Raw genomic sequence first — 68,113 nt, 5'->3', positions numbered from 1 at the left:
CGGGTTCAAGAGATTCTCCTACCTCAGCCTACTGAGTAGCTGGGACTACAGGCCCCCGCCACCACTCACAGCTAATTTTTGTATTTTTAGTAGAGATGGGGTTTCACCATGTTGGCCAGGCTGGTCTCAAACTCCTGACCTCAGGTGATCCACCTGCCTTGGCCTCCCGAAGTGCTGGGATTACAGGCCTGAGCCACTGTGCGCCCGGACTATCTGCATTAATCTTGCGGTTAATTTGCTAGTACCGCACAGGCAGTCTGGTCCCCAGGCAAGAAGGGGCTGTGTTAAGGGAAAAAGCTGTTTTCATCTTTGTTTCAAAGTTAAGTTATAAGCTAGATTCCTCCCAAAGTTAGTTTGGCCTATGCCCAGGAATGAACAAGGACAACTTGGAGATTAGAAGCAAGATGGGGCCGGGCGCGGTGGCTCAAGCCTGTAATCCCAGCACTTTGCGAGGCCCAGGTGGGCGGATCACGAAGTCAGGAGATGGAGACCATCCTGGCTAACACGGTGAAACCCCGTCTCTACTAAAAAATACCAAAAAACTAGCCGGGAGAGGTGGCGGGCGCCTGTAGTCCCAGCTACTCCCGAGGCTGAGGCAGGAGAATGGCATGAACCCGGGAGGGAGAGCTCGCAGTGAGCGGAGATCCGGCCACTGCACTCCAGCCTGGGCAACAGAGCGAGACTCCGTCCCCCACCCCCCCGCAAAAAAAAAGCAAGATGGAGTCAGTTAGCTCGATCTCTTTCACTGTCATAATTTTCTCATTGCTTTAATTTTTGCAAAGACAGTTTCAGTTGCTTGGGAGGTTGCAGGAAAATGCAGGAGTGATTGCAAATGGGTACAGGGTTTCCTATTAGCTTGATAAAACATTCTAAAATGGTCTGTGGTGATTGCAAAACTGTAAATATACCAAAACCCATTGAAACGTACACTTTAAATGGGCAAATCATATGACATGTGAATTATATCTCTTTTTTTTTTAAAGAAATATTATCATATACCTTATGTCAGAGCAACCCCTCTGGCGCTCCTGGAGTGGCCGGATCAGGTAGGACTAAGAATTCATGGCACATCCTTTTGTATCATCCTCCCTCCCTCCCTCCCTCCCTCCCTCCTTCCCTCCCTTCTTTCCTTCCTTCCTCTCTCCTTTCCTTCCTTCCATGAACTAGATGCTATCCTAGGCACTGAGCATACAGATATTGACAGAAATCTAATCCTGTCCTCAAAGAGTTCACAACCTCATGATTGTCCTCAGCCCCCTGCAGCAAAGGAAACTTTTATTGGGACCACTTCTGTATACCCTGAGCTATGAAGAGTAAATCTAACCTTTCTAAAGTCACATACATCTGCACTTAGTGGGGGCTCAGGTGACGGAGCTCCAGTGCTCATAAGCAAGTGAAACACACAAGGTAGATGTAATATCTTGTAGCTCTTTAGTCTTTCTCATCGCCAGGGTGGGTCACAGAATGCCCATAGTGAAGGAAGCCAAAGTCTCCTTCCTTTTTGGGTCTCAGGGTCCAGACATTGTGTAGCTGGAAGCTCACTACTGAGACACTCAGCAGCTGCCAGGTGGGCAAACTACCTATTTCCCACACAGCCAAGCCCGACCACCATTATTGCTGGCTCACGCACCCTTTCCTGTAAAGTTGGTGGTTGACAGGGAAGATGCTGGACATTCAGGTCATGGTGCCATCAAGAGCCTGGGGCCGTCAACCTCTGCTGTGGTCCTTGATTTCACTCCCTATTCATCTCAGTGTGAAGCTACCTTCTAACCTGGGGCTGTGTCTTATCTCTGACCCAGCTCTTGCTCATGCATGATGACTGCTCCCTGCCTCCCTGTATTATCCCCAAATGATAGCTGCTATGTCTTGTGGTTGCTTGTGAAATCGCTTTTACAAAATTATAACTGAGGAAATTATGACAGTGAAAGAAATCAGACCTAACCATTTTGCTTCTAACCTTTAAACTGTCCTTGTTCATTCCTGGGCGTAGGTGGAAATAACTTTGGGAAGGAATTCAGTTCATGATTTTACTCTGAAACAAAATTAATAATAGTCCTTTCCCGAAAAAACCCTCTTCTTGCCTGGGGACCAGTCTGTCTTTGCAGGGCTAACAAATTAGCTACACGATTCGAAATGACAGTTTAGGGGTCATGGAGTCTCTGACTCCAAGAATCTGAACCTCCTTAAATTGCTCCTAGGGATAACATCACTGTTGTAAGCCTAAGATATGTGCTTGAGATATCTTGCAGACCCTACACTCTGGGTGGATCAGCTGACACAACCCAGAACCATAATCTGGCTCAACCAGTTCTGCATCCCACCCAGGAACAGAAAATAGCACAAAAAAACTCACTTCAACCCTCTATGATTCCATCTCCAAGCTGAGCAATTAGGACTCCCCACTTCCCAAGCCCCTACTTGCCAAATTAAAACTCTGATCCAAAAGAAAGAGCAATCAGACTGTTACTGTGTCTATAAAGAAAGAAGTAGACATAAGAGACTCCATTTTGTTCTGTATTTGAGATGCTGTTAATCTGTGACCCTACCCCCAACCCTGTCCTTGCAAGAGACATGTGCTGTGGTGACTCAAGGTTTAATGGGTTTGGGGCTGTGTAGGGTGTGCTTTGTTAAACAAGTGCCTGAAGGCAGTATGCTTGTTAAAAGTCATCACCATTCTCTTAATCTCAAGTACCCAGGGACACAAACACTGGGGAAAGCCACAGGGACCTCTGCCTAGGAAAGCTAGGTATTGTCCAAGGTTTCTCCCTATGTGATAGTCTGAAATATGGCCTCCTGGGAAGGGAAAGACCTGATCCCCCAGCCCGACACCCATAAAGGGTCTGTGCTGAGGAGGATTAGTAAAAGAGGAAAGAAGGCCTCTTGGCAGCTGAGATAGAGAAAGACATCTGTCTCCTGTCCATCCCTGGGCAAGTCCCTGGGCAATGGAACTTCTCGATGTAAAACCCGATTGTATGTTCTATTTACTGAGACAGGAGAAAACCGTCTTAGGGCTGGAGGTGGGATGTGCTAGTGGCAAGGCTGCCCTTTATGCACTGAAAATGTTTTTGGAGATGTTTGCATATGCACATCAAAGCACAGCACTTTTCCTTAAACTGATTCATGTCACAGAGATCTTTATTCATATGTCTCTCTGCAGACCTTCTCCCTACTATGACCCTATTGTCCTGCCACTTCCCCTTTTCCAAGATGGTAAGATAATGATCAATAAATACTGAGGGAACTCAGAGACTGGTGCCAGCGTGAGTCCTCTGTATGCTGAGCGCAGGTCCCCTGGGCCCACTTACTTTGTCTCTGTGTCTCTTTCTTTTCTTAAGTCTCTCGTTCCACCTGATGAGAAATGCCCACAGGTGTGGAGGGGCAGACCACTCCTTCACTTCAACCCTCTATGATTCCATCTTCAAGCTGAGCAATTAGCACTCCCCACTTCCCAAGCTCCTACTTGCCAAATTAAAACTCTGATCCCCAAATGCTCAGAGAGACTGATTTGAGTAATAATAAAACTCCGGTCTCCTGCACAGCCGGGTCTGTGTGAATTACTCTTTCTCCATTGCTATTCTCCTGTCTTGATAAGTCGGCTCTGTCTAGGCAGCAGGCAATGTGAACCCGTTGGGTGGTTACACTTGTGTGCTTATCTTATCTCTCTTGCTGCAATACAGTTTTTGTTAGCTGTTGCTTTCTGGTTTGGCCCCTGCCTACTACTGTTTTTGAGGTCTCAGCTTGGACATGGCCTCTGGTTATTCCTGGCCACTTGCTATAAGAACACAAAGTCAATTCTTCCCCCTCTAAGAATCAGTCTTGGTAGGCTTTCATCCTTCATTGCTAGTCCACTGCCTTTGCCAGCTGTGAGCTGCCATCCATCCCAGCCTCCTGTTTCCCCCTTGCAGTCTACTTCAAAAGGCATCTCCTTCTTCCTTAGCATCTTCTCTTAGTGAAGATGGCTCAGTAAATACTTCTAAAACCTTATGTTTCCCTTAGCAATGCCAAGTCTGTAAAAACTGCTTTCTTTCCTAAAAATACGTTTCCGAAGGTACCATCAATGAAGATATCTGCCTGAAATGACCTTCCTGACAGCAGCAAGTTGTATTTTCCCCAAACGCTTTCCATTCCACATGCTCTTCCAGAACCTTGCCACTCACATATCAGGAAATGGCGTCTCTGTCCCCTTCTTTGAAACTGGGTGGGGCTTCGTGACTGTCTCAACTAGTGGAGCACAGGGGAGGATCTGCTATGGGCCTTGCGAGGCCAGTTTTCAAAAGGTGAGACAACTTTCTCCTGCTGTCTCTTGAGATGCTTGTCCTTGCAACCAGCCACCATGCTGTGAGAGAGTCCAGGCCCCATGGAGAGACCACATGTAGGGATTCTGGCTAACAGCCTCAGCTGAGGTCCCAGCTGACAGCCAGCCTCAGCCTACAGCCACAGGAGTAAGGCAGACTCTGTGAAGAATCCAGCCAGCTCTCATCTGACTGTAATCACAGGAGAAATCCCAGCAAGAACAATCAGCTGAGCTTGGTAAAACCCTAGAAGAGAGAAAAACAAATGACTGCTCTGTTACACTGCCAAGTTTGGGGTGGTTTGTTGCCCAGCAACAGGTAACCAGAATGCTGTCCATCTCCATACATTATGAGTCTAACTGCCCTTTATGGCCCAGCTCATTAGCCTGTCACCTCCCATGTAAGCCTTTGCTAATCCCCACAACGGAGTTCTCTCCCTGTCTGAACTCACGGTGCTCTTCCTGTCCCGGTCTCCTCTCCCACATCTGGGTGCACACTTGATCTCTCCCCTCCTTGTAAAGTCTCCATTCATATCTCTCGGCACCTAGCCCAATGCTTGGCACATAGTGGGTGCTCAATACAAGCTTTCTCTGTCTGGATGCGTGAAGGATAGGGAAAGGGATCTTGGGGAGAGAACACCTACCAGTGGAGAAGAGAGGGTCCTGAGTTGCAAAACAGCTTCCACGGTTTTCAAAGGCCTTTTTCTCTGACTAGTGTCCTAGGACATTTTTGGCTTCTCTGCTAAGAATGTAGGATCATGAGTTAGAGTCAAAAGGATTTATTAACAAGTATCAAGTTGTCAGAGGTGTTTGAGCCAGAGCAACTCCATCTTGTTTAGGGGCTGGGTAAAATAAGGCTGAGACCTACTGGGCTGCATTCCCGGACGGTTAAGGCATTCTAACTCACAAGATGAGATAGGAGGTTGGCACAAGATACACGTCATAAAGACCTTGCTGATAAAACAGGCCGCAGTAAAGAAGAGGGCCAAAACCCACCAAAACCAAGATGGTGACGAGAGTGACCTCTGGTCATCCTCACTGCTACACTCCCACCAGTGCCATGATAGTTTACAAATGTCATGGCAACATCAGGAAGTTACCTTATATGGTCTAAAAGGGGAGGCATGAATAATCCACCCCTTGTTTAGCACAGAAACAAGAAATAAGCATAAAAATGGGCAACCAGCAGCCTTCAGGTCTGCTCTGTCTATGGAGTAGCTGTTCTTTCATTCCTTTACTTTCCTAATAAACTTGCTTTCACTTTACTCTATGGACTTACCCTGAATTCTTTCTTGTGTGAGATACAAGAACCCTCTCTTGGGGTCTGGATTGGGACCTCCTTCCTGTAACAAAGTGCTTCTTGGAAAGAAAGGATTGTCCAAGCTGAGGGTTTTCTTAGGATTACAGTGTATGGCCACTTGGGGGAGCTGAGGCGCTGCGAAGTGTCTTTCACAAGTTCACCAGCAGGTGGAAAGCTTATTCGTGGTTTCTTGCAAACTGGTTTTATCCACGCACATATTCATAAAATACTGAGCACCTACTCCATGTAAGGCTCTGTGTGAGCTACAAAGGAGGGTAAGCTACAATTCCTGCCCTCCAAGACCTTCCAGTTTGGTGAACTCAATGTTTCCTTATTATTATTATTATTTTTTTGAGACGGAGTCTCGCTCTGCCGCCCAGGCTGGAGTGCAGTGGCCGGATCTCAGCTCACTGCAAGCTCCGCTTCCCAGGTTCACGCCGTTCTCCTGCCTCAGCCTTCCGAGTAGCTGGGACCACAGGCGCCCGCCACCACGCCCGGCTAAGTTTTTGTATTTTTAGTAGAGACGGGGTTTCACCGTGTTAGCCAGGATGGTCTCGATCTCCTGACCTCGTGATCCGCCTGCCTCGGCCTCCCAAAGTACTACGATTACAGGCGGGAGCCACCAACGCCCGGCCAACTCAATGTTTCTTTAGCTTGTCTTTGGGTTGAAATAGTTCTTCAAAAGTCATCCAATCCTTTCTTCTGTCAGTGTAATTTAATATAATCGACCCTGATGGAAGACAGGTGTCCAGAGTCTTGCCAAGGCCGGGCGCGGTGGCTCACGCCTGTAATCCCAGCACTTTGGGAGGCCGAGGTGGGCGGATCACCTGAGGCCCGGAGTTTGAGACCAGCCTGGCCAACGTGGTGAAACCCCGTGTTGGGGGGTTTCTACTAAAAATACAAAAATTAACTGGGTGTAGTGGCACATGCCTGTAGTCCCAGGCTGGGAGGCTGAGGCAGGAGAATCATTTGACCCCGGGAGGTGGAGATTGCAGGAAGCATAGATTGCACCACTGTACTCCGGCCTGGGCAACAGACCCAGACTCTGTCTCAAAAAAAAAAAAAAAAAAAAAAATTTTGCTGAAAGTCTGGTTATTTTCAGTTTACTTCACTGCTTTAAGTAGATTGGGCAGGTGATCATAGATAAGATCAGAGCAGCGAAGGTGGTGTGGCTAGAGACCAGGAGAACAGGGAGAAAGAGATTTTAAAGCAGGAGGAAAGCAAACTGATTGGGAGATTAGGAGCTGGCGTGATTGGAACTGGGCCTGTCAGAAAAGCCTATCCTGAGCCTTCAGCCAACTCCCTGTGGCTGCACTTCCTTAGAGCATGTCAGGCTCAGAATAGTGGAGCCATGCACAGCCAGCTGCCCAGGAGCTCCCTGGTGCCTGCTCCTGCCCTGAGTCCCCAGCTCCTCCTGCTTTCCCCTCCCCACACTTTGGCCCTGAGAGTCACTCCACAGTTTTGCCTGTTTGGGACAGAGGCAGTGGCTGCAGAGGGAGGAGGAGGGAAGTGACTTTACATCAAGTTCAGGCCAAGGGGAGGGAAAGAGGAAGTGGTCATTTAAAAACCTATCTAGACTGTTTCACAGTGTCCTTAAGGACCCAGCCCTGAGCCACTCCAGTGCATTTCTGAATCACCTTTCAAGCTCCCCTGGAACATTCTTTGTGCTTCACAGTGTAAATTTCAGCTTGAAAATCAGAAGAGGTTTCTGGATCAGGAACCCCCTGGAGTTTTTATTTTCTTCCTTTCTAAATGGATTTCCCCTTTTCTTGCCTCCAAGCATTTTATTTTTACAACATGTATACACTGCCTTTTCCGATTTTCATTTGCTTCTGGCTGCCAAGCTCATTTCTCCAGCACACCCTGGGAGATTCTAGGAAACCTCCTTAGAAAACATGAATACAGGGACTGAAAGCAAATGCTGGGCCTTATTCCACAAGCCCCCTTTGACTTGCCTCATCATAGCCTAGGCACAGTAGAACAGCGCCAGAGCCAGGGAGAGCCTTGCAGATCACCTACATGGGTAGGCGGGCCTAGTCATATTCCCAGGGGCCCACAGAGATGCTACCACCAAGCACAACACATTTCCTAAGAATTCCATTTCTCTGAACAGTCAGTAATTTTATTTTTATTTATTCATTCATTTATTTTTTGAGACAGGGTCTCACTTTATCACCCAGGCTGGAGTACAGTGGCATGATCTCAGCTCACTGTATCCTCTGCCTCCTGGGCTCAAGCAATCCTCCCACCTCAGCCTCCCTAGTAGCTGGGACTACAGGCGTGCCGCACATCCAGCTAATTTTTGTATATTTTGTAGACACGGGGTTTTACTGTGTTGCCAAACTTGTTCTCAAACTCCTGGACTCAAATGATCCACCTGCCTTGGCCTTCCAGAAGGTTGGGATTACAGGTGTGAGCCACTGTGCCTGGCCAGTGAGTCATTTCAAACATTATCTTTTTATGAAGACAAATACAGTTATGTGCCAAGGAGAATGCAAAATTCAAATACATTTTTACATGTATTTGAATTCAAGACTTCAAGGACTGGGAATGGACTGATTCTGACAACACTGTGGTTATCACATCCACTTCTTTGCTGTCAGAGGTACCTCAGTGGAAATTTTTGAGAATACTGAGTTAGTCCAACCTCCCATTTTACCCATGAGGAAAGCTGAGGTCTAGGCCATGGTCACACAACTACTAAGTTAGGTACTGCTGTAAGCCCTGGTCTCCTCACATGCAAAGCAGGGGGTAAAAATAGTCCTTACTTCATATAGCTACTGCAAAGATTAAAGGGGACAATTGTGTAAAGTAACAGGTAGTAATTGCTTAATAATTATAATTATTCCTCATTATCAACAGTATTTTATTTGTTTTTTGTTTTTTTGAGACATAGTTTCACTCTGCCACCCAGGCTGGAGTGTAGTGGCTGGATCTCAGCTCACTGCAACCTCCGCCTCCCGGGTTCAAGCAATTCTCTTGTCTCAGCTTCCACAATAGCTGGGATTACAGGCACATGCCACCACGCCTGACTAATTTTTGTATTTTTAGTAGAGATGGGTTTTCACCATGTTGACCAGGCTGGTCTTGAACTCCTGACCTCAAGTGATCCACTGGCCTTGGGCTCCCAAAGTACTGGGATTAAGGCATGAGCCACTGCGCCAGGCCATCAATAGTATTTTAAACCATAGATGACTGAGACTCTAAATCATAGGCCTGAGACTCAAACTGCAAGTTTAGGGCTGGATCCTTTTTTTTTTTTTTTGAGATGGAGTCTTGCTCTGTTACCCAGGCTGGAGTGCAGTGCCGCAATCTTGGTTCACTGTAACCTCTGCCTCCTGGGTTCAAGTGATTCTCTGCCTCAGCCTCCCAAGTAGCTGGGATTACAGGCGCCTGCCACCACACCTGGCTAATTTTTGTATTTTTAGTAGAGATGGGGTTTCACCGTCTTGGCCAGGCTGGTCTTGAACTCCTGACCTCATGATCCACCCGCTTCGGCCTTCCAAAGTGATGGGATTACAGGCATGAGCCACCACGCCCACCTTAGGGCTGGATCCTTTAAAGCATAGCTGTCCCTGGTGATCTAAGGGGTCTTGCTTTACGTTGGGGTCCATTTCAGCTATGATATGGCTTTGAATACCCCATGGGAAGTGTGAACACTGATGTCCGTAGAAAAACATTCTCATCTGTGCAGTGAGGTCTTTACTCTCTGAGCCTTCACATTCCCCAAATTTATTTATTTAGCTTTACAAAATCCTCAATCCCTTCAAGAAGAACTTGGGGAACATGTCACACATTTTCTAGGGTGTGGGGAAGAGGAATACCAAATGGTTTGGTATAAAAGGGATTTGTACTCCTTTAGTAAGAACCACTAAATAAATGCCGTAACCTGCCATCCCTTGCCTTTCTTGACTCCTTTCATGTTATTTTCTTTTGAGACAGGGTCTCGCTGTTGCCCAGGCTGTGGCAGGATCAGCCTTCACCTCCTGGGCCTAAGCAATGCTCCCACCTCAGCCTCCCACTCCCACCTCAGCCTCCCACGTAGCTAGGACTACAGGTGTGCACCACCATGTCCAGATAAATTTCGTTTTTTTTTTTTTATTGGTAGAGATGGGGTTTTACCCAGGTTGGTCTCCAACTCCTGAGCTCAAGTGATCCACCTGCCTCAGCCTCCTAAAGTGCTAGGGTTACAGGTGTGAGCCACTATGCCTGCCTGGTGACTCCATTTTCTTCCCTAGGCATCTCCACACTTTCCAGGTGTGAAGATGCCTGGGGAAGGCTCCCAAGGGTACTTCCTCCTTGAAGCTCTCTCTCCCTTGACCTCCATGCCATGAGTTTCTCCTACATCCTTCATCATTCCTTCTCAGTGTCCTCTGTGGGCTCTCGGTCACCCTCAAAGGGTGTTTCTTGGGGTTCTGAGCCTGCTCCTTTTTATAAGCTCTCTCTTGACTGAAGACCCCAAAATCTCTTTCACCAGCCTTGGCCCCTCTTTTGCTCTGTGTTCAATTGTCCACTGGACAGTTTCACTTGGATGTTCCACAAGCATCTCAAATCCAACGAAACTAAATTCATTATCCCTTCTTGCCCCCTAACCTGCAGCTGGTTCTGAATTCCCTAACTTGGTGAGTTGCCCAGCCTAGAAACAAGGAGGCGTCCCTGACTCCTCCCTCCCTTTCTGCTGCACTGCACCCCCAGAAGAAAATTGTTTATCAAGTCTGGCAGATTCTGCCTCCTCAATAACCCACAAATCCATCCCTCACTTTCCATCCTTGGGGCTACAGCCAGTCATCATCTCTTCCTTGGACTATTGCAATAATCTTCTGGTAGGTGCTCCTGGCTCTCCTCTCACCTCAAAGGGAATCATCGCCATCTTCCTAGAATGTTTTTCAAACTGACCATGTCGTTTCCCTACTTAAGGTCCTCCAATACTCCCACTGCTCTCAGGACAGTCCACCTCTTCAAGTGGTGTATAATGTCCGCCATGTTCTTCTGGTCTCTGCCTACCCAACAGCTGCATCTCTCTCAGAATCCTGTCTTTCATCTCAGACATCAGCTTGGCTGATAAACTTGCCATTCTCTGGTTGAACAATGCTCTTCCAAGATCTTGCCCCTTCTTCTTGCTTCCTGGACAGCTCTTAATCATCTTTCCTGACCCCAGGCTCTCCCCCAGGGAAAAAGAATTAAGCATTCATCCTTTGTTACTCACTGTCCCTTATACCCCTTCCTTCATGCCCCTGAAAGACTTTGGGGCCCTGATATTAGTTTACCCATTAGATGAGTAAACTTCTTGAGGTCACGATCCAAGTTATAGTCTTCCTTATATTCTAGAACCTAGAGACCAGCACAGAGTGGGGCTCCAATAAATGTCTGCTGAGTGAATGGGTGGATGGATACATGGATGAACAGGTGGATGGATGGATGGATGGACAGACAGATGGGTGAACAAGTGGATGGATGGGTGAATGAATGAATGAATGGATGGACAGATGGATGGAAGGATGGACAAGAAGATCTCTGGTCCAGACTGGATCTCTAAGCTCTCTGGGATGATGGGCAGAACTAAGTCAGCCACATTCCCTTACACTTTCATCAGCCTCACACTCAGGTCCCCCTCCCTTGAGATCAATGTGGAAAAGAAAGGTTTCACCGCAGGAGAGGAGAACGAAGATGTAGCATCAGGATGCTGATGAGGGAGGAAAGAGAAGAAAAGATGCCAGAGGAAGAAGCAGAGAAAGTTGGAAGCTAGAGGTCAGGGGCCCTACTTCCTGCTGTAGCAGGCCCCACTTCATCCCCAGCAGCCATCAGATACCAACCCAGAGGTGTTGGGAAATAGAGTGCACAGAGAGGATATAAAGATACTGAAAAGGTTAGACATTTGTGAGAGTCCTGAGAAGCAGGCAAGCCCCTAAGTGTGTCAAGACTCCTTCTAGAACCCCCAGCAGATAATCTCTTGGTGATGAGCTCTGACTGCATTGTCTCTGCAGATGTGGGTGCTGCTGGCTGGCTGGGGCCAGTCTAGATATGGTTATATAAATAAGATCAGCCAGAATGAGAACCTCTGCCTTAAGGATGTCCCAAGTATTGAAGATGTTTACTGGTTTTTCTTTTTTTTTTTTTTTTTTTTTTTTTTGAGACGGAGTCTCGCTCTGTCTCCCGGGCTGGAGTGCAGTGGCCGGATCTCAGCTCACTGCAAGCTCCGCCTCCCGGGTTTACGCCATTCTCCTGCCTCAGCCTCCAGAGTAGCTGGGACTACAGGCGCCCGCCACCTCGCCCGGCTAGTTTTTTGTATTCTTTAGTACAGACGGGGTTTCACCGTGTTAGCCAGGATGGTCTCGATCTCCTGACCTTGTGATTCGCCCGTCTCGGCCTCCCAAAGTTTACTGGTTTTTCTGTGATGTCAACATCAGGCATCTGCCTGTTTGCATAGTAGGTAACCCCAGCATCACCTTTGACTCAATTCAGTCCCAAAGCCCTTCGTCATCTCTCAAGTCTTCTTTATCTGCAAACATGCTATCTAAGACCAAGCCCAAGTAACTGGCAGCAGGCTGGGAGAACAATATAATCAGAAAGGGTGAGGTTCTGGAAAAACACCAAACAAGGCAGGTCCCACTTGGCTTGCTTTATCTGTAGCTCTGCATAGACAGCTCCTAAGACATGTGCCCTGACAGTCTTTGGGTGGACAAGCAGGGTGACCATCTGCCCTGGACTGCCTGAGATCGTCCTGTTGCCTTAGTGTAGTTATGAATACTACCACATACCACTTACTCTCCAAAGTATTCTGGTTTAGATGACACATTGTACAACCACTCTGTTTACAAGTTGCTTTAAGATCTGGGAGAAATCCAAGTGTGACTGCAGTAACTGCTCTTCTTTTCCTGGATCTACCCTAAAGCCATTTCACAGCACAGGTTGGCATGTCCTCACAGGGAAATTTATAAACAGTCCCACAACTCCAGAGAGGACAAACCCAGACCAAAGAAGGAAATGTAGGAGTTTGCCCTTTTGTAAAATCCTGGGCAAGACTCCGAGGCTCATCTCTCCAAGATACTGAGAATTGAAAGGAGAGGGGGAAATCCCACGGGATCGCCATCTTTGGGCGGAAGCCCTCGGTCTCTGACACTGATGGTAGTTCTGCAGTTTAATGTACCTGTTTAACTATTGTTTGGTCAGTGCAGCCGTGACTAGAAATTCTTCTGGTTTCTCCTCCTACATCTTGGTTGGGTCAGATGAAGATGGCCCAATCTGCAAGAAACACTTGTTGTGTGCTTATAGACATTTTAATCTTGGAGGGCTTTGTTTATAGGATGGACCTGGCCAAAGGAAACATGTTACTTATGGTTGAAAGCAAGAAAAACCTAGATAAATACTTTTTTTTTTTTTTTTTTTTTGAGGCACACTCTTGCTCTGTTGCCCAGGCTGGAGTGCAGTGGTGTAATCTTGGCTCACTGCAACCTCTGTCTCCCAAGTTCAAGTGATCCTTCCACTTCAGCCTCTTGAGTAGCTTGGATTACAGGCACACACCACTATGCCTGGCTAATTTTTAAAAATGTTTTGTAGAAACAGGGTTTCCCCAGGTCTCAAACTCCTGGGTTTAAGCAATCTGCCTGCCTCGACCTCCCAAAGTGCTGGGATTACAGGTGTGAGCCACAGTGCCTGGCCAAATACTTCATTTTCTAGATCATAAGATGCTTCACTTTATTCCTGGCAAAAAGTTGATTCAGCAAACCAGGGCTTTAAGTGAAGCCGGTTGGGACCTGAACCCTTGACACCTGCTCAGGGTGGAAGACGTAGCAGCTGCATCTATAGGCCACCTGGGGTGTAGGGTGACCAGCTGCCTAGCAAACCTTCCAGGGCCTCCCCGCAGTGAACTGCTATGGGCATTAGGAGGCTGCAGAAGTTCCTTCTGAGCATGCTCTGGAATACAGTAGAAAGTTACACACAGAGACACCCCACACAACATTCGCAATCACACCGAAGTGTACATCCCAGATCTGAGTGCGGTTTATTTCCCATCACAGTCTGCACACTGAAAATAATGGAATCCAATCTTAGAGAATAAGACAACACCAGCTCTTGATTTCCTTTGGTCTTAGAAATAAAGTATAACAAGTTCGCAAAAACCTACAAACTACAAGACAGGGCTTTGTTTCCCGAGGCTCTCACTCCTTCTTTACTCCTCCTATTCCTGGAAACATCATTTTCTCTTGCAGATTCTTCATGTTCCCCCAAATCCAAATTCACAAGTTCCCAAAAAGGGCAGTGCTCCTTGCTTGTTGCACCGCAGGACAGAGTGGGGCCGGGAGGATGAAAAGAAAATGATGCCTCCCTTTACATCTGGCTCTCCTTTCCTACCTAGGCCCTCCCTGCCAGAGGCTCCTGGGGAGCTCCTTCTCTGTCTAGAACATTGGGTTTCTGGGCTGTTTCCCATTCAGGAAAGGGGTGAGGGCTCTCCTCCTGCCCAGGCAGCAGCTCTGGAGGCTGTGAGCTTCTCTGCTCCCTGAAACGCCTGCACGGGGCACTCAGGAAGGGCTGGGGACTGGGTGAGGAGGTGGGGACAGAATGCCCCCTGGAAACTGCCCCAGGGGCAGCTTGAGTGGCCTGAGCCTGTGTCTGTTCTACTGAAGGTTGGAGCCCCAGAGAAAAGCCTCTGTGGAGGCACCCACTTTTCAGAACTGCTGCTTTTGGGGGAGAACACCTTTTCCCAGGTGTTGTCCTTGGGGTAGCAGGGAAGACTGGGAAAAACTGACTGGCAAGAGCTGTTGGAGGGGGGGGTTACATTTATTGACTGTCTGTCACATGCCAGGTGCTGCTGAAGGTCGCGGGTCCTACAGGATCTCCTTTTAGCCCCTCATATCCCTGTAGATTACAGGTCGTTCACGGATGACCCTGAACCCAGAGGGGCTGTCTAGGCCCAGGGCCCAGCTAGTGAGTGGAATCGCAGAATCACCTGCCTTGGAAGGGTCTGTCTTACCCTGGCGCCCAAGATGTGTCCCTTACCCTCTGCCACCAGGACATGTAAATTCGGGACACCCCTTTCGTTAGGGGCCCAAGTTTATCATAGGTCTGATCTCTAAGGTCACATCTCCGCCTTCTCACCTGACCGACAGGAAACTCCTGAAATGTCCCTCGCACGTGCAAGACGTTTTCCGCGGTGGCGGCGACAGGGCGCACAGTGGGACCGCAGCACAAGCGCTGGGCACCCCCAGAGTCGGCGACTCCTGCCCCCGCCCCTGCCGACCGGGCCGTCCTGGGGCCTGGGAGGGCAGCACCGCCGGGCTTCGCGCCATGACATCAGCCCTGGAGTGGTGCAGTGTGCAAAGCCCACTGGTTGGCGTGGCCCGGGACACGCCTTCCCCGGAGCGGAACAAAACGGCGCGCAGGCTGGGCGCACCCAGCCGCCACTTCCGAGAGCGCTTGCCGCCCGTGCGCCGCCGAGCCAGCTGCCAGGTGAGTGCGCCCCGCCGAGGGGCGCCTGGGCACGCACTCAGCGCCTCCAGGTCTTGCTCGCTCCTCCGCGGCCCCCGGGGCTGTCGCAGGCAGGGAATTGTGAGAAGTGACCGCAGTTAGCCCGGGCAGTGCTGCTCTTTCCTGGAGGCACTAGGTCCCTCCCCATCTCGGGCCTTCCTGGGCTTCCTGGACACAGTTGGCTTCCGCGTGTCCGTGACCCAAGGCGACCCGGCAACCCCCAACCGCCTGCGGGTCGGGCAGTACAATCGGCGATTCTGCGCGCCACTGACGCTCATTGTATGGCAGAGAGATGAGGGCATCCGTGCCACCCCCTCCCTCACCCTCTGCTGGGGAGAAAATGCCTGCTGGCGGGGTGAGGCAAACATCTGGCTTCATGGGCCTGACTTTGGACATCTGTGTCCCTGAGCGCAGGTGTGAGTTTTCCCTCTTGCGAAAGAACTGCATGGAAACCTCTCCACTCCAAATCTTGGTGCTAGGTGGTGATGCTTACTGAAACCTGAAAGAGCCTGCAGTCAGTGTTTTCTGGCCTCAGTCCTTGAAAGCTGGGGAGTAAGAAAGGGACTGGTGTTGAGCGCGTTTAAAGCAAATCACAATGTGTTAGCTAACAGTCAGCCCTCTGAGGCAGGTATGTATCTAGCAGTACAGACCAGAGAATATTTTGCATGCTTCTGGTTCTGGTGCTGTTGTGATCTAACCAGGACCCAGGAATTGGCTGGAGCAATAGTGGGCTCAGGCTCTGCCTAGAGCCCTGGGCTCTGGCCACCCACCCCGCTGCTCCCTGAGAGTGAATGAATGGGCAGGCCCTCCCCACGCTGGGATACTGTCACAGTGGCACCGAGGAAATCCACTGGGCCCTGGTAGAAAGTGTATCATCAGTGTATCATGAAGAGGTGGCCTGGCGTCTTGGTGGGGGATTGTTTGGAAGGCAGAGTTTTGACTCAGATTTGCCACTTAACACACAGATTTCCTTGGATTAACTATTTAACTTCTCAAGGCCTCAATTTCTTTCAGGGATGCTACTTGGGGAATGTATTACACAGAACCTCCGACACAGGAGTGATCTGTCAGTTACTGTCTTCTTTCTTGTCCGCCCCCCCATCCCTTCCCTATCTCCCAGAAGCTAAGGAGGCTGAAGGTGCTGCCTGTCTCCCTCTGTCCTCTCAGAGTGCATGTTGGGGATTTTCCCCAGATGGGATTTGGGGATGGTACTGAGCTTCCCCTGCTCTCACTCAGCTGCTGCCTCCTGACTCTCCAGCTGGTTTCTGGCTCAGGAGGCCAGGCTACCTCTTTTGAGAGAGACTGTCCTCAGCCCTCAACTGCTGATGGGCAACTTTTACCCATTGTTTCCTAAATCCAGCTTCCTCCTGCTCACGGTCTTCCAGTGAATGACCCTTTTGCCTTGGAGAGGATATCCGGGGCGGAGGCAGACGAGGAAGGAAGTTTATCCTGCAGAGGGTGTAGTGTGGGTTAGAGGAGAGGGAGGAGAGAACTGTCTGCAAGGCCTGAGATGCCCGGGATGGAGGGTATGCGGGGGATGCAGGAGAGAAACTAAAGAGAAAGCCCATCAGCTCTGCAACTGGCCTGCTAATACAATGGGAAAAACAGGGGTGCTGTGGCCTCTTTGCCTCTAGTCTGTCTTAGCACCTTCTTTCCTGGCCCAGGTGTTTGCTCTTTAATTGCACACATGGGCATCTGCTTCTGGAGCTGGGCCAGAGTTGCAGCCTGGGAGTGTAGTGACACTTGACTGGGTGATCAGTACATATTTGATGAATGAGTGGGGTAGCAATGGTCTTTCAGCTGAGTTGGCCTGCTGGTCACTCATAAACCTTGCAAATAGTTACTAGCCAGTTTTTCCACTTGGGTAGATTGACAAGTAGGTGAGAGAAAAAAAGGCATAGGTTTTTTTTTTTTTTTGGTTTTTGTTTTGTTTTGAGGCAGTCTTGCTCTGTCGCCCAGGCTGGAGTACAATGGTGCAACATTGGCTCACTGCAACTTCCGCCTCCTGGGTTCAAGCGGTTCTCCTGCCTCAGCCTTCCAAGTAGCTGGGATTACAGATGTCTGTCAATACACCCAGCTAATTTTTTTGTATTTTTAGTAGAGATGGCATTTTGCCATGTTGGCCAGGCTGTTCTTGAACTCCTGACCTCAGGTGATCCACCTGCCTTGGCCTCCGAAAGCATTGGGATTACAGGCATGAGCCATTGCGTCCGGCCTGTTTTTTTTTTTTTTTTTTTTTTAGAGACAGCGTCTCACTATATTGGCCAATCTGGTCTCGAACTCCTGGCCTCAAGTGATCCCCTCCCTGTCCCCACCACCAGCTCAGCCTCCCAAAGTGCTGGGATTAAGGCATGACCCACTATGCCTGGCAACATAGTTTTTATTCACTATCCATCTCCTGGTGGGGGAAGCAAATTGGGAAGGCTTTTCTGGCAGGTTGCTAAAGTTTTAAATATTTATGTAAGCCTAGCTTATTGTGAAACATTGGCTGGCTAGATGAAGACACATGGGTTAAATATTTTGGGATCCAAAGAGGTGCTAGTGAGAATAAAAAGACTTTTTCCTCCAAGTCAGCCATTTGGTATTACTTAAGCATATTGTCAAATATCAAAAGAGACACAAAACTGAACAATAGGTATTAGAGTTGGTGTGTCCTTAAGATAAGGATAACCAGATACCTGCACTTGCGGTATACCAGTGTGAGAAATACTTCACATGTGTTATCTTGGACAATTTATGAAGTAGCTAGTGATGCTCTCCATTTTACAAATGGAGAAACTGAGGCTCAGAGGTAGTAAGAAACTTGCTCAGGATCACAGCTGATCAGTTGCGAAGCTGCCATTCCAACATAAGCTGATTGTTTCCAGAACGTATGCTCAGTCACTACCTTAGTATTTTTCTTTGCTCCTCTACATTTCCTTTTTCCAGATCAACTCACTAAGGAAATATCTGCCTTTTGTGAAACACATCAGCTTTACAAGGTGCTTTACAGTGACTTATAAACTATTTAAGGAAGATATCTTTCACTTGGATGGCTCAGGGTTAGAACTCCTGACCTCTGGGTTTTCAGTCTGTTGCATGGCCAGGTAGGAGCAGAGGGGACCCCTGAGAGTTAGTTGCCAGTCACCAATGGATATGCTTTCACCACCTCTGCATGTTGAGTTTCAGAGCAAGGTTTGCAGAAAGAAAAGAAGCCTGGAAAAGAGCCTGCTTGAGAAAGAGAGAGCGAGCTAGTCAAACTTGAGGGGAGGGCAGAGAAGGTGAGGTGGAGGGGTCCTGGGTTCTGACTGCTGTTTCCAGTTGTCAAGAATTTATATGGTAATGACGTGCCTGTACTACGCAGCTCCCCAGGAATGTGTCTGACGCCAGCACTGAGTAATTCCCATATATGGTAAAGTGTGTAAATACGGGGGCAGCTAGCATTTCCAGACTCTGGTATTTCCAGTGCTTCCCCAGGGCCAGAAGGCAGTGTCTGAGTCTTCAGCGGTGACAACAGAGGAAGAAATGGAAGGTTAGCAGCTGGAGCTCAGCCCCAGCTAGGCTGCCAGCACCCCCTACCCCCAACTGTGTGCCTGGCTTTCTTTATGTGGGTAGGGGGAGCGTGGGTTGGTGTTTCCTGGGATGTCAACTGCAAACAACCTGTGTTTATAAGGCCTAAGTGCTAATTTGCTTTAACTTTTAAAAAATTAATCAAAGAAAAATCATTCACACCATCTTGTTCAGCATGGAATAACCAACATCATTCCAGATCTGGATAAAAACAAGGAAACCCCATCTGTTAATTTGTCTGTGAGGCTTTATTATAATACAGGATTTCCTGTAGAAGTTTTAAAATACTACAAAGAAGTCAACGACCTCCATTTCTACCTGTGTTGACCTTCAGACTTCTTTTTTTTTGAGACAGTTTCACTCTTGTCCCCCAGGCTGGAGTGCAGTGGCACGATCTTGGCTCACTGCAACCTCTGCCTCCTGGGTTCAAGCGATTCTCCTGCCTCAGCCTCCCGAGTAGCTGGGATTACAGGTGTGTGCCACCATACTCGGCTAATTTTTTTTTTTTTTTTTATAGTAGAGATGGGGTTTCATGCTGTTGGCCAGGCTGGTCTTGAACTTCTGACCTCAAGTGATCTGCCCACCTCAGCCTCCCCCAGCGTTAGGATTACAGGAATGAGCCACTGCACCCTGCAGACTTCTGAGCTCCAAGAGTAGGGAGCTCTGCTCTAGAAGGCATCGGGGGCAAGTGGGGAAAGGGAGAGACATACACCATCCTTGTCAGCTCACAGTCTCACAAGGGCCACTGGACATGGATTTGAAAAGAGAAAACTCATACAATAGAGAGAAGGATCCCTGAGCTAGAATGACAGTCAAGTTCTGGAGTCCCATAGGGCCTGGAGTGATGGTAGCTCAGTGATGCTGGTTACTTTCTCAGAGAGGCGGGTCATGTGCAGGGTTCTGACAGAAACATGAGGTGGGATATGCAAAGCTGAGGCCATGCCTGCCTCATCTCCATGGCAGCCATTCTCCCCCTACCCGTGACCCTGACCTTCAGGAGACGCTGATTTCCTGGGCTCTTAGGTGTCACCTCTAAGACTTGGCTTTGAGCCCTGACCAGCGGGGCCCCCTCCTTCCCTCTCTGCCCTCAGCTGCTCTCTGGACACTGGGACGTAGGGGCAAAAGCTGAGCTACAGATTGGAAGGGATGCCAGCCCTCCTGTCCACCTGGCAGATACTAAGCAGCTCAGCTAATGCGAGGGAGCTAGATAAACATCTGACAGGTTTCTACTGGAGCAAGTGGGTGGGGACTTTGGCCCTGTGCCGTCAGTCTCTCTTTTGCCCTAGGGAATAAGTGATTTTGGAATGGGAGAGACGGGATTTTTCCACTGGAGAAATAAAGATATGGGATGGTTTTGAAGGGTTTGATAAGAAGGGGCTTGCCTTAAGACACTGGTGGCTGGCATTTAGGGATTTTACATCTCTGCGATGGTTCTTTCAACCTGTCACCTGAGCTGGACTTTTCTTCTTTTTCCTTCCCTTCCCTTCCCTTCCCTTCCCTTCCCTTCCCTCCCCTCCCCTCCCCTCTCCTCTCCTCTCCTTTCCTTTCCTTTCCTTTCTTTCCTTCTTTCCTTTCCTTTCCCTTTCCTTTCCTTTCTCTATTGCCCAGGCTGGAGTGCAGTGGTGTAATCTCTGCTCACTGTCACCTCCATCTCCTGGGTTCAAGCAATTCTCATGCCTCAGCCTCTTGAGTAGCTGGGATTATAGGCGCCTGCCATCATACCTGGCTAATTTTTGTATTTTTATTAGAGACGGGGTTTCACCATGTTGGCCAGGCTGGTCTGAAACTCCTGACCTCAAGTGATCCGCCTGCCTTGGCCTCCCAAAGTGTAAGAATTACAGGCGTGAGCCACCACACCCAGTCAAGCCTGACTTTCATGAGATTTGGGGTGACTGCGAGAGTCTGTGACCTTTTTCTTCTCCTTTCACTGATGCTGTAAGAGCTGCCACCTTGGCTTTCTCGTCTCAAGACTGAGGATCTGGGTACAGTCCTAACTGGGGATCTGGATACAGTTCTTTTTTTTTTTTTGAGAAGGAGTCTCGCTCTGTCACCCAGGCTGGAGTGCTGTGGCCGGATCTCAGGTCACTGCAAGCTCCGCCTCCCGGGTTCATGCCATTCTCCTGCCTCAGCCTCCCGGGTAGCTGGGACTACAGGCCCCGCCACGTCGCCCGGCTAGTTTTTTGTAGTTTTTAGTAGAGACGGGGTTTCACCGTGTTAGCCAGGATGGTCTCGATCTCCTGACCTCGTGATCCGCCCGTCTCGGCCTCCCAAAGTGCTGGGATTACAGGCTTGAGCCACTGCGCCCGGCCCTGGATACAGTTCTAATGGGACAGCCAGAACTGTATCTAATAGGAAGATGTAGCAGCAGACACAGCAGGCTTCTAGCCTCCAGCCATTTCAGGAAAATAGCTGACCAGGTGTTTTCAGCCATTCAGTAGAAAATTCAAGCTCTGTTCTCCGTTGAGATGGTCAACACAGTGAAATGGGACATCATAGACAGCTGGGGGGAGCTAAACCCCAAAGAATGGCAAGTAACTTGTCCCACACTCATTTGCCGGGCTGGCAGATGAATCAGGAGTTCCTGGCCCTATTTGGCATGTTACCTCTTAAGCCTCATTCCTTCCATATGTGGACTACCTACATGTGGACGGCTGGCCCACATCTAGCAGTATGGTGTGGAGGTATGACTGGGCCAGTCGTGTGAGTGGTAGTCAGAGGGGTGGGCACTTACAGTGTGCTGGCCATCACTTCCATACATCCTCATTTAATCCTTACAGCTCAGTTTTAGGGAGTCCGTATGTGGTCCATTTTAGAGACAAGCAAATTGACACTCAGAGAGGAAAGTAACTTGCCAAAGGTCATTCAGCTAGGAAGGGGTGAATCTGTATTGATTGAATCCCAGCTCCTGTTTTCCTAACCATTGACCTGTGCAGCCTGAACCCTGACCTCAGGAACTTCTCTTGTCCCAGCCTTCTGCAGGGCCTCTGTCCCTGAGAGCTGGGAAGGCAATTAAGAAGGAGCCAAGTGTCCCTCTAAGGCACTCCATGAACTCTGAGAAACAGGTTTCCTTTTAAGGCAATTTGGCCTCCCTACAGGCAGAATTTGGCTGTTGGAGAGAAGGGGCTGGGCAGAAAGGGAGTTGGTGGAGTGGAGACTGAGCCCCGTCTGTTGCCAGGGTTTCCTCCAGCTTAGCCTCTTCCCCACAGGCAGGGTCACCTGGAGGGATCCTCTTGTGGGCAGAGGGGGACAGGACTCCATCCATAGGCACCGCCTGAAACCCTTCCTGGTTAGGGACAGAGTCATCACTTTTCATCTCAAGGCAATAGAGCCCTGTCCTTTCACTGGGCTCTTGAGGGGAGACCCCCCCTACCCTTACCCCAACTAAATGACCAGGCTCAAAGAGCAGCCTAGCTAAAAGCCAAGAGGTGTCCTGAGCAGATTTTCCTTACTGGCAGGTCCTTGGGTTTCACCCATTTCTCCGCCCATGGTCCTGATTCCCTGGGGCCCTGCTGGATGTGGGCCCCTGACACGGAGCCAGGGAAAACAAGGGGAGGCCTGTATGGAGCTGTGGGTCTCCCCCAGAGAGAGAAGGGCTTTTGTGTCTGTAACAAAACAGTGTTTGGAACTGGCTCCCAACCATGTGGCTGGGGGAATTTTCCTCCCTTAGGGGTGTTCCTAGGGGCCTGAGTATGTCCCCTGCTGGTTCAGGGGGTTGGAGAAGGCTGAGGAAGAGGGCCAGCACTGATGTATTGTATGCCTACCACGAGCAGCCCCTCTTAAATATGCAAGGGCCACAGCATTGTGATTGGAGCACAGAGAACTCAGAAATAGATGAGCTTGCATTAGAGTCCCAGGTCTACCCCTTCCAGCTGTGTGACTATAAGCAAGTTGCCTAACCGCTCTGAGCCTTGCTTGTCTTGTCTGTAAGGTGGGCACACATTCCTTATCTTCGTATGATGAGGATGAAATGAGATGACGCGGCTGGGAGCGGTGGCTCATGCCTATAATCCCAGCACTTTGGGAGGCCGAGGCAGGCAAATCACTTGAGGTCAGGAGTTCAAGACCAGCCTGGCCAACATGGTGAAACCCCGTCTGTAAAAAAAAAACACACACAAAAATTAGTCGGGTATGGTGGCAGTGGCGGGCGCCTATAATCCCAGCTACTCAGGAGGCCGAGGCATGAGAATTGCTTGAACTCAGGAGATGGAGGTTGCAGTGAGCAGAGATTGTGCCACTGCACTCTAGTCTCTGTGACAGAGTGAGACTCCATCTCAAAAAAAATAGAGAGATGATGCAGATGAGCCATCTGATGCATAGCAGGCATTCAGTCCATGGCAGTGTGGGTGCTGTGGCTGAGTTCCAAGGGTCACATTGAGTCACCTGATCAGAGGGAGAGGAGAGCCTGTGTGGGTCTGTACAACTGGACACATTATCACAAAAGCTTCCCAAGCAGACCTCCCCTCACATCTCACTGGCCAGAAATGGTCTCAGCCTGTTCCTGATCCAGCCACTGGCAGGGGAATAGAATCTGTATGGTTGGCTTAGGGGACACAGGCTCTGTTCCTCCATCTGGGGAAAGGGCATCTCCGCAGTCACTCAATGGCCTGAATAAAATCGGGATTTGTAGCAAGGAAGAAGGGGGAAATGGCTGATGGTTAGGCCGACCATGATACATGTTGCTGACTGCCATTCCTATCTAACTGTCCTTCATATTGTATGGTTTTCAGCCCCAAACCTTTGCTTGACAAGGGCAGCTAGCAGTCCTCAGAACAGAAAGAGGCTGAAGGAACAGTGTGACATCAGAGGCTGGGAACGAGGACTGTCTCTGGATCTGGAGGCTCAGGCCCCACGGGTTATCTGAGGAAGATAGAAATGGGGATGTGAGCAGTTACAGAAATTCCTTCCAGGTGTGTCAGTGATGTGTGGGAGCCTGAGGAGGTGTGGCTGGTCCAGAACCTGGGAAAGGGAGAACTGGGCTTATACAGCAGGCACTGTCTACCTAGATCCCCCAGCATCACCAATACCACTTCCCCACAGTAAGCTCTGCCTCTCAGCCTGCAAACACTTACCAAGCACCTCCACTGGGAACCAGGCTCTGCAGAGATTCACCATGCAGAGAGAATGGTCCCAGAAGCCATGGCTTTCAATATCAGTGCATCCTTCATTCATTCCTCAGCTATTTCCTGGCCACCTATATGAACAGCCACATGCCAAGTGCTATGCAGGGCGTGGGGACAGAGTGGTGAACATGACCTGGATCCCTACTTGAGCCGAAGCCTGTGTCACCCTCAGATGGGAAGCTCTCCAGTAGTGGAGACTGTCTCCCTCTGCCCTTGACTTTGACTCTTTAGCTGCTGGCACAAGCTCTATTACCAGGAGGGTGGGCTCTGGTTGCCACATCCCTGTTTTCAACATTTCCATGCCACAGGTTCCGTGAGCTCTCTCCTTAGGCTCCTTTGCCTCCTGAGGCAACAGACCCCTCTGACTCCAAGCCCCTTTATTTCCCAGCACCTCCCTGTGTCCTTTACTCACCATGTCCTGGGCAACCCCCGGCACCAAGCCTGTACCCACTGTAGGTGGTGCTTTGTATAGCCCTTCCCTCATGAACTTCTGTTGAAAGAGCTGGAAGGACGGTCTCCCTCCTTCAGCCATGTCTGTTGAGTGAGTGAGTGAAATGGAAGGAGAGAAGCAGGCCCCATCTGTTCTCCACACTCACTAGTGTTACCTTCTGTGCTGCTCTGTGGCCATGCGGGCACTGACCTGAGGCATCACCTGGACTTGTGTGCGCCGTGTATGTGCCAGGCACTGTGCCTTGCCTTTGACGTATCATATCTCATTTAATCGCCAGACATACTCGGTGAAGTCACGATTTTTATCTGCTTTTTTTTTTTTTTTTTTTGAGACGGAGTCTCGCTCTGTCACCTAGGCTGAAGTGTAATGGTGTGATCTTGGCTCACTGTAACCTCTGCCTCCCAGGTTCAAGCGATTCTCCTGCCTCAGCCTCCTGAGTGGGTGGGATTACAGGCGGGCGCCACCACACCCGGCTAATTTTTCTATTTTTAGTAGAGACAGGGTTTCACCATGTTGGTCAGGCTGGTCTCAAACTCCTGACCTTGTGATCTGCCTGCTTCAGCCTCCCAAAGTGCTGGGATTACAGGCATAAGCCACCACGCCCGGCTTTTATCCTTATTTAACAGATACAGAAATCAAGGTTTAGAAAGACTGACTGTCTTGCCCAAGGTCACAGAGCCAGTGAGTGACAGGATCAAGATTGAGCCAAACCTGCCTGGCATCGGAACCCCAGATCTGAACCAACATCTAGAGCATCTCAAAGTTGGTCCAGGCCACCTGCTTTGTTTGCCGGGGTGCTTGTTAAAAATTCAGACTCAAGTACCTCATTCTCTCAAGTACCTCATTCTCAGAGCTTATAATTCATTAGATGTGGGGTGGTGTTACTAAATCTGATTTTGTAAAAGCCCCTCCTCTGAAGCTTGATAACTCTGCCCTGTGTGCCTACCCCGTGCTTCTCTTTTCTTTTTTTTCTTTTTGAGACAGAGTCTTGCTCTGTTGCCCAAGCTGGAGTACAGTGGCACTATCTTGGCTCACTGCTATCTCCACCTCCCAGGTTAAAGCGATTCTCCTGCCTCAGCCTCCCGAATAGCTGGGATTACAGGGGCATGCCACCACACTCGGCTAATTTTTGTATTTTTAGTAGAGACAGTGTTTTGCCACATTGGCCAGTCTGATCTGGAACTCCTGACCTCAGGTGATATGCCCACCTCAGCCTTCCAAAGTGCTGGGATTACAGGCATTAGCCACCACACCCAGCCCTGCTTTTTTTTTAAAAAACAAACAAACAAACAAAAAAACACCTTTTTTCTTGTGGTGAACTATAGCTTATATACAAAAGTGTGCACAATGTACAGTTCAAATAATAATTATAAAGTAAGCCCCCATATGACAACTATCTGAGTTAAGAAGGAGAGCATTGCCAGGCAGTGCCTTGCCAGCCTGCCTGGTCTCCCACCCAGTCATGGTCCCTTCCCTCCCTTGGAGGTAACTCTTCTAAGGTAAAAGCTTGTGATCATCATTCCCTTGCTATTCTGTAGTAACTTTTCCACCCATGTGTCCATCCCTTGACAATGTGAGTTTAGCCCATTTGTGAATTTCGTACAAATGGACTTGCATTTTCCCAGCTGTGTTCTGTCTGCTTCCTCCCTTCCACATTCTCTTTGAGACGTGTATAGGGGTAGGCAGTCCATTTTTATGGTCGCTGCAGCCTTCTTTATAAAGCCTGTTTCCTCTACTGATCCATATCCTTCAGAGTGCCTAGCACAGGGCTGAAAATGCAGCAGCTTCTCTGTAAAGACCTGTTGATTACACTGGGGGAGGAAATCCCTGAGTAACGTGTGAGGATGCTGTCGAGAGCTAGCATAAAGTGCTCTGCCAGGCCTGGTGGCCCCACTAGGCATTCTGCCCTCATCTTTCTCTCCTCCGGCTCTGGCTGTTGAATTTCTGTCATTGACAATCTGAGATATTTCCATCTCCCTGTAAAATTAATTCCCATTTCTGTGTCCCTTTTCAGAATGCCGAACTGGGGAGGAGGCAAGAAATGTGGCGTGTGTCAGAAGACGGTTTACTTTGCCGAAGAGGTTCAGTGTGAAGGCAACAGCTTCCATAAATCCTGCTTCCTGTGCAGTGAGTACGCCCCAGGCCCTGCTGCTGTTGTCTTGGACACCCTAGACAGGCCTGCCCCCACAGGCTGGGCCTGTCAACACACCAGGGAACTGGTCCCGTGGGATGTAAACAGCTTGACATTTGGCTGAAGCGCATCTGGGCAGGGAAACACTTAAGGGCCTCTTTGTTCCGTTCAGAAGCTTCTTTCTAAGGGATAAACTGGCCAGAGTGGGTCGGGGTGGCAGGCGTTCAGGGGCTGAAAGCCAAGCTGTAAAGACTTGGTTAAGAAAACTTTCCACTCAGTTCTCTCTTCTCTCTCTCCCTGCCATGATTTCATCATTTCAGAGCAAAACACTTTCAGCGCTTTGGACCCTAATTATATCTTGTTCAAAGGAAACAGAGGCCACAACCTCATGGCAAAGCTGAGTCTGGAGGAAGAGCGGGGCTCCTCCTTCCTCAGGCCCTTGCAGCCTGGCCCATTCACTTCCTCACTTCCCATTCCCACTTAGCTTGGGATGAGAGGAAGAGGGAGTGCAAAGTTCCCTGATATCTACTCCTAAGAAGCCAGAGCAAGGTTTGCTCCAGTCACAGGCCTAGATGAGTAGGAAATCAGACAAAAGATGCCAAGCAACTCACAGAGGTCAGGTCGACCCAGGGATCCTGATACAGTGATGCTGTATCCACTGGTACCTGGACCAGGTGATGTTTCCAGGATGTGGCAACTTAGAGAAGCCTCTCCTCAGGTTCCTAAATGAGTTGGTTCATAGTGATCAGAGCAGAAGGCCTGGGTTAGAAGAAGAGGCAAGGTGCATTTTCTTTCCTAAGACAGAGTCTCACGCTGGCACCCAGGCTGGAGTGCAGTGTCTCACTACAACCTCTACCTCAAATGATCCTCTCACCTCAGCCTCCTGAGTAGCTAGGACTACACATGCATGCCACCATGCTTGGCCAATTTTTTAAAAAAATTTTCAGAGAGACAGGGTCTCCCTATATTACCCAGGCTGGCCTTGAGCTCCTGGGTTTAAGCAGTCTGCCCACCTCAACCTCCCAAAGTGTTGGGATTACAGGTGTGAGCCACTGTGCCCGCCAAGGTACATTCTCCATGAGGGTAGGCAGAATGGATGGTAGAAGAATGTCTTAGTTAAAAAAGATTCGGTGTTTATTATCTGTGTGATGATGGACAAGTTACTCAGTTTCTCTGGTTGAGTTTTCTCATTATTACAGTGGAGGTAATAATAGTTACCTCGTGGGATTGTTGTGAGAATTAAAATGAAAGGAGCTTGTAAAACAAAGCACTTAAAATAATTACGAGTGTTGAAGAAATGATATGCACACAACACGCACACGCACACACACACACACACGCACACGCACACTGCTGAGGGATCTATAGCAAGAGGGTGTGATAAAAGAAGCCCTCACCAGGGGCTGCGGCCCCAGCCCATCTGGGAGATCCAAGAATGGGGTCCTGTCTGTTCTGCATTACATGAAGCAAAGTTTCATGATTTGTGCTCCAGAGTAGGATCCAGATGGGCCAAGAGCCACCTGTTCAATGACCATTTGCATCTCTGCCTGTTGCTAGGCAGAACCAACCTGAGGCCACCCCGCACAGGGCAGCAGGGGCCCCACATCCTGCTCAGCTGGGCCTGGAGTGACAGCTCCAGGGCTGCGTCTGATGAATGGGGAGTAAACAAGGTTTAGTGGAGCTTTGTTGGCTTCCAGCCTGCAAAGGAGGCCAGAAACAGCAGCGTCTTGTTATCAGCAGTTCACTACTCTTAGGAATTTCTAAGCCGTTTATCTTTCCAGAGGGAATAAGAGAGAGCTTGGCGCTGGCTGGGAAGGGGGTCTAGGCTGCTGGGATCCTAAGGGCCCCTCTCTTTGCTCTCAGATGTTGCTTAATCACTGACCATAAGGGGTCAGCTGTGGGTGGGAGTGCCCGCCTGCAGACCTGTTTGTGGAGGAGTAGTCGGTCAGAGGGTTGAGGGAAGTCAGGAATTCAGGGGGTGGCATAGGAAGGAAGGAGCAGGGCCTGGGGCAGGGTGTGAGGGGCGTTGCGGATGAGAAACAGTTGTAGAAAGTCAGGCTGGGGAGCAGGGCTCCAGGGAGGGTTGGGGGCGGTGGGTGGGGGTGTTATGCAATGAGCAGCCACAGGAAGCAGTCTCAGGTCACGCTAGGGTCTCAGGGCCGGTGCGGCTCTTGGGTATCAGAGCACCAAGTGGACCCCCTAGCACTGCACATGTCCCAGCAGGCTGAGCCACCTCCACAACTTGCTCATTCCTCATGCCGAGCACGGTGTCTGGCACACAGTGGGTTCCTGACAAAGATTTGTTTATGAATGGAAGAAGCATCATTTCTCTTTTCCAGTGAAGTTGGTGATAACTGTCCACCCCATTCAGGGTGCCCACTGAATCAAAGGACTTTCCTTCCCGAAGAAGGGAGAGGCTAGCCAGGTCTGGGCCAAGGGCAGTAAGGGCTATCTCCCTCAATGGCCAGGCCTGGATGGGTCCCCCAAAACAGTTGTGACCATGTGGGTCCTTGGCTCCAGATTCTACTCAGCTTGCCCACCTACATGTCTGTATTAGTCTACTCTCATACTGCTAATAAAGACATACCTGAGACTGGGCAATTTATAAAGAAAAGAGGTTTAACGGACTCACAGTTCCACATGGCTGGAGAGGCCTCACAATCATGGCAGAAGGCAAAAGAGAAGCAAAGGCATGTCTTACATGGCGGTAGGCAAGAGAGCTTGTGCAGGGGAACTCCCATTTATATAAGCATCAGATCTTGTGAGACTTTTTCACTATCACAAGAACAGTATGGAGGAAGCTGCCCCCATGATTCAATTATCTCCATTTGGCCCCACTCTTGACACATGGGAATTATTACAATTCAAGGAGAGATTTGGGTGGGAACACAGCCAAACCATATCAGTGCTCTTTCCTGAGGGTCTGAATGGGCAGAAGGAAGACATGATGATGTCATAGGCAAAGTTGGGGAGAATGACCTTCACTCTGGGCTTGGCCTGGGAGCGGGGACTGAGAAGGCCTGCAGTACACTACCATGGTCTTGAAAGGGGCTGCCAGATCCTATGAGCAGATGGTGGTTCAGAGGCTGGTGGGAAAGCTCAGCTCCGTGGCTGGGAACCTGCCCTGAGGCTATGTGCCCATCTCTGAGCTGTATGAAGCTCCTTCCTGGGGAAGGTCGGGTTTAGCAGCCAGCTGTGAGGAAAGAAGAGCTCTGTGATGGTGGTCGATGGAACAGGGCTCTGCAGGTTGGCCCTGGGCTGTTCCCTAGAATCCAAGAGCACAGGGGAAGCTCATGGAAGCCTTGCGCACCCTCTGACACCAGCGTCTCCTCACCCGCAGACTGAGGCTTACTGTCACTTTCCACCCTCCCAGCCCCACATGCATGGACCACTGGAGGGGAGCCATGGCTGGCAGAAAACAACCAGGTCTGGAGGTCAGGGGCTGGGTTCTGGCCTGGCCCTGCCTCTGGCCAACACGTGATCTGGAACTGTTTTGTGGGCCTTGGTTTTCCTTCCAGAAGCAGAGAATCATTCTCCATTTCTGAGTGGGGTAAGGGGGCTCTGACCTCTCCCCTGGGGCTGCCTTTTCCCTGTATTTCCAAGCAGCATCACAAGGGCCCACCGAAGTGGCATCTGGAAGTATGTGTTTCCAACAAATCCAGTCTTTTTTTCCCCCCCCTTATTGGCTTACTATGATATGGTAGAAATTTATTCAGGCCTGCCTTCAAAATTCTCCTTGATTGAGTCTTTGGTGGATCTTACAAGTGAGCTGCAGAGTCTCTCACTACATCACCTGGATGGAAGTAGAGGGGCAGAAGGCCACCATGGGCAGGATTGGGCCTCTGGGAGAACAGAAGGGCCAAGGCAAAGCAGAAAGGAGCAGGGAGGTCCTAGGTAGGGGAACCATCTGGAAGATGTCAACTTGCAGGCCCTGAGGTCTGCCCTGGGCCGAGTTCCTGGGTCTCCTACTGGAGAGAGCAGCCAAAAGACACCTCTGTTCCCCCAAGCACTCTTATCTCTGCTCTCCGCCTTCCCTCTGGTCTTGGAATTTTCAGTTCAATTTGGATCTTACAGGAAAACAATTCCAGGCCAATTCCTGACTTCCCACCCTAGAAGGGAATGTTGGAGCCCTTGGCCTGTGGTTTGCTCTCCCTCCTTCTTGGGAGCCAGGCCCTGGGGGAATGGTGGGAAGTTCCATATTTGGATGGCCCAGAGTGCTGGAATGAGATGGAGATCTCCAGGGCAGGACAAGAGGGTCCTTATTTAGTCTGAAGTCTCCAACCTGGGGCTTAGGGTGAGAGAGGAGCTGGCAGAGGGCTGGACCCTTTAAAGACAAGAGGATGGCAATTGCAAGGAAAGGAGCTGAGAGCTTCTCCGAGGGTGGTAAGAGGCATGGCTTCTCCAGTGGTATCCCTTGGTTTCTATGTTTAGGACATATTTGAGGACGTGTCCAGCTGAGATGCAGAACTCCAATATTTAAGAAATATGATCAAACCGAATTAGGATTACAGGACAAGTAAAGAAATAGAATGCAGTTGAATCCCTTGAGAGGAGTATGTGGAGGTTAGAAGCAATGATCTCTTGAGGCCAGGGCCTGTCCCTCCCACTTCCTTGTCTCCCGATGGTACTAACTTTATATAATACTAATAAGAGTAGCCAACATTTATTATGCACTTGTATGCAGGGTATTGTGCCAAGTACTTCACATGTCAGATCTCATTTGATTCTCACCACCGTCTTTTGGGGCAGACATTATTACGTTCATTTATAAAATGAGGACACAGAGGCTGGACAGGCAAAATAACTTGCACACAGCTGGAAAGGGAGAAAGCTGGCATTCAATTCTGGGCAGTCTGACTCTTCGTGACCCCAGGCTCTGAACTGTTTCAACTTTATTTTTATTTTTAAAAGTTTTATTTATTTATTTTTAAATAAATAGAGACAGGGTTTTGCCATCTTCCCCAGGCTGGTCTCAAACTCCTGGGCTCAATAATCCTCTAGCCTTGGCCTACCACTGCTGGAACTACAGGCATGAGCCACTGAGCCCAGCCAAAACTGTTTTACTCTGGATAGCTGGGCATAGCTCCCCTCTGAGATTAACAGAATGAAATATGAGGCCCACAGCCTTTCCAGCTCAGACCACTGCAATACTTAGTTCCTGCCATTCCACTCTGTCTTACCCCAGGACTCAGGAAGTTCTCAGTGTCTGACCTCACTTCTTCTCATGGCAAAGTGATTTCTCAGATTAGAAACTTCAAATCCTCTTGTGATTAGCATGAGCTGCATCTCGTTTCAAAGCCCACCATGCTGGGCACTTAATAAATGTTAAACATTTCTTATGGGTATCACATCACCTGCATCTCTCCCCATTGGCTCCCTGCCAGCATGCACAGATAGTCTCTTCTGGATTCCATTGTTGAAGGCAGGAAAACTCCGCCCTTCTTCTTTTCTTTTTTCTCCTCCCTCATTGGGACATATGGTCTCTGTTGAGGGCAGAGTAAGGAACCTCAACAGGCGTCGTGTGGCTTGGGGTCAGCCTAGGCTGTTGCCTCTGAACCCTGTGTTGCACTGCAGCCTAGGAAGGTTGGAAGTGCAGAGGACCAAAGGAGACACACAGGGAGTCCTGGAAGAAGAATTGGTGTTGGTCAGCATTTCTAGAGTCAGACATGCAGATCCTATCCCTCTGTCCTCCCACCCATTGGTCATCCCACCTGCCTCCATTTCTAGACAGTTCCTGAAAGATCAGGATATTGTGTATGCAAAGAGCCCAGAGAGCTTCAGCTGTAGGAAGCTTGCAATGAGCAAGCAGCTCACCCCACCTTCAATTCACTGCATCCACCGCATCCACTTCCCCTCCACAGTGGTCTGCAAGAAGAATCTGGACAGCACCACTGTGGCCGTGCATGGTGAGGAGATCTACTGCAAGTCCTGCTACGGCAAGAAGTATGGGCCCAAAGGCTATGGCTACGGGCAGGGCGCAGGCACCCTCAGCACTGACAAGGGGGAGTCTCTGGGCATCAAGCACGAGGAGTGAGTAAAAGATCCTCTCCCAACCTTTTTCTTGAGCTCTCTCCCCAACCCCTGTATTAGGCCTCATTTGCAGCCATTTTTGGGTAAGCAATGGAAGGCTCAGAAAACCAGTTATTTAAAAGGCACCACAGAGCAGCGCCTATGTGTCAGGTTGCTGCAGGAGCTGGGCATTCAGCAGGGACTGAAACAGGCCAGGCTCCTCCCTGCAAGGAGCATGCATTCTATATTTGTATAAGGGTCAGAGCTGGGAGGGGCCCCAAGAATTACTTAGTTCAATTTCCTCTTTTTGTTTTTGAAAGGGAATCTTGCTCTGTCACCCAGGCTGGAGTGCAGTGGTGCAATCTTGGCTCACTGCAGCCTCTGCTTCTTGGGCTCAAGTGATCCTCTCGCCTCAGCCTCCCGAGTAGCTGGGAGTATAGGCGTGTGCCACCACACCTGCCTAATTTTGTATTTTGTAGAGACAGGGTTTTGCCATGTTACTTCCTCTTTTTATAGATGAGAAAATCCAGCCCAGGCTCAGTGACTTGCCTGGGGTCCCATGGCTAGTGAGTATCAGAGTGACACCAGGGGCTCAGGGCAGCACCACTGCCACCCCAGCCTCACTCTCAGCCCTGCTGTCTCTCACTGCTGAGGAGAAGTCATTTCCCTTTCTTGGAAATGCCATAGGGTGTCATCAGCCCCACCACCCCCCGTTACCCCACAGCACTCCCTGGCCTCTGGGTAAACGGTGGCTGTTGGCACTCAGCCTGGCTGGCTCCTCAGCCTGGGGAGGTGGACGGAAATGATGGATGAGTTACCAAGTTTCAGCCAAGGTCATTGCCCCAGTGGGAACGATTCATCAGCAGATTTCTCCTGGAAAGAATCTGCTAAAAGACCAGCTGCAGGAATGAGGGGCAGAGGAGGGCAATTCTTAGCAAATGGGGTGTTAAATGATTCTGGAGTTAACTGGGTGACCGAGGGAAGTATGATGTTATAATGGAAATAACATTGTGCTGAGGCTTGGTTTGTCCATCTGTAAAATGGGAGATGACCCTAGAGGCCCTAGCCTTTGTGACTCTGGCAAAGAGAACTGCTCTGGCATGAGATGAAGGTGGGGTCATGCCCTCTCAGTGCCAGCCCCACCTGTACTTACATTGTAAGTCACCTCACCCCATGCCCTTCTCCATGCAGAGCCCCTGGCCACAGGCCCACCACCAACCCCAATGCATCCAAATTTGCCCAGAAGATTGGTGGCTCCGAGCGCTGCCCCCGATGCAGCCAGGCAGTCTATGCTGCAGAGAAGGTGATTGGTGCTGGGAAGGTAAGGCGGCTGCTGGGCATGAGAGGGATCGGGGGAGATACCTTCCTGATATGTGGATTCCAGAACTTTTAAATTGGTGACCCTAGTTCTGCTCAGGGCAGCCTGAGCACTGGGGTTTAACCTCTTCCCTTTGTCCCTGTGGATTGCATGTACCTGTGCTTTCCAGTCTCCAAGGAGCTCATATCAGCCATGAACAGTGACATCCCTAGCATTGATGGACAATGGGCGATTCATAGGGAGTGGCAATGATCAATCTGTATCTCCAATATTGGAGAACAGAATGTAAGGGTACGTGGATGGGCTGCAGAGGGTCCACAAAGCCCCGAACATGTCTGCTTCTTAGATCCATAGCTTTTATCAGATTTTCAAAGGATTTGTGATCCCAAAAATACACATTCTGTTTCATGGAATGTGGACTCCCAAAAACCCATCCAAATACCCCCAGGGCAGAGATTTTCAAGGTTCAAGCCTATCAGAGCCTCCTAGGAGGCTTTTTTTTCACACTGTTTAGAATTGCTACACATGCTCTTCCCCCATGATATTCTGACAGTAGCCCCCAATCACCAATGCACAGTGAGAATCACCGTAGCAAACCGACCGTTCCCAATTGAGCCAATCACTTCCTTCAGATAGGCCGCAGTAGAGAAGAGGTAGAACTCTTGCCCCCGGGGTTTGCAGTGTCAGATTAGCAGTCAGAAAATCACAGAGGAGGTGTCTTTCAGCTATGAGGCCAGAGAGGATTTCTGGAGCATCATGTGAGGCCTGAGATAGAAAAGTGACTTGGGCAAGATCACACAACAAGGTTATGGAACGCGTGGGCCTAGAGCCCATCTTCAGCTCTTCTGGATTTGGGTTTTGGCTTGGAAGGCTTTTTGACCTTGAGAAATGGGATAAGGGAATGGATCAAGAAATGTTGAGCAACTAACACTTAGGCCAAGGTTAGACTCTCTACTCTCACAGTCATGGTTGGACGGAGATGGGGATTAGTATCCCTGTTGTACAGATGAAGGAACTAGGAGTCAGAAGGATTATATAACTTGCCCGGATCTGCTAGCTAGGAAGGGGCTAAGCCAGGCTCAAGCCCAGGTTTGACTGACTCCGAAGCCCTTGTTCTTACTGTTACTACTGTTAATGCTACTTTGGGCCATTTAGCCTCTTTGAACCCATTTCCAAGGCCGCAAAATGGGAAGGGATTGTTAATCCTAGCACGGTAATTAAGACATTGGACTCTAGACAGCCTGCTTTGAATCCTAGTTTTGCTGTTTATTGGCTGAGTGGCCTTGGGAAAATTTATCCTTCCTAAGTCTCAGTTCTGCAGCTCTAAAGTGGACCTGGATGGTGGAGGAAATGCAAAGTGGACCAAGTAATGGTCCCTGACAAATAAGGTAGTTTTGTTTGTTTGTTTGTTTGTTTGTTTTTGTTTGGCGGAATTTCACTCTTGTCGCCTAGGCTGGAGTGCAGTGGTGCCATCTTAGCTCACTACAACCTCCGCCTCCCAGGTTCAAGCAATTCTCCTACCTCAGCCTCCCGAGTAGCTGGGACTACAGGCATGCGCCACCACACCCAGCTAATTTTTGTACTTTTAGTAGAAATGGGGTTTCACCATGTTGGCCAGGCTGGTCTTGAACCAGCCTGGACCTCACGATCCACCCACCTCGGCCTCCCAAAGGGCTGGGATTGTGAGGTGTGAGCCACCATGCCCGACAACCAGGCAGTTTTAATGATTAAATGAGATAATACATGTTTAATGTGCAATGTAGTACCTGGTATGTCCTCAGCATAGTTTTGCTATTGTTATTATTATTGTTGTTTATTTTCAGGGATTGTTATGAGGTCACAATGAAGATCCTTGCCATTGACTAAAGGATATGAAAACAGGAGACATTAATACTATTGTTAAGTTGGGTTTTTTGTTCTATCTCATTATGAGAATAGAAAATTATTAAGAATAGCTAAGAATCACTATTTACATTACTTAGGCAGGCTATAAGGTAAAGTTAGGGCTGTACTAAGGAGTAGGATAAGAGAATTTTGCATTCAAGTGGAAAAGGTAGGGAGAAGCCCCACCTTTCTATTGCCTCGCTCAAGAAATGTTGAGGAGCTGGGAGTACGTTTGGGTGCTTATGAATAGCAAAGGGATTCAGCTTATTTTGGCAGGGGAGTGGCTAGGAAATATGAGGAGAGGTGTTGGTCTAGGTGTGATTCAGTTTTTCTCCAGCCTGGATAGCTTGGGGTAACAGCCTCTTGCTTTATAGAGGAGGCAGCAAAGGCTGGGTGACTACTGAGGTTGCACTGGCACCGACCTAGACCCAGGTCCCCCCATTTCAGCTCTTTGGAGGAGAAGCCAATGTGCAGGGTTAGGCAACCAGGAAATCTGAGGGGATGAATTTCCCTTCTCATCCGCCGGCACTAGGAGTGTCTTTGCCCTTAAAAGGCCTTGTTTTGTCTTATCTGACTGCTGCCTGCCTCTTGCTTTTCCTGGGTTAAGCAGAGCTGTCTACACATCAGCCTCTTAGCCTGCCCAGCTGTTGATGGGAGCTGGCTGCTGAGAAGTCTGTCTGTGCAACATCCCGTCACTGTGTACAAACTCGGGCCTCACTTTTTTTTTCTGGGAGAGCTGTTTGCCCTGTGTTACAGAATGGATGTGAGGGCTAGATTAAACATATGATGTCTGGTCACAGAGAAGGTATTTGTAATTGGGATTCTCCTGGACCAGCCCAGCCTCTGAAGTTCTAGAATTAGGTGCCTCCTTTGCCCAAAGGCTATCAGCTATTGGAGAGTAGGGTGGCAGTATGTCCCCCACTGGGTAGCTGTGAACATTAACTGACTTCACCAGTGTAAAGTGCCTGGCACAGGGCCTGGCACAGAGGAAGCCAGAGTCAATGTTGTCTAGTATCACTTTGGAAGAATAAGTCTATGAAATTGCATTAAACTCAGCAGGGAAAGTCCTAAGGAGTGTAGTTTCTCCAGGTGCCACAGAAGACCCTTTGTGTCTCTATGAGATGCCCCAAGGCAACACGGGGCACAGAGGTCTTCCCGGTGAGGGCTGTTCAAGTACTAAGTGACAGTACTGGGAGGAGTGCAAAGCCCTGGCTCACACCACTGATCTACTGGCAAGATGGGCCTGGAGAAGGCTCATCTGGCCCAGCCAGTGGGGGAACAGCTACCTTGGTGTTAAATCCACCCCCTCACCTGCCTTTTGTGGTATAGCTGGTGACCCTAATCATCAGGCCATTGCAACATAGCATGGAAGATGGTGCAAGGTGGCATGTGGTTTCTGGCCTTCTCCCTCTACTGCCTTGTACCATGCGCCATGTCCTCCCAGCAGCACCAGTTGAGCAGACTTCAGAAGTAGCTTGAGCCCTTATACCATGGTTATGTCAAAGGGAGTGGGCCTGGGGTGGAGGGTACCCTCATCACTTGTGGAAGCCATTAACTATTTCCTTCCCTGCCTAGTCCTGGCATAAGTCCTGCTTTCGATGTGCCAAGTGTGGCAAAGGCCTCGAGTCAACCACCCTGGCAGACAAGGATGGCGAGATTTACTGCAAAGGTGGGTGTTTTCACTTCTAATTGAGGGTCAGGAGGCCCAAGGGGGTGCGGGGGCTAAGTATTCTTGCCTTTGCTGAATGTAAACTAATTCCTGGCCTTGGGATCCAAGATCCTGAACATCTAGTATGATTCCTTCGTTGTACAGATGAGGAAACAAGACCAGAGGGGGAAAACAACTTGGCCAGCATCATCTAGCAAATTGAGGCAGGCATAGAGCTAGACCCTGGCTTCCTAACTCCCAGTCCAATGCTCTTACAGCAGATGATGCTTCTGTAATTTCAGTGGCTGGGGCAATGGGTACAGGGTACAGGGTGGAACCAAGAGCCTCTTCACCATTTTACTATTGAGACTGGGGTGCTGTGGAGGTGAGGGGTCCTAGTGGACCTTTCTTCCCTAGTGGTCTGGCTGGGCACTAGGAGTGGGGGATCTTCAGCAGGAGGGTGGGTGGTGTGGCTGGGGGTGGAGGAGGAACATGCCCTTATTTCACTTCTCTCTCCTCTGCAGGATGCTATGCTAAAAACTTTGGGCCCAAGGGCTTTGGTTTTGGGCAAGGAGCTGGGGCCTTGGTCCACTCTGAGTGAGGCCACCATCCCCCACCACACCCTGCCCACTCCTGCGCTATTCATCACCATTCCCTTCCCAGCAGCTTTGGAGACCTCCGGGTTCATTTCTCTCATGCCTGCCACATATCACTAATGACTTGAACTTGGGCATCTGACTCCCTTTGGTTTGGGGGTCTGCCTGAGGTCCCACCCCACTAAAGGACTCCCCAGGCCTGGGATCTGACACCATCACCAGTAGGAGACCTCAGTGTTTTGAGTCTAGGTGAGAGCAGGCCCCTCTCCCCACACTTCGCCCCACAGAGCTCTGTTCTTAGCCTCTTGTGCTGCACGTCCACCATCAGCTGGCCAAGACACCTGAGGACACATCTTGGCACCCAGAGGAGCAGCAGCAGCAGGCTGGAGGGAGAGGGAAGCAAGACAAAGATGAGGAGTGGGGAAGGCTGGGTTTCTTGGATCCCAGAGATTCTCCTCTGTGGGAAAGAAGGTGGGCTTCCTGGTGTCCTTCAGAGTAAGCCTGAGGAGTCCCAGCTTAGGGAGTCACTACCGGAGGCAGAGAGGCAGGCAGCCGGGGTCCTAGGAGCCCCTGCTTCTCCAGGCCTCTTGCCTTTGAGTCTTTGTGGAATGGATAGCCTCCCACTAGGAGTGGGAGGAGAATAACCCAGGTCTAAGGACCCCAAAGTCAGGATGTTATTTGATCTTCTCAGACATCTAGTTCCCTGCTTAATGGAGGGATCCTAATGAAATACCTGAAACATATATTGGCATTTATCAATGGCCCAAATCTTCATTTATCTCTGGCTTAACCCTGGGTCCTAAGGCTGTGGCCAGCAGAGCCCAGGCCAGGGTTCTGTTCTTGCCACACCTCCTTGATCCTCAGATGTGGACGGAGGTAGGCATAGCCTCAGTCTTCATCCAAACACCCCTTTCCTTTGCCCTGAGACCTCAGAATCTTCCCTTTAACCCAAGACCCTGCCTCTTCCACTCCACCCTTCTCCAGAGACTCTTAGATCACATCATTCCACCCCTTCCAGGCCCCAGGTTAGGAGTAGTGGTGGGAGGAAGGGGAAAGGGCTGGGCCTCACTGCTCCCAGCGACTGAAAGGACAACACTATCTGGAGCCATCCACTGAAAGGGCTGCAGGCATGGGCTGTACCCAAGCTGATTTCCATCTGGTCAATAAAGCTGTTCAGACCAGAACTCTGGTGTCCCAATGCTGTGTCTGTGGAGCTGGGAGGGAACTCGATGCGAGCAATCAAATTAGCAGGGGCTTTGGGAGGCTGAGGCAGGTGGATCACCTGAGGTCAGGAGTTTGAGACCAGCCTGACTAACATGGTGAAACTCCATCTCAACCAAAAAGACAAAAAAATTAGCCAGGCGTGGTGTGGGTGCCTGTAATCCCAGCTACTCGGGAGGCTGAGGCAGGAGAATCACTTGAACCCGGGAGGAAGAGGTTGCAGTGAACTGAGATCACGCCATTGCACTCCAGCCTAGGCGACAAATGCAAAACTCTGTTTCAAAAAAAAAAAAAAATTAGCAGGCAGCCTGGTGGAAATGAATCAAAGTGGATTTGTTCCTGCTTTTTCTAAGGACCAATTGCTTCTCAGTATCAATTCCAACTGAACCACACTGTCTGAAGTGACCTGACCAGCCAAATACCACTGGCTTGTCCTGTCTGGTCTCCACCCCCAAATCTGGGCCTGGGAATTGCATGGACTTTGGACTTGGAGGGCTCAGCTAGGCCCCAAAACTGCTCAGAACTTCTCCCAGCTTGGAAAGTCCCAGCCTAAAAGGGAAACTCAACCAGAGGAACTTTCACGTCAAATCTAGAAAACTCACTTCTACCTAGGAGGGGTGTGGTGGAGGGGCCTGGCACAGCCTGCTGTGCTGTTAGGGCCCCACAGCAAACCCGTAGAAGGCCACATTTTTTGATAATAGGCTCATGTGAGGGGTTGCAGCATCCTTCATCTTAGGCACACCTGCCTGATGCGTTGGGACTGAGCTGCTCTGCTTCAGCCCCTCTCGAAAATGTGCCCACACTAAATTTTCAAAACAAAAGCAGATGCTTTAACAACGAGGCCTCGTATACCTATTTCCCAGATGACCAGCTCCAACAGTGGCCTTGACAGAGCCCCCTCCTTGACTCTGAGAAAGGGACTTAAGCGTGCATAACACCCATCAATGGTGCAGAGCAATAGAAAAGTGCAAGGTGACAGGGAGAAGAGCTGGAGTTCAGAGAATGCCAGCTCAGGGTGGGCACTGGCTGGGAGTTCTGCAATCGGGGTCAAGGGCTCCATCTTGGTAACCCCTCTGGCTCCAGCACAGGGGGTGGCCCACGAAAGGTGCTCCAGACACGTTTCTGCAGCCAGGAGGACGGCTGGTTGCACTCACGCAAGTGAACCCTCCTGTTCTGGGAGGGGCCTACAGGAGTGGCCCGGATGGGAGCCTTTGGGGCCCAAAGCTGGAGAGTCTGCCCTCTGCTGGCTGCCCGGGAGGGCCTGTTGGCGACTCACCCTCCTGTCCCTTGCACCACTAGCTGTCCTGCTCCGGGGCCACTGTCTTTCAGTGCAGCCCCACTGTGGGCAGGGGTCCCGGACGCACCTCCTGGGAGTAAGACCTGGGTAAAGGCAGGGGGCTGTAAGCCACCTGCGGCCAGGCCAGGAAGCACTCACTGGACGGTGAAGGGCCAGGCAGGGTGGCGCAGCAAGGAAGGAGGAACACCAGGCAGGGGAGGCACGGCTGGAAGGAGGGTCGGCTGACGAGGAGGGGGCCCAGCATCCGCAAGCGCGGCGCTTGCGCCGTCCCAGGAGACACCAGGTGGTGCTATGGGGTCAGGGAAAAAGGCAGGCGCTGCCTTTCCGCGCACCCCACTCCCTCCTCCTCTCCCCGTGGACCCTGAGGTCTCAGCTCCTGCGCAAGACAGCGCACGCGTCTAATTCCAGATGCTCACTTCTCCTTTGAGGGCTGGCGCGCTTCGGGGCCCTGTGGAATACCAAACCCTGTGGAATTGACCCAAAGGGTCACCAAAGAGTGAGCAAGGACTTTTTTTTTTTTTAAATACAGAATTTTGCTCTTTAGTGCAATGGTGAAGTCTCGGCTCACCGCAACCTCCGCCTCCCGGGTTCAAGCGATTCTCCTGCCTCAGCCTCTGAGTAGCTGGGATTACAGGCATAAACCATCCTGCCCAGCTAATTTTTGTACTTTTTTTGGTAGAGACGGGGTTTCTCCATGTTGGTCAGGCTGGTTGGTCTCGAACTCACGACCTCAGGTGATCCGCCCACCTGGGCCTCCCAAAATGGTAGGATTACAGGCATGAGCCACCGCGCCCGGCCGGGGTGAGCAAGGTCTTTATGTCCACTTGGGTATTTCTTTTTCTCGCTTCTGTCATCTCCGAGCAAGGTGTCCAGGGCGACCTCTGGAGAATGTATTTGGTGGGAGCTATGCCCAGCTGCAGGAGCGGTCGAGCCCTGGGCTTTTTAGGATGTGATAGAAAACAGCTGCCCCTCCCGATGGGCGGCAGGCCCAGCCTCCTCGGACTGCCCTTCTCCAAGAGCCTTAGCAAGTTGTCTGGGTCACTTGAGAGGCTGGGGAGGGACAGGAAGACCAGGAGGCCGACTGGAGAGGTGAGGATAGAGATCTTGGGGAGAGGAGGTTGGGGGGTGTTAGAACTGCTATTAAGCGTGGGAGTGATCCCAGAATCAAGGGCCACAGAAATTATTCGAGGTGGGGCACCCAATCGCTTCTCGGCCTTTTGGCTAAGATCAAGTGAGGGGGCCACCCAGCGAGGCACGATCCACCGACTTAGATCAGTGGAGGTGAGTGTGGCGGAGTGAGGAACGCAGGGATTAACTACTGGACGGTCCGGCCCTTCCCCCGCCTCGCCCCCGTGCCACGCCCAGCCCTGGTCCCGTCTCCAAGCCCAGCCTTTATTCTGAGAATCATTGGGGAAGCCTTTAAAAATGGTTCCCAGCCCCACCCCTAGAGATTCTGATTCGGTTGGCCTGGGTGGGGCCTGGGAATCTGTATTCGACAAGCTTCTCAGGTGATTCTCTGACGCTCGCCCGGGCTCAGCCTGGCTTGAGAAACTGCGGACCAGCCCAGCCTCCCAGCAGGTGCCGACCTCCACCCGGCCGCTCAACCTCAACCACTTAGTTGCCAACAGCTCCGCGCCCCGCCCCGCCCCGCAGCGCAGCTGGGGCTGCCTCTGAACAGTTCTAATGATTAGAGAGGACTTCCTGGAACTTCCTATTTCTGTCCCCTAGAGTCATCCAGAACAGGTCTAATCCCTCTCCTGCAAGAGAAAGCTTCAGAGATTTGAAGACAGCTGTCGGCTGCCTGAGTCCGCCCCTCCCCACCAGAGATCCCCTGGCCTTTCAGCGCTTCCTGATGGAGGCACCAGGGAGCCCAGTGAGTCCAGTGGAGGAGGAAAAACACAGCCAGGGCTTGGGTGCCGTCCAGTGGCCAGAGAAACAAACTGGGGACTTGCGATACGTCAAAGGGACAGAACAGAGGCAGCTCCCCCTGAGAAACCCCTGTCTCCTGCCTTTCTAGGGTGCAGCTTCCTCCAACCCAGTCTTCTTTTGGACATTTTGGAAACATTATTCATCCAACTTGTGTGCTTACTATATGCTATAGACTGTTTGAAGATCTTTAATGTATTAACTCACTTGATTCTCACATTACTCATCCATCTTGTGTGCTTAATATATGCTATCGACTATTTGAAGACCTTAAATGTATTACCTCATTTAATTCTCACAATGGCCCCATGAAGTAGGTGCTGTCATTTTACCCACTTACAACTGATCAAACTGAAGCCAAGAACCAAAGAACAATTCAACAACTGTCTCAAGGTCAAATTGAGCAGGATATACATCCAGGCAGCTGGGTTCAGGTCCCCTCCCTGCAGGGCCATACCTAACATCCCTGCGTTAAGAAGAAACAGTTATGTATCTGGGAGTATGAGGCCTGGTGCTGAAATGGTGAGTTAGGACCATAGCAATAGCTAACAGTTATTGAGCACATACTATGTGCCTGGCACTGGTCTAGATGTTTTCTTATTTGATCCTCATATAAGGAGGTAATTATATTATCCCTTTATTATGTAAGAGGAAACTGAGATTCAGTGAATTTTAAAGAGACTTACTTGAGTCCCTGGCAAGTGGTGGAGCCAGGATTGGAACCAGCTGTGTGACTCTGGGCCTGCCTCCTCCCCTCTGGGTGTCGGCTCCTCATTTGTGAAGTGAAGATGTTGGCCTAAATTAATTCTGGGGAAATGCTTCTCAAGCTTTAATGTGCATATGAATCTCCTGGGGATCTTGTTAAAATGCAGATTCTAGTTCAGTAGTTTTGGGTGGGGCCTGAGATTGGACATCTCCCACAAGCTCCCAGGGGGAGGTGGTGCTGATGTTGCTGATCCTGGGACCACACTTGAACAGCCAAGCTTCAGGGGATCCACCCAACTCTGATGTCCCGAGTTTATGGGCCTAGGAAGACTCACCCTAAAGGCCATGAAAATTCAGGAAGCAGATTATCACGAATAAAGCCCTTAGTGGGCATTTTCCATGCCTGAACAAGCCCTTGGTGCCTTTTCAGAAGCACCTGCTCCTCAGCCTTCTACATTTCCACTCTGTTGACCTCAACCTGACCCTTCCAGAGAGTTCAAGGGCTTGGTCCCAGGCCAAGGGGGATTGTTGCTCCCTACTGGAGGAGTGAAGAGGTATCTCTGTGGCTCTGCCTTCTGGTGGTACCCAGCAGTCCCATGGCAACCACATTGTCTAGTCCTTTAAGGGATGTTCACAGATATTCCTGGGCACACAGTAATATCTATGTTTACATTTAGAGGTTACATTTGGCCCCCTCCCTTGAATTTTGATGTGGTGATGTGGCTTGCTGTGGCCTCTAATTGAGACCAGAAGTGTCACTTCTGAGCAGACTTTTTTTTTTGAGATGGAGTTTCACTCTTGTCGAGACTGTGCAGTGGCGCAATCTCGGCTCCCTGCAACCTCTGCCTCGCGGGTTTAATCGATTCTTCTGGCTCAGCCTCCTGAAGTAGCTGGGATTACAGGCGCCTGCCACCACACCCAGCTAATTTTTTATATTTTTATTTGAGACAAGTTTCATCATGTTGGCCAGGCTGGTCTTGAACTCCTGACCTCAGGTGATCCACTTGCCTCGGCCTCCCAAAGTGCTGGGATTACAGGTGTGAGCCACCGTGCCTGGTCATCTGAGCAGACTTCTTTAATAGAGACGGTGTAAGTTTTCATGTCCCTTTTCTCTGTTGTGGAGAGTGTGGAAGTGGGTGTCGTGATGGAACCTCCAGCAACCTGGATATGTGTATATCTCAGTGAGCAGAACCTCCCCTGCCAGCTCAAGTAGGACATACGGTATGAGTGGGATGACCTTTGCTGTGTTAAGCTATTGGGTTTGGAAGGGGTTTGTTAGCGCAGAATAACCTAGCCCATCCTGACTAGTACACATACCAATACCACCTTAGACAGGCCAAGTCAAGTATGGAGACTATGTTTCTACAAAGTCAGGATCGTGGCCTGTCGAAGAGCTAATGCTTAACTCTGGGATCTTCTTCAGTAGGAGGGAATATCTTCTTGCAAAAGTAGGGCTGGATTCCTAAAGATGTAGACTCTTCCTCCCATTGTTTTGCCAGTCCCTGTTAAGTAGAGAACTCTGATTCACCCATTTGCCGTTGTGTCCCTAAAGTCTAGCCCAGGGCCTGGCTCACAGAATACTTAATTCTTAATTCACACACAATAGGATTTACTCTGAAGTTCCTTTCTATGAATCTTCCCGTAGATCACATTCAAGAATAGCCATGAGCCTTCCTCCCCTCTCTGAGTCCCTCCACACACCCCTCTGCCTTGAGCAGTCTGTTAATTTCTCCTTGACCTAAGCCTCAGGCTGGACAACTCACAGCCTCCTTCCCCTGCCTGATCTTGACAATGACACTGTATAGGAGCTTCCCTGTTATCAAAGTCATACTCACAAATAATAATCTTTATAACTCTCATGATGGAACATTTGAAAATCAGAGGCAAGTGGTAAAAAACTCATCCATGATCTCACCTCGAAGAAACTGCTATTGACACTGTGACCTTTTCTTTCCTATTTTCCTTTATGCATTCCCCCTACCCCATAGTTTTAGGGAGAGCCTATGAATGTCTCCAACTTTAGGAGGAGAGGGAAAAGCCACCCACAAATGCAGAAAATGGCAGAGCTGGGAGGGGACTTATGAATCCTTCAACCAACTCCCTTACATTACCATTGAGAATGCTACTTTATACTTGTCTGGGTGCAGATGTGTGAAAAGTAAAAACAAATGTCTGGCAAGACCCAAACCAAGCTAAGTGATTGTTGTCTCTGGGGTTGGGGGACTAGCAGGGTGGTGAAAAGATACTGTCATGTTTTGAATCTTTTGCAACAAAAATGTATTCAAGTATTACTTGCATTTAAAGCAGATGATTATTACTAGAAGAAAAGAGAAAGTCACTTTTATGTCAAGGGTTTCATGGCTATTATTGGCACGTTGGTTGAGGCCACTAGTTTCCTGGGTATCAGTCAGTCTCCTCCTAGTGTCCTTGCCCCTTGGTCAAGTGTCCTCAAGGAAGAGATTCATTCCAGGGCAGCCCATTTTTTCCTACAACATGGGCACCCAGATGCCAAGATGGCATGGGAAAAGGGAAAATTCTGCAGGCCCCAACCTGAACCATGAGCCCACAAGTCCAATCTCTCTAAGACCCACGCTGGGATCAAATGCCTTCAAGCCCAGACTCAGCCCCATCAGAGAGGGGCAGTAGGTGCTCTCAAGACGAAAGGGATTCCTGGTGAATCAGGAAAGTTATTGGGCTGGAAAGTGATTAAAGGGCTGAGCGTGGGAGGGGATTTCCACTGAGAGAGCCAGGCCCAGGAGCAAGCCTGGGCGGGTCGGCTGCAGAGTTGCTGCCCACTCGAAGTCTGTCGCAATGGTGCCCATAAAACCCAAGTCATCAGAGACTTTAAACCTCGGTTGGGTTTTTCCTTCTGTTTCCCTTTAGAAAAACAGAGATCCGAGGAAACCCCAAAGCCCTGGAACAAAGTGCTGTACGTCAAAGGGGTGTGAGCAGGTCGGGAGAAGTCTGAGGGAGAGGTCAGTCCGACTGAGTCTTCCAGCCCCCAGCTCCCAGGGAGAGGAGAGCAGTGAGGGACCTGCGGATTGGAGGGTGGGTGCAGAAGCCTGAAGGGAGAAGCAAGATGGGGAGGAGCAGGGCTGCAAACAGACCCATTTTCATGACCCATCTAGGCGAGGAGGCACTACCTGGCCTGAGGAATCCAGGGAACAGGTTGAGGAAGGAGTAGTGATGTTTTCTTTTCTTGCCTATACAGGGGTTCCATAGCTCCCATAAACTAGCCAGGTTTTTTTTTTTTTTTTTTCAAATATGCACTAAATCTGCAAGATAGAATTTGACAGCTTTCATTTTACAGATGAGGAAACTGAGATCAGAAAGGGGAAGTGATTGTGTAAGGTGTCACCAAGCTTGGGCTAGGACATGGGTGCCCTGTCTCCTAGCTGAGTGCTCCTTCCCCTACACCAGTGGTTCTCACACGTGTGCATCAGAATCACCTGGAGGTCTTGTTAAAACATGGATTGCTGGGCTCCAAACCCAGGTCCGGGGTGGAGCCTAAAATTTGTATTTCTAACAAGTTCCCAGCTGATGCTGACGCTGCTAGCCTGAGACTACATTTTGAGAACCACTGCTCTAGACCCTTGCTATCTAAAGTATGTTCTGTTGACTATCAGCATCAGTGTTACTTGAAAGCTTCTAGAAGTGCAGAATCTCAGGTCCTATTCTAGACCTATTCCATCAGAATCTGCGTTTGCAAGATTCCCCAGGTGATATGTTTGCACACTACAGTCTATACCACAGGTCTACACCACACACCTCTTTCTGGACTGGGGGTCAAATGGAGGCAGCCTAGATGAGCCTTCCAACTCTGGTTGCCAGGGGATAATGGAATAGGAGCCCAGGGTCCTGTGGGGGAACCAACCCCGTTTTTATGTTCCCCAAGGTTGGGGAGTGGAGGACAGAACTAGAGAGACAGGAGGGGCTGCATGCTCAGCTCTGGGTTTGCTCAGTTCTGGTGTACACACCCCACATCAGGAGGCTCTATGTGCCCACCTTGGGGAATCCTGGGAATGCCTGGAGGCCAACAACTGCCATTCAAGCCTCTAAATCAACCCCTGCTCTGAAGCCAGCCCTTGTGTTTGAAATTCTATTTCAAGAATATATGCAATACCTATGTGTTTATTTTGTTTTAAAAATATGCCTAATACATGAGTATGACATCGAAACCATATTGAAGCATGCTCATAAAATGACAGGCATTCTCACACTGCCCATCCCCATCCTGGACATTCCATAAATAACTTATCACTGTGAATCCTGTTAGATATCACCTGTACAACAAAGACGGACTTCTGTTCATGTGTGGCCATGCTATATACCTTATTAACTTACTGTACTGTAATGTTTTCCCATGAAACAACATATTTCAGGCATCTCACCCTACCAAGCCCTGTGGATCTGTTTACTTTTAACTGCCGCACCGCATGAACGTTTCTGTACTGTGCAGTTACCTAGATTTTTAGAGAAGCAAAGCAGTCACAGGATTTTAAAAAGTCAAACAATACAGATTGGTGAACAACGAAAAAATAAAAGTCTCTTTCTTCCTTATCCTTACCCAGAGAGACTGTTAACAATTTATTTTAAATTGTTATTTACTTTTCTAAACAGGGTCTTGCTCTGTTGCCCAGTTTGGAGTGCACTGGTGTGATCATAGCTCACTGTAGCGTCAAACCCCTGGGCTCAAGCCATCCTCCCACCTCAGACACCTGAGTAGCTGGGACTACAGGCATGTGCCCCACTATGGCTATTTTTTTAAAAAATTTTTGGAAAAACAAGATCTTACCATGTTGCCTAGGCTGCTCTCATACTCCTGGGCTCAAGAGATCCTCATGTCCTGACCTCCTAAGGTGCTGAGATTACAGGCAAACCATTTATTTTTGGTAGTTAATTAAAATACTTAATTTTTGTAACAGGTTTGGATGTATAGTAAATTTGAGCAGATAGAACAGAGTTCCTGTATACCTACCCTTCCTCCATAGTTTCTTCTATTATTAACATCTTGCATTAATGTGTACATTTTTTACAATGAATGAGCCAATATTGATACATTTACTATTAACTGAAGTTCATAGTTTAAGCTCACTCTTGTATGCTTCTGTAGGCTTTGACAGATGCATAATGTAACGTATCTACCATTATAGTATCATACAATCATACAAAATAGTCTTCCTCCCTAAAAATCTCCTTTAACCATCTAGTGGTTTCCATTATTGTTTTAAATAATGCAGTTACATTCTTTTTATTAGTTCATTAACTCTAGATTGCATTAATCGATTCCCCATAATGAGAGGAGGGGAAACTATTGCATTATCCTTTTCCACCTCCCAGTTTTTGTCATGTACATTGCCATTTCATTTTCTCATCCGATAATTATTTGTTCAGTTCCTACGGTGTATTAAGCAATGTTCCAGGTGCTGGAGCCACAGGGTAAAAAAAAATAGATAGGCCGGGCGCGGTGGCTCATGCCTGTAATCTCAGCACTTTGGGAGGCTGAGGCAGGTGGATCACGAGGTCAGGAGATTGAGACCATCCTGGCTAACACAGGAAACCCTGCCTCTACTAAAAATACAAAAAATTAGCTGGGCATGGTGGTGGGCACCTGTAGTCCCAGCTGCTCAGGAGGCAGAGGCAGGAGAATGGCGTGAACCCGGGAGGCGGAGCTTGCAGTGAGCCGAGATGGCACCACTGCACTCCAGCCTGGGTGACAGAGCGAGACTCTGTCTCAAAACTAAAAAACAAATAAACAAAAAAACTCCCCGCTAACATAGAGCCTACAAGTAAAGGAGATAGACAATAAATAAGAAAAATACAAAGCAGTGGATGCTAATTATGTGCCATAGAGGAAAAACTGAGCAGGGAGGGGATACAGTGTGTGTATCTACGTCTATGGAAGGGGGTTGTGGCTTTAAACAGGGTGTTGGGAGAAGACCCCACTGAGAAGGTAATATGTGAACAGAGCTGAGTGTGGTGAAAAAATGAACCATTTGGTGATCTGAGGGAGAGGATTCCAGACAGTGAGGACAGCAGGTGCAAAGGCCCTGAGGAAAGAGGGTTGCCAAATTCAAGGGATGGTGAGGACTGTGGCTGGAGCCAGGGAGAGAGGAAAGTACAGGAGGTAAGATCAGAAAGTGAAGGACAGGTCTTAGAGGACCTTGCAGGCAGCATCAATTACTTTGGCTTTACTCAGAATGAGGTGAGAAGGCTCTGGTGGCTTTTGAGCAAAGGAGTGATATCATCCTTAGTTTTAAAGTGTTTGCGGTGTTAATGTACATCTTGTTTTGTTAATAAATTGTCTTCAACACTTTTCTTTAGATTGAGTCTAACCATTTATGATCACTAAACAGAATTTATATAAGATTAAGTAAATAGCTAGGCATGGTGGCTCACGCCTGTAATAGCTACACTTTGGGAGTCTGAGGCTGGTGGATCGCCTGAGGTCAGGAGTTCGAGACCAGGCTGGCCAACATAGTGAAACCTCGTCTCTACTAAAAATACAAAAAATTAGCTTGACATGATGGCAGGTGCCTGAAATCCCAGCTACTATGGAGGCTGAGGCAGGAGAATCACTTGAACCCGGGAGGTGGAAGTTGCAGTGAGCTGAGATTGTGCCATTGCACTCCAGTCTAAGCAACAAGAGCAAAACTCAATATATAAAAAAAAAAAAAATAGAAAACAACAGCTATGTTACTTTGTGCATCTCTCTGGGTCTCATTCTTGCCTCTACCACACCTTATTCCCATCTTTCTTTCCACCTTGTCCTGGGTAGCCCCCCAGAGGGAACCCTCCTCTCCACTTGGACTTCCTCCTTCTCACACACGTGTGGAGGTGGTGTGGCTCAGCCCTAGCTAGAGCCATTTCCAGCACATTCTTCCCTGGGGCCATTTTGTAGTCTAGCCTGTTCCAGCTGGACTTAGATTTACTGACAGGGCAGATCCGCTTTCCCTTTGGGGTGGGCAGAGGGAGGAGCCGACTCTGGGTTGCCACCAGGGGACATTTTGTCCATCAGCCCGATGTGGAGTTAATAAGTCAATAAGAATTGAGTAAGTGGTGGGGTGCGGTGGCTCATGCCTGTAGTCCCAGCACTTTGGGAGGCCAAGCTGGGCAGATCACGAGGTCAGGAGTTCAAGACCAGCCTGGCCAAAATGGTGAAACCCCATCTCTACTAAAAATACAACAATTAGCCAGACATGGTGGCACATCCCTGTAATCCCAGCTACTTGGGAGGCTGAGGCAGGAGAATCACTTGAGTCCGGGAGGCAGAGGTTGCAGTGAGCCGAGATCGCGCTGTTGCACTCCAGCCTGGTAATAAAGTGAGACTCCATCTCAAAAAGAAAAAAGAGAATTGGGTAAATATCTCTAGGGCCCAGCACTGCTCCACCCCAGTCTCCCAAGAAGGTTAAGTCAGAGCTCCTCTTCCAGGAGATGGGTAGGGATATCTCAGCAGGGAGGGAGGAGTAGCACCAGCCCACCTCGAGCTCCCTCCCCTGCTGCCCTCTGGGCCTCAGGAGACATCTGTCTTTGTCTCTTCTTTTATGCCACTGTCTACTCCCTCTCCTGGAGGAGCATTCTGGGAGTTAGAAGCTAGTTGTCATCACACGTATGTGTGTGTGTGTGTGTGTGTGTGTGTGTGTGTGTGTGTGTAAAGAGCTGTGGATGAGACACTGAGAGTTCCCTTCTCTCATCTCCTAACTTTGGGGCTGCAGAGGAGGGCACTCCTATCCCCACAACAGGACCCTCCCTGTGTCTGTTAGGCTCTGCTCTTTGGGCAGGAGGATGGCAACACAGGGTGTTAAGTACAAAGAGGTCTTATTACTGTCATTATTACATATCATTACTCCTGTAAGAATCTATTATTAACATGTTGATGAATAGGCCCCTAAGAAACTCTGGGCCTGGAGGAACTGACCAAGATGGGGGAGAATGAGGACCTAGGAGAGCCCTCTTCCAGTGCCTAGCTTAATCTCAGGATCCCCATCATTCTCTAAAGGGAATAAAAGTGGGGAGATGGAAGGAAGAACATTTATCGAGACTCAGATTTGCCAGGCCCTGTCTTGGGTCTTTCACAAATGTTATCTAACTTATTCATCAGGACATCTCCATGAGATGAGAATGAATTAATCCTCCTATTCGACAGATGAGGAAATTGAGGGAGGTCAGTAAAGTTGCCCCAGGTGGGTAGGACACAGCAATCAAGGGAGAAGAAGTTTGAACTCAACTCTGCAAAGCTCTTGTCTTTACACAATATTCTAGCCAGAACAGAAAGAGACCTCTCCCTCCGCGTTCCCCTCCAGTTCTGTATCCGGGAGAAGTCCATTCTATGGGGAGGTTGAGGGAGGATAGAATCTGCGGAGCGGAAGGAAGCAGCAAGGTTGGAGCTGCGCTTACACATGGGACTGGCTGTGCCATCGGTCCAGCGTCGGCCCCTGCAAGTGTGTGCGGTGGAGAGGACCGCAGACAGTGGCATGCCCAGGTCACGGAGGGGGTCCCTCCTCCCCCACTATAAGGAGGGCATGAATGACCTCAAGCCTGAGCTCTCCTTTGTTGGCACTGGCTACTCTCTACAGGCCTCCCCGCGCACTGCGTGCGGGTAGTAGGAGCAGGTGAACTGTCCAAGCAGAGGCAGCGATGGACAGCCTCTCTTGGGTAGTGCACAAAGAAATCGGCCGATGGAGGAGGAACCCAACATAGGCTTGATGCAGAGGCTGGGGGCCTCATGGCCTGCCAAGTAGCCAGCAGCTGTCTGACGCCTAACATGCAACTGGTGCCACTGTGCGTTCGCCAAGCCCACCCCCTTGCTAGCAGCACTCTCTCCAATCCAGGAGATGCGCCTTCCCCCCGCCCTTCCCCGCCATCTCCCCCTTCATTCAAGGCTTGGGGGAGCTGCGGTTCCGAGAAGCGGCAGACGGCAGCCAGAAGGCTTGGGCTGTTGAGTAAGCAGCCCCCCTCAGTCCCAGCCCTCCCCGCCCCTCGTCCTGCGCCTCCAGTGAGCGACTGAGCCCCCGCTGCGGCCCCGCCCCCTGGGCTCTGCCAGAGCTGGTGCACTGCGCGGAGGGGAGGGCCGGCCGGGGCAGGAATGCGCGGCGGGCGGGCGTCGCAGGAGGCGAACAGCGGAACATGTAAGGGCACATCTCGCGAGCTGCCGCCCAGCGCGCAGACAGAGCCCAGGGGAGCAAGAGAACCGGCGGGCGGCGTGGCTCACGGGCTAGGGAGGCGCAGAGGCACCCGGTAGAGGCGGACCGGGCTGGGCCAGCTCCGGTAGAGCAGAGGAGGAGGTGCAGGCTGAAGCGGGGCGGTGGGCGCGGAGCGCGCTGGGGGCACCCACGCCACCTCACTGGCAGCCAGGTGCTGAGGGCCGCAGTGCGGGCGCGCCGGGCAGTCAGGACGCAGGTGGGCAGCGCGCACGGCCAGCCAGCCCGGGGCGCCAGAATCCTGCGCTGCCGGGCCGAGAGTGGCGCCGCGCCCGCCGCAGCCTGGAGCTTTCCGCGAACCTCGGGGCCCCCATGACGGCGGCGGCGACGGCCACCGTGCTCAAGGAGGGCGTGCTGGAGAAGCGCAGCGGCGGGCTGCTGCAGCTGTGGAAGCGGAAGCGCTGCGTGCTCACCGAGCGCGGGCTGCAGCTCTTCGAAGCAAAGGGCACGGGCGGCCGGCCCAAGGAGCTCAGCTTCGCCCGCATCAAGGCCGTGGAGTGCGTGGAGAGCACAGGGCGCCACATCTACTTCACGCTGGTGACCGAAGGCGGTGGCGAGATCGACTTCCGCTGCCCTCTGGAAGATCCCGGCTGGAACGCCCAGATCACCCTAGGCCTGGTCAAGTTCAAGAACCAGCAGGCCATCCAGACAGTGCGGGCCCGGCAGAGCCTCGGGACCGGGACCCTCGTGTCCTAAACCACCGGGCGCACCATCTTACCTTCATGCTACCCACCATCTCGGTGCTGAGGTCAAGGCAGGTGAGCCCCCGGGGGACTGGACCCTCTTCTCTTCTTCCCTTCCTTCTCCTATTTCCTTCCTTCTCCTCTTTCCCCTACAGAGAGAATGAGGACTAGCATTCTACTTCACAGCCGGACAGTCTTAGGGGAGGTTCCTGGGGCCATCTGAGGGCATGGGAGGCCTGGGCCAGTGGCCAACCCAGCAGATCCGGACTTTGCCCTGAGGTGCCAGGTCGGCTGGTCCTGAATGTGACCCAGGTGTCTGAGAGGAAGATGGAAACCCTGGGAGGGGGACCCCTGGGTGAGATGAGCCTTCCTACAAGTTGGTTCAGCCCTGACTCAGGTGGAAGGAAGTAGAGTGTGGCCTGTAGGTTGCCCCAGGCTGTGGGCCTCTGCTTTCCACGTAGAGCAGGGCTCCTGGACTTCGGCTTTCTGGCAGCTGGGGACAAGTGGGGACAACCGAGGGTGGGGACGCGGATCGTGGAGACAGACCCTCTTTCCCTCTAGGTTGAATTCTTGTCATAAAGTTTGAGCACTGAATTGATGTAGAAAGACAGTATCTCCCAGTTAGCGAAGGCACCATCAAGCCTTAGGAATAGAGCCAAGGAGTCCGGCCCCAAAGGTGGGGCCTTAGTGGGCCGGCTTGGCTGGACTGGGCCTGAGGGATCCAACTCCTCCTGTACGTGTGTATGTGTTTGTTGTTGCTGGTTCTTGAGACAAAGTCTCGCTGTGTCACCCAGGCTGGAGTACAGTGGTGTGATCTTGGCTCACTGCAACCTCCGCCTCCCAGGCTCAAGCAAATCTCCTGCTTCAGCCTCCAGAGTAGCTGGGATTACAGGTGCCCTGCTAATTTTTGTATTTTTAATAGAGATGGGGTTTCGCCATGTTTGCCAGGCTGGTCTTGAACTCCTGACCTCAGGTGATCCACCTGCCTTGGCCTCCCCAAGTACTGGGATTACAGGTGTGAGCCACTGTACCCGGCCTATATATATATTTTTGAGACAGGGTCTCTACCTGTTGCCCAGGCTGGTGCAGTAGTATAGTCATGGCTCACTGCAGCCTCAACAGCTTCAACCTCCTGGGCTCAAGCGATCCTTCCACCTCACCCTCCAGGTAGCTGGGACTACAGGCACATGCCACCATGCCTTTTTTTTTTTTTTTTTTTTTTTTTTGTAAATTTGGTTTTTCCCCACATTGCCCATGCTGGTTTAGAACTCCCGAGCTCAAGCGATCTGCCCACCTTGGCCTCCCAAAAGTATTAGGATTACAGGCGTGAGCCACCGCACTTGGTTCCCATTCTTGACAGTGGGTTTTGAGCCCTAGGGCTCACTCGTGGGAGAGCAAGGGAGCTGGAGGATGGGCAACTGCACCAGAGGCTAGGCCACTGATGCCAAGGGGTGGGGGCCTAGCTGTCTACCTGCTCCTGAGTGCCAGTCAGGCCTGGCTATGCCAGGGGAAGAGAAGCTGGAGGAGGGCATGGGGCACTGGGGCAGGGTCGGTGGGTGTAGGATGGGGTCATGAGTTGTTTGTGATGTCTTAATCCTCTATGAGCAGTAGGGCAGGGAGTGGGGGGTGGATTTGTGGTCAGGAAGGCCCAGGGGAGGGGCCAGGAATAGAATCTAGAAGCCCTGGCTCTCAGCCCTGTGCCCTCTTCCCCAGATGCCACTCCCTTCTTGTGAGAAGTAGGAGTAGGGCCAAGAAAGGATTTAGCCTTCCTTCTAGCCTTGATTTTTCCAATGGAAACCTAGATCCCCCTCTCCCCACTACCACCTCCTAGGTGACCTTACCCGCCTGCAGGCATCTTCAACAATAGAGTCCTAGTGAGCCTGGGGCCCCATCTAGTGCCATACCCCACTTTGATGGTCCTGTTAACGCCCTCCCACATTGTAGTGAGGGTTTAGTTGAGAAGTGGGGTATAAGGCAGACCCCCTGTGCTGAGGATTGATCCACGTTGATCTTCAGGTTTTGGGGGCCTGGGAGGAAGCAGATTCCCTTGACCACAGTATGTATGCAAAAAATATTTTCCATGTTTATGGAAAAGGCTGGGAAGTGCTGGTGTAAAATGCCCAGCTCATAATAGATACTCCTTTCCCCAGTGTTGCCCCTGCTCTAACTGCTGTTCTTTCTTGCCAGCTTCGTTGTTCCCTCTGGTTTGTGGGGGCACGGCTATGTTCCATGTGGCGAGGTGGAAGGCATGGGCGTGTGGAGGAGGCGCTGGAGCTGAAGGAATGGACAGACCCCGGGAGGAGGGCAGAAGGCTTCGCAGGGCTGAGGATGAAGATTCAGCCCCTGGACGGTCCCAGACTCTCAGGACATGCCCAGCTCAGGGGCTTCGAGCCACAGGCCTGGCCTCATATGGCATGAGGGGGAGCTGGCATGGGAGCCCCCTCCCTGCTGTGGTTCTGCCCTCTGTCCTACAGACTGCTCTTAGTCCCCTGGCTTTGTGCCAGGCCTGGAGGAGGGCAGTCCCCTATGGGGTACTGAGTCAACGCCTCAGGAATCAGGAGGCCAGCCTGGTACCCAAAGGAGTACCCAGGGCCTGGCACCCAGGCCCACTCCAGAATGGCCTCTGGACTCACCTTGAGAAGGAGGAGCTGCTGGGCCTAAAGCCCACTCCTGGGGGTCTCCTGCTGCTTAGGTCCTTTTGGGACCCCCACCCATCCAGGCCCTTTCTTTGCACACTTCTTCCCCCACCTCTGCGCATCTTCCCCCACTGCGGTGTTCGGCCTGGAGGTGGTGGGGGTGAGGGGGGGTTTGGCCATTACCATTTCATGTCTTTCCCCAAATGAAGATGCCCTGCAAAGGGCAGTAACCACACAGTTTGCCGAGTGAAATTCTTTGCCCACAAAGTCCCAGTGCTTGGAGCATCTCTCTCTTTATCTGTATTCTCCCAATTTGCAACCCATTCTGAAATCTCCAGCCTGGATAGGCAGAGACACTACAACCCCAGTAGGCAGGGCCTGGGTGGTCCTAGGAAGGAGGGTCCATAGATTCTGGACCAAGGGATGTCACGCTGGTCAGTTCAGTCCCTATAGATGCCTCTTCTACAGGAGGCTACCCTGCCGCTGCTACCCTGGGAGAAGCCTCAGCTTTCTGGGTAGAGCTTGTCTCCCTGTCATTTATACTCTCAGGCTGTATACATTTACACAGTAAGTTTTCCCTCCTGGAGGGTTAAAAGGAAAATAATTTCAACAGGATGAAGGCCTGGCACGGTGGCTCACAACTGTAATCCCAGGACTTTGGGAGGCCGAGGTGGGTGGATCACCTGAGGTCAGGAATTTGAGACCAGCCTGGCCAACTTGGTGAAACTGTGTCTCTACTAAAAACACAAATGTTAGCCGGGTGTGGTGGTGCACACCTATAGCCCCAGCTACTGGGGAGGCTGAGGCAGGAGAATTGCTTGAACCTGGGAGGCAGAGGTTACAGTGAGCTGAGATCGCACCACTGCCCTCCATCCTAGGTGACAAAGCAGTGAGAGACAGTCTCAGAACAAAACAAAACCAAAAACTGGAGAAAACTGAGGTACAGACAATAGCTGCCCACAGTTATACAGAAACTATTGATTGGGTAACCCTGGACCTTTCCAAGCTGTGGCCAGCAGTTGATTCTACCTTCCTTTCCTCCATTATTTCCTCATGTCTGACCTTCCCTGTTGCAAAGTAGTGGCCTACTTCAGAGTCTCTCTGTAGGGAGCAAGGAGGCTGAGTGGCTCCCTTCAGCAATTTAAAGTCTCTTTAATTGTTTTGTGCTTCCAACCTGTTTTGCTCCCCTTCAGATTTCTCTCACCTTCCAATCAAAACCCTGTCCTGTGCCCCAGTCCCTCAGAGTCATCTTGCTCTGTCAGAGTTCATCTTGCTCATCTGATGTGTGAACTACATCACACAGTTGAATGAGAATGTGTTAATTACAACAGAACTTTTATGAATACATACTCATTGTATCCAATTGTACAATTGTCCGTGGGTGGCTTAATCCCATCATGGCAAATAAGCATCTATTCATGCAACCCTGATCAGTGCTGCGAAAGAACAGGGTTCAACTAGAATGCTGTGATCAATTGGTGATACGTGCCATGGGCTTTGGGAGAAAGGTAAGGAGAATGGCGGCATTATCTGGGAGGTGGGTGTGGCTGGAGAGAAGAGGGTTGCCACCTCTCCCTTGATTCAAGCTTTGTTAATGGAAGGGGTTACCTACTTCATCCTATATAACAGCAGCCTCTAAAATAGAATCTTTGCTCTTCAAACCCAAGGGTAACTGATGGTGGGGGTTCAGGCATAAGGAAAAGATGTATCCAGGCGCTCAGGAATAGGGGAGTGGGCTGGGCACGGTGGCTTACACATGTAATCGTAGCACTTTGGGAGGCCAAGGCAGGTGGATCACCTGAGGTCAGGAGTTTGAGACCAGCCTGGCCAGCAAGGCGAAACCCTGTCTCTACTAAAAATACAAAAATTAACTGGGTGTGGTGGTGCACGACTATAATCCCAGCTACTTGGAAGGCTGAGGAAGGAGAATCTCTTGAAAGTAGGAGGTGGAGGTTGCTGTGAGCGGAGATAGCACCACTGCGTTCCCGCCTGCGTGACAGCAGCGAGACTCTGTCTCAAAAACAAAACAAAACAAAAACAAAAAAAATAGGGGAGTGGTAGTGAACAGATGGGAGTGAGAGGCAAGACATCCAGCAAACTAAATGCGTTTACAGGCTAGGCACTGTGCTTGACTCTGGGGATGCAGAGGAGAAAGACAAGATCCAGTCCTCGCCTCAAGGAGCCCAGGTTCTGGTAACATTAGTCAATGCTAACTGGTGCCAATAGAACTGGCCACCAGGGGACAGGGGAGCGCTGGGCAATACTTTGTCCAGCACTAGGGGTCGTTCTCAGAGCTTGGCTGCAAAGGGCAGTGGAGGGCATAGTATGAGACATCAAGGGCAGAGGACAGGTGGAGGGGGAAACAGGCTCTAGTTTCTGGCACGCTGCTTTTTTTGAACACCAGCCCTATTGGTTTAAATTAAAGCCCTATTGGTTTGGTCCTTGACCAAACCCAGTTTCTGTTTCTTGCTAGGAGAGTCCCAGCCCCTTGAAGAGTCTGCTGCTGTTAGAGCCCCTGGCACAGACCCTAGAACGCAGTAGGCTCCTTGTATGCAGCAGTGTGGGTGCTGGTGGTTGCGATGGGTGATCATTTACTATCATTTGTAAGAGTCTGGAAGCTGTCTGAGGATTGTAAGAGCACTCACAGCACAGAGGTCTGGGGTTCAAGACCAGGTTTTTTTGTTGTTGGTTTTTTCTTTGTTGTTTTGTTTTGTTTTGTTTTTTGAGATGGAGTCTTGCCCTGTTGCCCAGGCTGGAGTGCAATGGCGCGATCTCGGCTCACTGCAACCTTCGCCTCCCAGGTTCAAGCGATTCTCCTGCCTCAGCCTCCCGAGCAGCTGGGATTACAGGCACCCGCCACCAGGCCTGGCTAATTTTTTGCATTTTTAGTAGAGACGGGTTTTCACTGTGTTGGCCAGGCTGGTCTCGAACTCCTGACCTTGTGATCTGCCTGCCTTGGCCTCCGAAAGTGCTGAGATTACAGGCGTGAGCCACCGCACCCGGCCAAGACCAGGTTTTAAAAAAGATCCATGACCTTTTTGGGGAGTCTTTACCTCTCTGATGGAGGAGGGGCCATCCTGCTTCCTGGGTTCACCAGTGTTCTCACTGCTCTGCTTTTCATGACTTTGAATTTCCAAGAAGGAGCAAAGGCCTTTAGCCCCGGAAGGCTTGGCTAGACCTCGGAGTAGGGTCAAGACCTCTTTGGGGGCACAAACAGGCTCTGATAGTGCCAGTCCATGCATGAGATGGAAAACCTTTGCTCATTTGGGCCTGTGAGACCAGGGAAGGGCTGTTGCCACCAACTCTCCCTGTGCTTCGGCAGCCCCAGCGTGGCCTCACCCCTGCCCAAAACATGAGTCATCCATGGGAACATGAGACAGGGCAAGTCTCAGCCAGGCAGCTGGGAGTCCGATGAGGTGGGGTGGGGAGACCGAGGGAGAAGGGATGGGCTTGCTCTGGTCAGGGTGAGCTGTGATTGGGAGCTGAGGCTTTAGCAAGAGTGAGCTTGTTGCAAGGGTGAGAATGGAGACCAGTGGGGAGAGCCAGAGTGAGAGTTCATGAGCTGCAATCGCAGCAGGAAGGAGTAGGGGCACATGGACAGGGCATTACTGTATGTAATCCTGAAGTCTGTTGGGGATGTATAGGTACTGTGGGCAGCTGTCCCACCAGGGCCAGGACCCAAGGACCCTGGCAAGACTGGCTGTGCAGGAATATACTGTAAGGCTGCACAGAGAGCCCTGGTTTCACCTCCCTCAGTCTCCTGAGGGGGTCCACCATGGTTCACCGAAGTGATCTGTCCAGAATTCAATTCATTCTTCTGCTAAAACTGCCAGCGCTTTTCCCACTGCAATGGGAGGCGGCCCACTCCTTGAAAGGGTCTCCTCTCCACTATCAGGGCTATCTCTCCAGTGTTTGTCTCTACATGCTCCATGCCCAGCCCCAGCATGCAATCCACCCCCATTCCAGGACCAGGGAAAGCTGCCTCACACTGCCAGACCAGTGTACCCCCACTCTTGCTACACACTTCTGTATCACTGGCTCAGCTGTCTCTCATGTCACCACCTCTGAGAAGCTTCTCTGACTGCCCTGCCTTTAGGGCAGGCTGAGTAACTGCTTGCTTCTCTCTGTGCTGCCATACCTCCTCCATTAGTCACACTGCCTTGTGATTGCTGGTTTTATGTGTCTGCCTGTCCAACTAGACTGATCAGTTTCTGCACTTGTTATTTGTATATTCCTGGTGCCTCAGAGTATCTGGCAAATGGTAGATTCTAATAATAAAAATGACAAGTGGTATATGGTGTTGACCCAAGAACTGTAAATTTTTTTTTTTTTTTTTTTTTGAGACAGGGTCTCATTCTGTCACCCAGGCTGGACTGCAGTGGCATGATCTCAGCTCACTGCAACCTTGACCTGCTTCTGGGCTCAAGTGATCCTCCCACCTCAGCCTCCTGAATAGCTGAGACCACAGGCGTACACCACCATGCTTAGCTGGTTTTGTATTTTCTGTAGAGGTGGAGTTTCACCATGTTGAACTCCTGAGCTCAAGTGATTCACCTGCCTCAGCCTTCCAAAGTGTTGGGATTACAGATGTGAGCCACCATGCCCTGCCTGTACAATTCTTAAATCATGTAACGTTTCAACAACCCTGTGAGGTAGGTGTGATTATCACGACTCCCATATTTTACATTAAGAAACTGAGGCCCAGATAAGTGGCTGGTTCAGAGTCACACAGCAGCTAAGTGGTGGAGCCAGGAGTCAATGTGGTCACAGTGGGACTGTAGGTAAGGGCTCTTAACCCAACACCAAATAGATTCTTACTGTTTGTGAGTAAATGAGTAAGTGAATGAACCCAGTATTTTGCTGGGAGAAAGGAGATCAGAGGAGAGAGAGTTGGCGAGGATCAAACCCTGAGAGGGCAGAGAAGGGAATGGTCTGTGGGCTAGGGGTAAGGGAGGCTTCATGGAGAGGATGACTGGAGCCAAGCCCTGAAAGAGTGGACACTAACTGCAGGAGAGGACCCAGAGAGGTGTCCCATGGGCTGGGAGGCTCTGTGCGTGCTCATGGGAGCTAGGCCTGGAGTGAAAATAGCCTAGAAGAGCAGATGGACTCCTTTCTGTTAGGAAGGAGCAGTGAGGACTCTGGGGGAATAAATAGTGCTCCAGGTTCAGAACCTTGTTGCTGTATTGGCCTGAGATGCTCTTCGTCTAAGGACCTGGACACGGGGTCACCTTTACCTGTAGGGTCAAACACTTAAGGGATCAGAAGCTGTGATCCCGTGTGGCGGCAATCCTGGCCTCAGAGGCCTAGAGGCAGCACTCATGCCTTGCTTGCTGGCTGATCAACCATCCTGGTTGGCCTGGAATTCTCCAGTTGTAACACTGAAAGTTCTGCATTCTGAGGAGATCTCAGTCCTAGGCAAACTGTGATAGTTGGCCACCGTACCCACTGCCCCAGGGACAGGAGGCCTTGCACAACCCATCCTCATGATCTCACCAGTCAGCTCTGCCCACAGCACTCAGCCCCATTGAATGGAACCATGCAGAGTACAAGCCTGTGGGCAACAGCGCTACAGCCCCGGGGCATCACTCATTAATGACTCAGAGGTCATCAGCATTTCCTGCCATCTCAGGGGAGAGACCTAGGCCCCCAGCTGCAAAGAAGAAAGATAGCCAGGGGTCTCTCAGGGGCTCTCCAATCAACTCTGGGGGCCCTACTGGAAGCCAACTGCAACTCACTTTAACTCAGCCCAACTTCAGTGCTTTGTTAAGCATGAGTGAGTATTTGCTGCACAGGGGCATAAGCCTGTCCCACCTAGACCTTGGCTTTAAAGAACTCCCAAGGTAACTGAGACAGAGAGGGCAGCATGCAAAAGGAGGAGGACAGTAAGGTGCAGGCAGAACTATAGGAGGTAGGATGGAGGTGCAGGGAACATTTGAGCTGGCCCTTTGAAGGGAGGATACAATTCTGACCATCAGAGAGAGGAGGGACAGTGTTCCAGGTGGAAGAAATCACCTGTGCAAAGGTGCCAGGATCAGAAAAGGTGAGGGGGGACAGGAGACACAAATGGTGTGCACAGAACCTGAGGTGCAACAGTCACGCACAGAGGAAGTCGGCTGGGGGCCTGGGCTTCTTTCCATAGCAATGCGGAGCCTGTCACAGAGTTCTGTCATACACACACACACAGAGACACACACAGACACACGCACACAGACGCACACACAGACACACATACACACAGACACGCATGTACTCCTTATTACAAAAAGATGTTAATTGAAGAAAAATGTAAAAACACAGAAAACAATCACCTTTATGTTTCTATCTCTCAGAGACAGTGTTAGCATTTTGGTGTATTTTCTTCTACATCTATTTTGATGCAAACATATAAGATGTAATTGTTTTCATACATGGGGTCATACTCTGTGTACTGTATTATATTCGCTTTTTTTTTTTTTTTTTTTTGAGACTGAGTCTCGCTCTGTCCCAGGCTGGCGTACAGTGATGTGATCTTGGCTCACTGCAACCTCCACCTCCCGGGTTCAAGCGATTTTCCTGCTTCAGCCTTCTGAGTAGCTGGGATTACAGGCACGCGCCACCACATGCCCGGCTAATTTTTGTATTTTTAGTAGAGACAGGGTTTCACCATGTTGGCCAGGCTGGTCTCGAACTCCTGACCTCGTGATCTGCCCGCCTCGGCCTCCCAAAGTGCTGGGATTACAGGAGTGAGCCATCGAACCCGGCCCCCATATTCTGGTTTTAAATGTGTTAATATATTGTGGTCATAAGGCCATACCATTACATGTCTCTCAATGCCTGTATGTTATTCTGTTCTCTTTACTATTATTTATATAGCAAATCAATCCTTTATTGTTGGACATTCATGTTCTTTTTCATTCTTTCTGTCTTACGTATGAGGCTTCAATGACTATTTGCATATTTAAATCTTAATTTTTGTCTCCGGTTGTTGCTTCTTTGGGGTAATTCTTTTTTTTTTTTTTTTTTTTGCCATGACGTCTTGCTGTGGCACCCAGGCTGGAATACAGTGGCATGATCTTGGCTCACTGCAACCTCCACCTCCCAGGTTCAAGTGATTCTCCTGCCTCAGCTTCCCAAGTAGCTGGGATTACAGGCACCCGCCACCATCTCCAGTTAATTTTTGTATTTTTAGTAGAGATGGGGTTTCACCATGTTGGCCAGACTGGTCTTGAAATGCTGACCTTGTGATCTGCCAACCTTGGCCTCCCAAAGTGCTGAGATTACACGTGTGAGCCATTGCACCCAGCCATCTTCAGGGTAATTATTTAGGTGGAATGGCTGGGTCTCCCTGTAGGGTGGGCAGAGGTGATCCTTGGTGGTGGTGATGGAGAAGGGAGACCCTGGGAGGCAAGAAGTGAGTTGGGAGTAGAGCTAATGAAAACTTGATGACCAGAGGCTGTAATGGAAAGAGGAGGAGGGAGGCAATGAAAGCAACTAGTTAGGAAGTGCTCACTGTGGGAGAGACACTGAAGTACAAGGAGGCCTGCCAGTAGCAGTTAAAAACTTAAGCTCTAATCACAGACCTGGGTGTGAAACCCCAAGGTGTCTCATACTAACAACATGACTTGGGCAAGTTATTTGGCATGCCATTAAAATGGGAATGATGATAACCCCACTTCCTAGGATCATTGTGAGAATTAATTGAGAGAACGCCTGTAAAGCAGATAAAGTACACAGATAGATAGTGCATAATAAATGTTTGTTATTACAGTAGTATAATCATCCTCCCAGCAACCATGCTTTGCCTAATCCCTATTTAGAAAACTGTACATAATTAACAATTTAGTAACACTTACTGAGTGCTTTTACTTAATCCCAATTCTAGCCTTCATGCATAATGGTCTAAATTTCAGACTGTGCTTGATAGATATTCCTTCCACACAAGTGTCCTTATTCTACAGATGATGAAGCTGAAACTCAGAGACGTTGAAGCAGTTGCCTGAGATTCCCCAGCCAGCCAGTGGCTCAGAGTGGATTCCCCCCCCCTGACTCTGGATCCTAATGCTCTTCTCACCACCTCATGGCATCTCCCTGGCATTTGAACTTCCTGGTTGAAACTGAGGATAAACAGAGCAAGTGTGGCTCATCAAGATCCCCTTGTCATCGGGTTGTGCTGCGCTATCAGTCTCCTCACCAGCACCGCTAATTGCACTCCATTCCGATGGCTCATGGCCCTTCACACACACAAAGGCCCTGCTCCCCTGCCAGGGAAGACAGAGTAGGTTGCACAACTTGTCTGCATTCACAGAGCATGTCACCAACCAAGCAACAAGGAGAGCACACAAGTTTGGCCCTGGAAAACCCTTGGCTGACTCTGTTGAGACGAAAGTGGGCCTCCATGCTAACTGAGACAGTGCAGATAGAGGAACTGAGCTGTGAAAATAACTCTAAAAAGCCAACAGCATCTTTTAACTAGACTTGACTGGGGTGGTCAGGGCTGCGGTTTGGAATTGTCAGCTATTTGTGCAAAGGGGACTTTAGGTCACTCTGTGCTTACCCCATTTCCAAAACACACATAACCAACGAATGTTTCTCACAGTCTGGGTGGTCTCCCACATATGTCCTGCCGGGTCTGTTTTTCCAGTGGGATGAAACATAGGCTCCTCCCTGGAAGATTCCTGGCAGACCCCTCCCCCCACCTTCACCTTTCAGTCCTGTAAGCTTCCTCATCAGTGCTGTGTTTCATTCCAGGGCTCTGACTCAAAGAACCCTCTGCTGTGACCTCACCACATTATCACAACAGCCCTGTGAGGTTGGAAGAGATGGGAGTATTTCCTGATAGATTAAAGATGGTCATTCTAAGGCTCTGGGAAGTAAAGCGTCTTCCCCATGGTTAAGCTGGGGTCCCTAATCTCACTACCCAGTCTGGAGTTAGAAAGACAAATGTTCCCGGCCTGGCGTGGTGGCTCATGCCTGTAATCCCAGCATTTTAGGAGGCCGAGGCGGGAGGATCACTCGAGGTCAGGAGTTTGAGATCAGCCGGGCCAACATGGCAAAACCCCGTCTCTACTAAAAATACAAAAATTAGCCCAGCATGCGCTGTAGTCCTAGCTACTCCGGAGGCTGAGGTATAAGAATCGCTTGAACCTGGGAGGCGGAGGTTGCAGTGAGCCAAGATCGTGCGACTGCACTCCAGTCTGGGTGACAGAGCAAGACCCTGTCTCAAAAGAAAAAAAAAAAAAAAGAAAGACAAATGTTCCCATCTAGGGCCCTCTGCTAAACGATGTGGAATGCAGGCATCTTGGCCAGTTGGGAATTTACCGAGGGGATCTCCTCCCTGCTGTGTCTCCTCACCTCTGCTGGGTATCTGGCAGTTCCTGTGAGCTTAGCCTGCAAGTCCTGCTTGCAGTCAGGATCCTCTGTCAGTGCCCACTGCTGTACAGAGATTTCAAAATGAAGGTACTAGTAAATCCAGGGTGCCTGGAAGGATGTGGGAGGACCTGGGTCCACTTAGCTTTTCCTAGTGCCTTCTGAGCTCCCAGACCCAAAGCTGAGAGGTCTTCTGCCTGCACAGTCTGGTGAGGGGTCCACCCTGACGCTAGCAGCCAAGCCCTTGCTCTTCTACTCAGCTGCTCATGGGCCTGGGCAGAACCTGCTGCTGGAAGTGACTTGAAGCAGCCCCCTGGTTCCCTGCCCTAGACTGGAAGGTGTAGGAGGGCAGGGTCCTGTATTTTTTTTAATTGTGCTCACTGCTGGATTCTCAGGCCAGTGGCTGGCATATAGTGGGTGAATGCTCAGTGAAGACTCATAGAGAGAATGAGCATGAAATTCTGCATGTGAGTAGTGTGCATGCATGCACCTGTGTGTGTGTATACTGTCTTGGGGGCTTACCGGCTGTGAGGGCAAGTGTTTTCTGTTTGTAGGTGGATATAGGCTGGGCTCCTGGGAGCTCCTGGCACACTTCAGATGAGTGGAGCCGGGAAGAAATCAGGCAGGTATGCAGTCAGGGGGAATGCACCGAGAGGACACCTAAGTGGCCTTCAGCAGGAATGCCGGCAGCCTGCACCCTCATTCAGGTTGTCCATTACCCAGCCCTGTGACCTCAGGCAACTCCCACCTTGCTGGGCCTCACTTTCCTCACTTATAAAGCAAAGAGGTTGAAGTAGGTCAGTAGGTTCCAAATCCTGCGGATGGTCAGACTCTCCTGGGTGCCTGTTAAAAGCACAGAACCGTGTCACTACCTGCAGCCCACTGAAACTGAACCTCTGGAGCTGGCCTAGGTTTCAGTATTTTTAATAAGTCCCCATAGTGATTCTGAAGTTGCCAGCCCAAGGGAAGGATGCTTAATGATCTCAGACAGTGATATTAATCAAGAACTCAGGGTAGAGAAAAACCATGGCTGCTGTCCTGGTCCCTGGGGTTTAGGGCACAGGTGCTTCGTGGAGATTTGTTGAATGAAACCTGCTGAATAGTGTTACACACACACACACACACATGCACACACATGCCCTGCAAGCTTATACACATCCACTTAGGCTCACATGCCAGGGTCCTGGGAGTGCCATCTGCAACAAGGGCAACCTCATTCCTCCATTTCCTGTGTCTTCCTCACACTGTCGCTTGTCTGATAATTTTCTTTGTCAGGTCTCATTCATATCCAAATATTCACTGGAGAAGAGAGCTCCGTAGGCAGTTCGTTTCTGGTCACACTCCTACTGGTCTGGGGGTCAGTTTTCATACATGTACAATAGGAACTATTAGCCTCCCTCCCTGCAGGAATACTATATACATGAACAAGATCAAAAATGCAACACAAATAAGCATGTAGCAAAAAGTAAACGTGGGCTATAGGCAGATAGAGCGTTGTTGATTTCCTTAGGCTGCTCTCTGTGGTGGCAGCCCTCTCTGCTCTGGTCTTTCCCATAGAACTCTGGTCTCCTCGAGCCTCTGTTCCTGTGTTTACCTAGCTAGTCCTTCCTGCTCCTTTGAGACTCAGTTCTGGAGTCATGGTGACAGGCAGACTCTAAGATGCCCCTGCCCATAATCTCTGCCTCCCAGAATTCACCCCCTTGTGTAATCCCTTCCCTCTGAGAGTGAACTGGCCTCATGACTTGCTTCTAACCAATAGAATGGGATGGGATCCCACCTCTGTGGTTAGGCTATGTAAGATTGTGGTTTACATCTTGCTCATCCTGACTCTCTCATTTGCTCATTTAGATGAAGCCATGATTCTTTTTTCTTCTTTGAGATGGAGTCTCACTCTGTTGCCCAAGCTGGAGTACAGTGGCGTGATCTTGGCTCACTGCAACCTCCACCTCCTGGGTCCAAGCGATTCTCCTGCCTTAGCCCCCTAAGTAACTGGGATTACAAGGACATGCCAACATGCCTGGTTAATTTTTTTTTTTTTTTTGTATTTTTAGTAGAAATGGGATTTCACTATGTTGGCCAGGCTGGTCTCAAACTCCTGACCCTGTAATCTGCCCACCTCAGCCTCCCAAAGTGCTGGAATTACAGGTTTGAGCCACTACGTCTGGCCTCAAGCTGCCATGTTTTAAAGGCCTACTTGGCAATGAACTGAGGGTAACCAGGGTGGCCTCTGGTTAAAGCCCACAAGAAACCGAATCTACCAACAACCATGTGACCTTGGAAGCAGGTCATTCCACACTCAAGCCTTCAGATGAGACCCCATCCTGGCAGACACCTTGACTGCAGCCTTGTGAGGGACCCTGAAACAGAAGACCTAGTCAAGCCATGCCTGAATTTCTGACCCATAGAAGCTGTGAGACCATACGTGTGTGTTGTTTTAAGCCACTAAATTTGTAATAATTTGTTATACAGCAATAAGTAACTAATATGGAATCTTCTTCAGGAAGCCTTGCAGGTTCTTTTCTTACCCCTAGTCAGAGCCAAGTGCCCCTCCGCTGCGTACATCTGTCATTACCCTTTATACACTCTTACTAGTATAGCCTTGGTTTACTTGTTTATATCCCTCTCTAGGTAGGAACCACATCTCTTTACCATTTATCTCTAGTGCCCAACCCTGTGCCTGGCACACAGTAAGAGTTCAGTGTTTGCTGAGTGATTGAGATTATAGAATCTCTAACCCTCTTTACCTCCCCACCTTTCCCCAGATTTGGCAGTTTGCCTTCTCAAAAATAGGAGCAGGTCACCCTGAGATTACTGGCTGCTAGAAGGCACCAGAATGCCCTGGGCTGTGGGAGGGGGTCATGCTATCACAGGGAAGGTGCTCAGGGCTCAGCCCTATGGTCTTGGAGTTCACACGAGTCACGAAAAGACTGAGAGCTGGTGGAAGAAGAACTGGATTCTTCTGCTTCCCATTTGAGCACTGCACCTTCTCTAGCTGGCCTGCTTAGCATAGGACTTCCTACCTTCCTACCTCAGGGCATCCTGGAATGTTCTGAGGTTGGAATGTCATTTTTCGTTTGTTTATTTTTGTTTTGAGACTGAGTTTCGCTCATGTTGCCCAGGCTGGAGTGCAGTGGTGCAATCTCATTTCTCTGCAACTTCCACTTGAACCTCCTCCCAGGTTCAAGCAATTCTCCTGCCTCAGCCTCCCAAGTTGCTGGGATTGCAGGCATGCACCATCATGCCAGCTAATCTTTTTTTTTTTTTGTATTTTTAGTAGAGATGGAGTTTCACCATGTTGGTCAGGTTGGTCTTGAACTCCTGACCTCAGGTGATTCACC

General features: G+C 50.1%; 2 protein-coding genes across 2 annotated transcripts; both read left to right on the top strand.

Annotated features, from left to right (window-relative positions):
- The first annotated feature begins 14,693 nt into the window (after window positions 1-14,693).
- Window positions 14,694-38,946, top strand: CSRP1 (cysteine and glycine rich protein 1). Its single transcript, XM_023187007.3, has 6 exons — window positions 14,694-15,038; window positions 26,191-26,303; window positions 32,169-32,337; window positions 33,508-33,637; window positions 37,094-37,187; window positions 37,691-38,946. The coding sequence occupies exons 2-6, from the start codon at window positions 26,192-26,194 to the stop codon at window positions 37,765-37,767; spliced, it is 582 nt and encodes a 193-aa protein (XP_023042775.1). The 5' UTR covers window positions 14,694-15,038; window position 26,191; the 3' UTR covers window positions 37,768-38,946.
- A 12,866-nt stretch (window positions 38,947-51,812) lies between these two features.
- Window positions 51,813-56,659, top strand: PHLDA3 (pleckstrin homology like domain family A member 3). The gene is made up of 2 exons (XM_023186990.2): window positions 51,813-52,869; window positions 54,982-56,659. Exon 1 carries the CDS (start codon window positions 52,424-52,426, stop codon window positions 52,805-52,807), a length of 384 nt encoding a protein of 127 aa, XP_023042758.1. The 5' UTR covers window positions 51,813-52,423; the 3' UTR covers window positions 52,808-52,869; window positions 54,982-56,659.
- Window positions 56,660-68,113: the final 11,454 nt, after the last annotated feature.

Source organism: Piliocolobus tephrosceles, chromosome 1 (assembly GCF_002776525.5).
Source record: "Piliocolobus tephrosceles isolate RC106 chromosome 1, ASM277652v3, whole genome shotgun sequence".
NCBI lineage: Eukaryota > Metazoa > Chordata > Mammalia > Primates > Cercopithecidae > Piliocolobus > Piliocolobus tephrosceles.
This window is presented reverse-complemented; position numbering and strand designations above follow the sequence as displayed.

Bases quoted from the DNA above. Each gene is read 5' to 3' on its own strand.
- CSRP1 (XM_023187007.3), top strand. From the start codon at position 26,192: ATGCCGAACTGGGGAGGAGGCAAGAAATGTGGCGTGTGTCAGAAGACG. The intron at 26,304-32,168 runs GTGAGTACGCCC...TCCCCTCCACAG, and splicing joins TAAATCCTGCTTCCTGTGCA to TGGTCTGCAAGAAGAATCTG. The intron at 33,638-37,093 runs GTAAGGCGGCTG...TTCCCTGCCTAG, and splicing joins AGGTGATTGGTGCTGGGAAG to TCCTGGCATAAGTCCTGCTT.
- PHLDA3 (XM_023186990.2), top strand. From the start codon at position 52,424: ATGACGGCGGCGGCGACGGCCACCGTGCTCAAGGAGGGCGTGCTGGAG.